Raw genomic sequence first — 72089 nt, forward strand, 5'->3', positions numbered from 1 at the left:
TAGAAAGCAGAGGCCCGCAGATCAATGTGAGTTCAAGGCCAGCCTGCTCTGCACAATGAGCTTCAGGACAGCCAGGAAAGTCTACATAGAGAGAATGCTGTCTCAACAAAACATCGTGAACATGCACATAAACGAACAATCTTAAAAGGGGCTGGAGAGATGACTCAGTTACTAAGAGCACAGTACCCACATGAAGGCCCACTACTACCACTACCAGGAAATCTGAAACCCTCTTCTGGCCACTTTGGGCATCAGGAATGCATGCGATACAGACTTATATCAGGCAAAACACTCATACACATAAAATAAAAATAAATAAATATGAAATTTTTAATAAAATTAAAATTTTGAATGTACCTAGAAATTATGAACATAAATAAATATGTATATAAGACTGTTAGATAAACATAGCCAGGTCACCATGAATTCCCAAATCTATTCGCAAATACCAACAACACATAATCATAAAATAAAATTTTAAAGATAATAATTTTAAAAAATTATCTGATACACAAATTTAGCTACATACACACATATACATATGTGCGCACACACACGTATATATATATATATATATGTACATATATATATGTATGAATGAGTGACAAAATGTTTAAAGTATATAATCATATTCACCAGCCAAGAGTACCACTTTATACTGCTGTGGGTTGAATAAGAAACAAACAACCTTCTATTTTGCCATGCCAATGAAATTTAGAATGAATTTCCTACAAACATTATTTAGACATATTTAAGTATTAGAATGGCAAGTGTTTAGGATAAAAATACAATCCAAAATAACATTGGTTTTTAGAGATTGCAGATCCCGTAAAATTGGGGTTTTCACTTTTAAAGTAGTTTATGTAAAAATCAGAGTCTTCAATTTTTTTTGAAAATCAGCCTCTCTTTAGCTTTTACCTTGCTTGTTAAAGTAAGCCAAGAGGCATTCCCATTCATTAGATTTCAGAAATGAATGCACAAGTTGGTTCTAAGACCATACTCATGTCCTAGGAAGAAAACCATGAAAAACTTCAATCATTTGTCACCTCAGCCTCTAACATGGTCTTGAAAAGGGACAGGATCTCTTGCCTACCACAGAACTATAAGAATGCCTGCTGCAATCCATAGCTTCCAGTAAGAGGGAAATTAATTGGTCATGTGCTAGGTGCCCTTTCTACTAGTTGGTTATGAAAATCCTGTAAAAGCCTTATTCATACCAATAAAAAAAAAAACCCCAAGGAATCCACTCTCCACAGTGATAGAAGACAGTAGCTCCATATCCAGAGAAAATGGAGTGCTACAAAACATTTGGAGTTAATGATTAAACTTTTTGCACTTTCTTCTAGACCTAGTTGCAGTTGCTAAAATGAGTCCTATGAGACTTCCCGTATGATTTTTCACATGACCTAATATGAACTGGCTCATGTTGCTTGTAACCAAATAGATACTGACTGAGGCAGAGTGTGTGATGACAGTGTTTAAACAGCAGTCTGAAAAGGAGATTAATCTTGTCTTCTCTTGGCTATCCTTCTGCTACAAAATAATTCTTGAAATATTAAAAACTAATTTTCATATAGATAGGTATCTAATGGCACATCAAAGTTTCATGCAACTCATTAATGAGGGAGCCAGCAGAATGACAAAGCCAGTTCACAGAGAATATGAGAAAATAGGACTCAGGTGAGCTGTGTGGGGAGAAAGGAATGATGAAGAAAGATTACAAATTCAAATATAAAAGCAGTTTATATCCAAGGAAGGGTAAAACTATAGTATTCAGAGATGTCTCCATACCTGAACAGAAACTAAAATTATCACCATCTTATTAGTTTTGTAAATATGAGCTCAAATTAACAGCACAAACTGCACTGCATTTCTCTAATAGTCTCTACGAGTTAAGGGACTCTCATGCAAACATCCCTAGACCAGTGATTCTAAAACTATTGGAAGATATTGATTCCTGAGCCTTTCCCTTTGAAATTCTACTTCATCTGGTCGTGAGCTAAGTTCCCAGGTGCCAATGTTAGCAACTTAAACATTCAGAAACACAACCTTAGATGACATTGAAAGGTCATGTTAATGTTTATCTTCTAATTCTATCTAAAATAAACATTCCTCTTTACTTTTCTGAGCAAAAAAAAAAAAGAAAGAAAGAAAGAAAGAACAGATGAGTTGCTTTTAAAGGTTGATACTTTGGGGATTCTCTTTAGCTTTTAATAATTAAATATCTTTCTATTTCTTACTTCTCTCTTCCCAAAGAAATAACGGCTGGACAGCTGGAGCAGCAGGCTCCTAATAGCCTAGTCTTAATGTCATTCGATGTGGTAGAGTTACATGAAAACACACACACACACACACACACACACTGTTTCTGCTTTGCTGCTTTCTAGAGCTGGTCACAGATTCTCTAGATATTAGATAGAAAAAAAGCTTCCCACTGCATGGTTAACTACCAAATGCAAAGCCAGAACAGGAAACCTCAAAAAAATCCAGTAGAGTAGATGACCTCACCAGCTAACCCAAAAATGTAAGATGCAACTGAGTATTCTTAAATTAAAGGGTGAGTAAATATCTTCAACAAAACCGTAGAAGAAAACTTCCCTAACCTAAAGAAAGAGATGCCAATGACCAAACAAGAAGCCTACAGAACTCCAAATAGAATGGACCAGAAAAATAAAACTCATTCCATCATATAATAATCATAACAGCACATACAGAAAACAATGAAAGAATATTAAAAACAGTAAAGGAAAAAGTTCAAGTAACATATAAAGGCAGATCTGTCTATCAGACTTACAGCAGACTGCTCAACAACAGAGAGTATGAAAGTTAAAAGATCCTGGACAGATAGCATACAGACCCTATGAGAACACAAATGCCAGTCCAGACTACTATACCCAGAAAAACTCTCAAATAAATAGAATAGATGGAGAAACCAAGATATTCCATGACAAATTTACACAATATCTTCATACAAATCCAACCCTATGAAGAATAGTAGATGGAAATCTCCAACAAAAGGAGGGAAAACACAACCTAGAAGAAGCAAGAAAGTAATCTTCTTTCAACAAGCCCAAAAGAAGATAGTCACACAAACATAAATCCACCTCTAACAACAAAAATTACAGGAAGCAACAATCACTTTTCCTTAATATCTCTTAACACCAATGAAATCAATTCCCCTATAAAAAGAAATAGACTAAGTGACTGGATACATAAACAGGATCCAGCATTTTGTTACATACAGGAAACATACCTCAGTGACAAAAACAGAAACTATATCAGAGTAAAAAGCTGGAAAACAATTTTCCAAGCAAAAAGTTCCAAGAAAGAAGCTGGAGTAGCCATTCTGATATTGAATAAAATCGAATTTTCAACCAAAAGTTATGAAAAAAGATAAAGAAGGACACTTCATATGCGTCAAAGGAAAAATCTACCAAGAAGTTTCAATTATGAACACCTATGCTCCAAATACAAGAATATCCACATTCATAAAAGAAACCTTACTAAAGCTCAAAGCACACATTGCACCTCACACAATAATAGCAGGAAACTTAAACACCCCACTCGCATCGATGGACAGATCATGGAAACAGAAACTAAGCAGAGCCACACAGAACCTAACAGAAGTTATGAACCAAATGGATTTAACAGATATCTATAGAACATCTCATCCTAAAATAAAAGAATATACCTTCTTCTCAGCACCTCATGGTACCTTCTCCAAAACTGACAATATAATTGGTGATAAAACAGGCCTCAACAGATACAAGAAGATTGAAATAATCCCATGCATTCTATCAGATCATCATGGACTAAGGCTGGTCTTCAATAACAACAAAAACGACAGAAAGGCTACATATACATGGAAGCTGAACAATGCTCTACTCAATGATAACTTGGTCAAGGCAGCAATAAGGAAAGAAATTATAGACTTTTTAGAATTTAATGGGATTCCACCTCACACCAGTCAGAATGGCTAAGATAAAAAAAACTCAAGGGACAGGAGATGCTTGCAAGGATGTGGAGAAGAGGAACACTACTCCACTGTTGAAGGGATTGCAAACTAATACAACCACTTTGGAAATCAGTCTGGAGGTTTCTCAGAAAATTGAACATTGTACTATCTAAGGACCCAACTACACCTTTCCTGGACATATATGCAAATATGCTCCAACATATAACAAAGACACATGCTCCACTATGTTCACAGCAGTCTTATTCATAATAGCCAGAAGCTGGAAAGAACCCAGATGCCCTTCAACAGAGGAATGGATTCAAAAAATGTGGTACATATACACAATGGAGTACTACTCAGCTATCAAAACAATGACTTCATGAAATTCATAGGCAAATGGGTTGAACTAGAAAATACCATCCTGAGTAAGGTAAGTCAATCAAAGAAAAACACACTTGGTATGCACTCACTGATAAGTGGATATTAGCCCAAAAGCTCGAATTACCCTAGATGCAATCCACAGACCACATGAAGCTCAAGAAAAAGCATGACCAAAATGTGGATGCTTCACTCCTTCTTAAAAAGGGAGACAAAAATATTCATAGGAGGGGATAGTGAGGCAAAGTTTAGAGCAGAGACTGAAGGAATGGCCATTCAGAGCCTGCCCACATGTGGCCCATACATATACAGCCACCAAAACTAGATAAGATGGATTAAGCAAAGAAGTGCATGCTGACAGGAACCAGATATAGATCTCTCCTGAGAGATAAATCCAGAGCATGTCAAATACAGAGGTGAATGCGAGCAGCAAACCACTGAACTGAGAATGGGACCCCCGTTGGAGGAATTAGAGAAAGGATTGAAAGAGCTGAAAGGGCTTGCAACCCCATAAGAAAAACAATGCCAACCAACCAGAGCTCCCAGGGACTAAACCACTATCCAAAGACTATACATGGACTGACCAATGGCTCCCGCTGCATATGTAGCAGAAGATGGCCTTGCTGGGCACCAATGGAAAGAGAAGCCCTGCCAAGGTTGGTCCTCCAGTGTAGGGGATTGTCTGGAGCAGGGAGGTGGTAATCAGGGGGTAGGTAGATGGGGAAGGGAACACCCTTATAGAAAAAGGGGAGGTGGAGGGGATAGGGGCTTATAGACAGGAAACCAGGAAAAGGAATAACATTTGAAATGTACATAAAGAAATATCCAATAAAAATTAAATTAAATTTAAAAAGAAAGAAAAAAAGAAAATGAAGGCACAACGTACCCAAACATATGGGACACAGTGCTAAGAGGAAAACAGTGCTAAGAGGAAAACTCATAGCTCTTCAAAAAGAAACTGGAAAGAGCACAGACTAACAGCTTGACAGCATACCTGAAAGCTCTAGAAAAAAATGAAGCAAATAAACGCAAGAAGAGTAGACAGCAGGAAATAATCAAACTCAAGACTGATATCAACTAAGTAGAAAGAAAAAAAAACTATACCAAGAATCACCAAAATCAGAAGTTCATTCAAATCAACAAGATAAATTAAACCCTTGGCCAGACTAAATAGAGGGCAGAGAGACAGTATCCAAATTAAGAAAATCAGAAACGAAAAGGGAGTCATAACAACAGAAACTTAGGAAATTCAAAAAATTATCAGATACTACTACAAAAGCCTATACACAACAAAACTGAAAAATCTGGATGAAACGGACAATTTTCTTCACAGATATCAGGTACCAAAGTTAAATCAGGATCAGATAAACCACCTAAAAATTTCCATATCCCCTAAAGAAATAGAAACAATCATCAAAGTCTCCCAGGACCAGATAGGTTTAGTGCAGAATTCTATCAGAACTTCAAAGAAAACCTATTCAAATTATTCCACAAAATAAAAACAGAAGGAACACTACCCAGTTCATCCTACATAGCCACAAATATGCTTATACTTAAACCACACATCCAACAAAGAAAGAGAACTTCAGACCAATTTCCTTTATGAATATCAATGCCAAAATACTGAATAAGATTTCCACAAACCAAATCCAAGAATATATCAGAACGATCATCCATGATTATCAAATAGGATTCAGGGATGGTTGAATATACCAAAATCCATCAACGTAATCCACTATGTAAACAAACTCAAAGAAAAAACCCACAATGATCATCTCATTAGATGCTGAGAAAGCTTTTGACGAAACTTAACATCCCTTCATAATAAAAATCTTGAAAAGATCAAGAATTCAAGGCCCATACCTGAACATAGTAAACGCAATATACAGCAAACCAGTAGTCAACATCAAACTAAATGGACAGAAACTTGAAACAATCCCACTAAAATCAAGGACTAGACAAGGCTGCCCACTCTATACCAACCACTTCAGTGTAGTACTCAAAGTCCTACCCAGAGCAATCAGACAAAAAAAGAGGTCAAAGGGATAGAAATTGGAAAGGAAGAAGTCAAATATCACTATTTGCAGATGATATGATAGTATACTTAAGTGACCCCAAAAGTTCCACTAGAGAACTACTAAACCTGAATATAAACCTGGATATAAAATTAACTCAAACAAATCAGAAGCCTTCCTCTACTGCAAGGATAAACAGGCTGAGAAAGAAATTAGGGAAATGACACCCATCACATTTAATGTCACAAATAACATTAAATGCCTTGGTGTAACTCTAACCCAAGCAAGTGAAAGATCTGTATGACAAGAACTTCAAGTCTCTGAAGAAAGAAGTTGAAGAAGATCTCAGAAGATGGAACGATCTCCCATGCTCATAGATTGGCAGGATTAATATTGTAAAAATGGCCATCTTGCCAAAAGCCATCTACAGATTCAATGCAATTCCCATCAAAATCTCAAGTCATTTCTTCACAGAGTTAGAAAGCAATTTGCAAATTCATTTGGAACAACAACAAAAAAAGGGATAGCAAAAACTATCCTCAACAATATAAGAACCTCTGGGGGAATCACCATCCCTGACCTCAAGCTGTATTATAGAGCCATAGTGATTTTAAAAAATTATGGTATTGGTACATAGACAGACAGGCAGATCAGTGGAATAGAATTGAAGACCCAGAAATGAACCCACACAGCTATGGTCACTTAATCTTTGACAAAAGAGCTAAAACCATCCAGTGAAAAAAATCAGCATTTTAAAGTGGTGTTTGTTCAGTTGGAGGTCAGCATGTAGAAGAATGCAAATTGATCCATGCTTATCACCCTGTATAAAACTCAAGTCCAAGCGGATCAAGGGCCTCCACATAAAATCAGATACACTCAAATTAATAAAAGAGGAAGTGGAAGTGCCTGGAACACATGGCACAGGGGAAATTTCCTGAACAGAACACCAATGGCTCATGCTCTAAGATCAAGAATCTACAAACAGGACCTCAAAAAATTGCAAAGCTTCTGTAACGTAAAGGACACTGTCCATAGGACAAAACAGCAACCAACAGATTTAGAAAAGATTCTTACAGTTTTACATCAGATAGAGAGCTAATATCTAATATATACAAAGAACTGAAGAAGTTAGACTCTACAGAACCAAATAACCATATTTAAAAGTGGAGTAAAGAGCTAAATAGAGACTTCTCAACTGAGGAATATAGAATGGCCGAGAAGTACCTAAAGAAATGTTCATCATCCTTAGTCATCAGGGAAATGCAAATCAAAACAACCCTGAGATTCCACCTCACACCAGTCAGAATGGCTAAGATAAAAAACTCAAGTGACGGCAGATGCTTGGGAGGATGTGGAGAAAGAGGAACACTCCTCCATTGTTGGTGGGATTGCAAGCTGTTACAACCACTCTGGAAATCAGTCTGGTGATTCCTCAAAAAATTGGGCATAGTGCTACCTGAAGACCCAGATCTACCACTCCTCGGCATCTATGCAAAAGATACTCCAACATATAACAAGGACACATGCTCCACTGTGTCCATAACAGCCTTATTTGTTATAGCCAAAAGCTGGAAAGAACCCAGATGCCCTTCAACAGAGGAATGGATACAGAAAATATGGGACCTTTACACAATGGAATCCTACTCAGCTATTAAAAGCAATGACTTCATGAAATTCTTAGGCGAATGGATGGAACTAGAAAATATCAGCCTGAGCAAGGTAACCCAATCACAAAAGAACACACATGATATGTACTCACTGATAAACGCATATTAGCTCAAAAGCTCGGATTACCCAAGATACAATCCACAAACCACATGAAACTCAAGAAGATGAAAAACAAAAATGTGGATGCTTCAGTACTTCTTAGAAGGGGGAACAAAATACTTACAGGAGGAAATATGGAAACAACGTATGTAGCAGAGTCTGAAGGAAAGGCCATCCAGAGACTGCCACGCCCAGTCACTACTGGGGATGCCAAGAGGTGCATGCTGACAGGAGCCTGATATAGCTGTCTCCTGAAAAGTTCTGCCAGAGCCTGACAAATACATAGACAGATGCTAGCAGCCAACCATTGAACTGAGAATGGGGTTCCCAATGAAGAAGTTAGAGAAAGAACTGAGGTAACTAAGAGGGTTTGCAACCCCATAGGAAGAACAATATCAACCAACCAGACACCCCAGAGGATGACCTGTCAGGCATCAATGGGAGGAGAGGCCCTTGGTCCTATGAAAGCTTGATGCCCCCATGTAGAAGAATGCCAGGGCACGGAGTTGGGAGGGAGTGGGTTGGTGAGTGGGGGAGCAACCTCATGGAGGTAGGGGTTGGGGGAATGGGATAGGGGCTTTCCAGAGGGGAAACTGGTAAAGGGTAACATTTGAAGTATAAATAAAGAAAATATCCAATAAAAGAGAAGGAAAAAAAAGTTAAAAAAAAAAAGAAGAAGAAGAGCTAATTGAGGAATTATACAACCTGAGTAGGGATGCCTGATTACACTTTGTGTGTACTAACCACCTCACTCATTTTACCTTAATGATGATCCAAACTACAGCTGCCATCTATGAATTCAGCTAGGACCCCCCCCCAGTATTCTCCAATACCCCAAGCCCCAGCCCTCCAGAATAGAAAGGAAGTCATCACACAGTTCTTTGTGACAAGAGTAATGCCTAGGCACCCAGGATAAAACTCTTTCCTGACCCCTGAGGATGTGTCCACTGCAGGCATTATAGCTTTCTTGGGCTCCAAACCTAGTGACATTGTGGTCATTCTTAGCCAGTTCCCAGGGTTATGGTGTCCTTTGTATTGCCAGCCTTGACCCAACCTGCATACACAGTATTTTTCTCTACCCACAGATTCCTGGGGGAATTAAACCAAGCAGCTCACCTTGCCAGCAGTTCCTCAACAACTTACTTTGTTCAGGAGCAAGGTGCAAGGTCCCTTCTACTTTTGACCTTTTCCAGTTGTCTAGAAGAATTCTGTAGTAGTCCCTCCTCCAGAACAACAGTTCTCAACTGTAGGCCGTGACCCTTTTGGGAGGTGAATGACCCTTTCACAGGGGTCACCTAAGACCATCAAAAAACACAGATATTTACATTAAGATTCTTAACAGTAGCAAAATTATGAAGCAGCAGCAAAAATAATTTGATGGTTGAAGGTCACCACAATGCGAGGAACTGTATTAAAGGGTCATAGGTTTAGGAAGGTTGTCCATTAGTCTAGACCCACCATTAGCTCTCCATTCTCCTCTATCTTATAGGACAGTAGCTCCCTTCAGAAATTCTTGGGCCCCACATCAATACTTCTGGCTTCTTCGATGGCCTTTTGGATTTGTGGGTCAATATAATTTTTAGTGTTGAAAGAGATAGATGATTAATGTGTGCTAATGATTTTCTGCCTTGCCTCCTAGACTCCAGTCACAAGGGCAGCATTAAAGTATTCAGTGCTTCACTTGTTTGTCTAAGGAATTCACTGTCTGGCTTATCTGAAACAGCACTTTGTCCTTAGCTCCAGTATCCCTCTCTTCTGTGTAATTTAGTGTATCTGGGTCGACTTTTTTCTTCGTCCTCCCAGCACTGCCCTCCATCCTAGAGTCAGAAACTACCATAAATATGAAAAGAAAGTTTATTCTCCGTCTTTGGCATGTCTTACAAATTCCTGTCAGTAACTATCAATTTAACAGGTGTCTCTTGTTGTAAAGACCATCGTCCCCTGGATAAGGTCCCCATACAAGTTGTAAGGCTCCTATTGTCATATATTCTAAGATTGTTTTCTTTCAACAATGAATGATACTTGGATCTTAGAACACAGACCCTGATATGTCCTGAACATTTCATGTCCTAGCTGTTTTGTGAAGCAAACCTGAGTTCCCATCCCTCCAAGAATGGGTATACACATGATGCTTTCACATATAACCAGAGCTAGCATTGAAGAATGAAAATCTTAAGCCTAGGCTTCCTCCAGCATCATATCTTTCTAACCATCAATTGCTGTGTTCTAGGAACTAGGAGTTATCTTTCTAAAATGTCACCATAAGGCTCTCAGATGCATTTAGCTGAGCACAGTAAATGAAGAGATTCTCTGAGTGTAATGGAGGAATTAACACAGATACCAGCATGTGTTGCTCTGACTCTTCGGCCATTCTGAGTTTAAATCCTTTTTTCTATGTTTGCTCTTGACGTCCAAGGAAGCTAGGAGAGTAGTAAAGCCTCCAAAGATCACCTTCTACCCTCGGCTTGAGAGTGGGGATAAGCACAATTATTTAAGGCATAGCATAAGTTGGTAAGGGACCAAGACCATCAGTGTTATTGCAAGGTGATCATCTGATTGGTAATTTAAAATTGGCAGTGTATTTGGTCTCATTAGCTACAAATCAAGATAAGCAGTTTCTAAATTGCTTTCCTCCAGTAAACAAATTCAGTGCCAATAGAAAAAAAATTTTTGATGAGGATGTTTATAGAAGAAGAGACAGCCCTAGGTATGAATACTTAAACGAACCATACTCACATGACACTGAGCAGTGGTTAGGGAAAAAATAGATATGCATATAAACATTCACTGCTGTAAGTTTCTTATTCAATTTATAATTTTAATTTATGTGTAAACATGTAATGAACTGTTTACCATATGATGATGTATTCTAAAAGAGATATACGTGCTGAGGACAAGGTGAGGAGCACGAAATTCCCTTGTCCAGCTCAAGATCATTCTGCCTTTCCCCTTTTTCTTAGAGATCTTTCATAGGAAACTTTTACAACTTAGAAATAAATTCTAAATCACTTGAAAAAATGTTTCTCAACCTTTCTAATGCTTTAACCCTTCGGTACAGTTCCTCATGTTATGGTGACCCCCACTCATAAAAGTATTTTGTTACTACTTCATAACTAAAGTTTTGCTTCTGCTATAAATTGTAATATAAATATTTTTGAAGATAGAGTTTTGTCAAAGTGGTTGAGACTCACAGGTTGAGACCTGCTGATTTAGAGTGGGGCCTAAATGGCGTCCACTAATGTCAGATCATGCCTGCAGAGCAAAAGTAGGGCAGTGAAATGCTGACTCACTCTGCCTCCTCATCTCCTCTTCTAAGTTCTCCCTGTGCGGTCCGCTGGAGATGAGTCACCATTCATCATTTACCCAGTTTATTCCAAAGGCATTTACTGAGCATGTATTCTATTCTTACCTTTGTGTTGGGTTCAGGTAAATAAGCCAGTCTATGATAGCCATAACATTAGAGAAACAATGGGGGTAAACTATATAATGATGATGAAGACGACGACGATAATGATGATGATGATGATGATGATGATGATGATGATGATCAACCAAAAACCTGAACATCAAGAAAAAAGTCTATCACTGTGGGTTTATATTTTCCAAAACCTAATTTTAATAAAGATTCTTAAATACTTTAACCTTCCTTCTAGCCCACCCACCCACCAAAAGTAGTGGAAAGGAAAGGTTAATAGAACAAAGAAGGATGTGGAGCTGTTTAGAAATAGTTCTTTGGAGCAAATCCATTGCCAGGATACCAGCCGTTCAGTTTACACAAATTAGAAGAGGCAGTTCAATCCATCTTCAAATACCTTTCACAAATCAGCAACAGGTCAATCCAGAAGAAGCCCAGAGGTTCTGAGGAAGCAGCAAGAAACCCCTGAAACACCACCAGAAGCTTTTGGTTGGCTTTCTGTCTATGAGTTGTGACAAACAATGACCAGCAGTAAGGCATACCAATACCACACAGCATTGTCCACTGTCTGCATCATATGTTCTCTCAAGTGTCTGCTCTAGCAAAATACCACATGCCATTTTTCTTGGCTGCTTCCATAAAAATACCACATCTCTCTTCTCAGGAAAACATCCTTCCATGTGTCTTCTTCAGCAAAACACCCTCTCATAAGACAGTTTCCATAAAAACATTACATGACACAACTGAGTCTCCGAAGAAACCAGAAATTTCTACTTCATATCACTATTATGAAAGAAATAAGGGGCAGGGTGAGGGGTATAGCTCTGCCGATGATTCTTATTTTAATCTAAGTCTTGCTTAAGTCAGTGACATTCTGATTTCCTGGGGACTATGTGAGCTGTGTTTTCTAAACTCATGACATGGCACATGGTAAATCCATCCCTGGTGAACTGATGAGCCACTCACTGTACTCAATTTGAAAAAGGCTAGAAAATATACAGCTATCATGTATTTTGAATGTGTTTTGAAGGAAAGGTCTGGGTACAGTAGGATAGTCTTAGCATTTGCGGTCTCCAAGAGACTGATCTTGTCCTTTCCTGCCTTCTGCTTCCTGTGAGGCCAACATGGCTGCTAGCCAGAACCTGCTAGTGTTGTTTCACGTGATGCAGACCTGATTCCTTGGGAATTAACACAGCGAATACACAGCCAAAATCCCTCTGAAGAGCCTCTGTTTCCTTTAGCCAGTAAACATGGTAACTGCCATCTCAGTAAATAAAAAACAAACTCACAGAGCCGAAACTAAGCAACAACATAGTATAAAAACAAAACCCTATTTGCTGAAAATACATCTGAAAAAGTACATGTTTTCTCTTTGTAAACATGCAAAATGCTACCAAGGTGAACAAAGACACAAGAAAAATAAAGCTTTCTGCTCTTGGGGGCAGGAGAAGAATACTGTTTTTACAGATAACTTTAAAAGTAAAATTTGTTGGAATATAGATTTTGAATGAAATTTATTGGTGAATTTTATGTCCTAAACATATTTTATGAGTTGGAATTACACCAAAAAATTCCTGGTTGAATAATCCAAAAACTTAAGAAAAAAAAACAAAACAACAACAACAACAACAAAAACAAAACGGTGTTTTGGACTAGTTTCTACCAACATTCCTAACAGCTAACAATTTGTGACATTCTCAGTTACAAAGTACTTTGTATTCAGGACATCACTGATCTTCATAGCAATCCAATAGATAGATAATCAAGACAACAACTCCTGTTTGGCTCATGAGAATGCTGAGGCCAGAGAAGTACTAGCCTTTGGCCTGCATTACAAGTGAGGAGGATCTGCTAATGAACACCTGGAACGCTCTCCTACTCTAGCTCCAGGATCCCTCATGTCTCCTGGGAAAAGTGCCAGCCATCCCAGTGAGATACGGTCTTCTGCCCAGGGCTGTGCAAGAGGAAGGGCAAACAGTTTCAGAACTCAGGCAGAACTGTCCACTGGTTAGCACAATCAGGATGGAAGTGCCTGAGAGAGGCAGCACCTAGAAGACTGAGTGTCCAAAGGAATTTTTCATGCTACTGTGGAGATTCACTCTGCTTGTTGCCCTCGTGACCATCATATTTCTCATACTCTGTGAGTTGTATAAAAACTCTAAGCGGATTTCCAGGCTCTCACTGGGCAGTGTCATTGGCACTTGCAATAATAGTGATTGATCTTTCCCAATTATTGCCTGTGGAACAGATAAATGATTTAACCCTCAGGAAGAACTTAGAGATGTCGATTGTTAGTAAAGTTAGGTTAAGATTTTGTCTGTTAGTGGCTTTAATGTAGAAAATCTTAGGGAACAATTTAAAGCTCAAAAAGGCACACTCTTGATAGCTGAACAAGGAATCCTTTGAGGTCAGGGAACAAAAACAATGACAGCCCAGCTGATGTGCCTTGCTTGCTAAAGCAGGGCTGGTGATCAATATGATGACTAATTTCTTGTATGCATTTTTGCCCTCAGCTTCCTGATATGATTTAATAAAAAAATTGTTAATGGTTAGGTATACACCCTGAGGATTTAAAGTAGAAATGACTGATCATTTTTATATAAAAGCTTACATTTGTGATTCTTTGAAGTTTTTTTATGATTACTTTTCAAAATAAATAATTAAATGATTGATCTTTTCTTTGTAACCACAAATTTCAGCCTGCCAGTAAAAAAGACTGGCTGAGAAAAATACCTTGCTTGTTTACACTTTGCTAATCTATAACGAGTTATTTAAACATGTACATGCATTGGTCCTTAGGGATAATTTGGTTTTTTTTTTACTGTGATATGTAAAAAGTTTAATCATGTAAGGGTATTGGGGAACATGTTTTTTACTTGTACTTATTATAATCATTCACTTAAAGAAAAATAGAATGTAATCACATTGTGGTTTTTATACTGCTCGAGAGATTTTGCTGGGGATGTACGCTATGGGAGAAAAGAATGAAGTTGTTGGAGCCTGGCTTTCTTCACCAGGTTTCTGTGTATGCCTGCTGTACACTAATTTCCAGCCCCATATCTCCTCCTCAGATCACTGAACACACTGCAGAGCTGGCCTCTGATGGTCTTCTCATTCATTTGATTATTCATTCACTTAAATAGCACTCATTGATTACCTTTTAAGATAAATAATAAAATGATTGATCTTCTCTTTGTGGTTACAAAGAATACAAACGTAAGTTCATTCCTACTCTCTACAGCTGTGGGAGACACTGGAGACACAGTGGTTATTGCGGCTTGAATGGAAATTGTGACTTATATGGAGTGGCACCATTTTAAAGGATCAGGATACACGGCCTCGTTAGAGGAAGTATGTCATGGGGGAAGAGGGTGAGCTTGGGAGTTTCAGAAGCCCAAGCCAGACCCAGAATCTCTTTCTCTCTCTCTCTCTCTCTCTTCCTGCTGCCTGTAGATCTGCCTGTAGAACTCTCAGCTCCTTCTCCAGCACCGTATCTGCCTGTATGGTACCCTGCTGCGAATAGACTAAGCCTCTGAAACTGTGAGCAAGCACTAATTAAATGCTTTCTTTTATAAGAGTTGCCATGGTCATGGTGTCTCTTCACAGCACTGACTAGGACAGTGGTGTGGAAATGTACTGTGTCCCTACCGCCATGATCATCCAATTCATAGTCAAGTGGAGAAGACATATGGAATGCATTACAGTAATGTAGTTCTGCTATAACTGGACACCTATGGGAGCCACGGGCCTAACCTTTGTTTATCTATTTTTGATACCATTCAATAGTCCCTTGGCTTTGCCCCTCTTATATAATAGTAACAGTTCATTGCAAATTTGGCTTAGATGCATTACATTACAGCTTTCATTACAGTCTCACTATAACCCTACACTATAAGTATATGGAGTCTATGTTGTAGACCAGTACAGAAAATTGAGTAACTTTATATATTAGGAATATATTACTGCATGACAAATTTCCATGAAACTTAGAAGTCAAAATGGCATTATCTCAGTTTATGTGGATCATGAATCTCAATGGTTTGGTAGGTTTAAGGTCTCTCTTAAGACTGCAATTAAGCCACCAGTTGGGAAAAATCATCCTTTTAAGGTAGAGCTTCAAAGGATTAACTTTCACATTCACATAGTTATTAGCAGGACTCAGTTCTTTCTAGGCTGTTGGTCTGAGAGTCCACAGTTAGAAACCATTTCTAGTTTCTTGCCAAATGGACATTATATGGGGAAGCTCACAACATGGTATATTGGTTCATCAGGCTCAAAGAGTATAAGAGCAAACAAATGAGTAAGTGAGAAAGAGGGGAGAGAGGGAAAGGGGATGAGCAAGCTTGCCTGACTATGTTTGCCATATTCTACTCTGAGTAGACCATTCTGAATGGTCTCTTAGCACTGTTCCCACATAGACACAAAGGCTTTATTCCACACTTGTACAGGAGAGACTATCGGGAAGAGAAACCATAGGCAACCATTGCAGACACATCCCACCTCACTTGCCAACAGCTCAGTTATAGAATATCAAGACATCAAGCACACATCTGTCTCATTTGCAACACTTCTGCTCCATTCACCAAGTAGCACGGCCTCTTAGGGTTCCAACATGTCCAGTTATTTGTGTGACTGTTTCTGAAGTATGCATGTGATCTGATTCGATCAAGGTATATTTTGATAGATATGTAAACCTTACTTTATAAAAGAACTGTAACTTGTAGAAATATAAATAATTCATGTATGGATCATTGTAATTTCTAGTGTTGATATCTAAAGACATTTGTTGAAGGAGCTCACATGATTCCCAAAATCACACAAGGTGGAGACTAGATGTAGATGCCCTACCTCCAAGTCCCAGAAATCCAAGTGCTAGATAGATAGATAGATAGATAGATAGATAGATAGATGATAGATAGATAGATAGATAGATAGATAGATAGATAGATAGATAGATAGATAGATAGACTGACAGAGACAGAGAGGCAGGCAGGCAGGAAGGCAGGCAGACAGACAGACAGAGAAAGAGAGAATATAGCATATTGTATGATGTTAAGACTGGGTGTGAAGCAAGAAGAAAACTTCCTTGCAAAATGAGTACAGATTTTTGCCACAAGTTAGAAGTAGAAATAAATGGTCTCTTGCCACTCAAAGGGAACACCAGTCATTCCTTTGCAGGTTACTCTGGCCTCTCTTCCTCTTCATTCCTCAACCACAGTCACTAAGAACTCCCCGATATTTTTGAGATCGACTCCCTGGTATCTACTCATGCAGCATGATTCTTGCTAAATGAACTTCTTGTCTCTGGTCTCCAGCCCTGAAGTCCATTCTATATAGCATCCCAGGTGAGCATGTTACCTTAGACCTGATCTTGAAACTCCTCTACTTTAAATCCTTTGGAGTTTCCCATTGCTGTTAGAGGACAGTGCTACTCCTTACCATGCTGGGAAGCTTCTCTCATCTGGCCCCTTCCTTTCTTGTCACTTGTCACCATTCTCATCATCATCTCTGCTCTAGCTATACTAACCTGGCATGGCCAGTGTCTCTCATGTGCCCCTCCCTCACCTTTTTTTCTTTTTTTGGCTTTCTATTTTCCCTTTTCTCTTTTGTGTCCTCCATCTTCTCTCTCTCTCTCTCTTAAACTCCCTGCCTCCCTTTCTGCAGGGTTCCTTGAACCCTGAGGGGAAGGATTTGATCATCCCACTTATGGATGAATGGTCCAAGGTTTCTCACTCTACATATTTTCTAGCTGTGGGTCTTGTATTTTTTCCCATCTGATGCAGAAAGAGGCTTCTCTGATGATGGCTGCGTAAGGTGCTGATCTATAAGTATAGCAGAATATCATTTTATTGCTATGTTTTTAGTAGAACAGTAGTATTTTACCTTGGTCACTGGTACCTAGTCTCAGGTTCTTGATCACTCAAGCTTGGGTATGGGTTCCACATTGCATACTTGGCTTTAAGTAAAACCAGATATTGGTTTGTTACTCTCACAAGCTTTGTGCTTCCATTTTTGTGCTAGAGAATCTTGCAAGCAGGACACCTTTGTGGATCAAAGAGTTTGTAGCTGGGTTTGTGTTTACATTTCTCCTTTGTTGCTTGCCAAGTAGCTTCCTCTGCCAAAGATTCTGGGACATACAGGTGAAGGCTCTATGTCGGTAGCAGCTTGACTTCTCCGTGTTCAGTTAGTTGTGTAGGTATCGTCTTCAGCAATAGGGCTTCACTATCGGTTTGTGGAAAACAACCTACAGACTTGACAACAGTCTGGATTATTCAGGGCTCCCACGGAAACCCTTTGGCCAACAACTAAATTAGAAGTATCCTATTCTCATAACTGGAAGCTTCATTTGGTGACAAAAGATTTCCAGTTGTGGCTCCGTGTTATTTTCTTATTTCATTTATATCACCTTCATATGTGTATATATTTTCAGAAACTTCTTCTCTATTAGGAGTCCACAGTATCCCTCAAATGGTATTTAATTTTAACTGTCTCCATCCATATTTCCTCCTTCATCTCCTTCTTCTTTCCACTTTCCTACTTTATCCCCCTGTTTCAGTCCCCTCCCCATCCATCCATAACTATTTATCCTATTTCTCATTCTTAGAGAGATCTATCTGCCCCATTCCCAGTCCTTTAATCTATACCTAACCTCTGTGGTTCTAAAATTTTAACTTATCATTGACTTCTCAGCTAATATCCACATATAAGCAAATATATACCCATTTGTTTTTGGGTGAATGGGATACTTCACTTAGGATTATTTTTTCCTAGTTTCATCCATTTACCTGCAAATTTTATGATCTCCCCCTTTTAACAGCTAAGTAATATTCCACCGTGTAAATGTACCATATTTTTTATATCCATTCCTCTATTAAGGGACATCTAGGTTGTTTCAAATTAATGGCCATTATGAAGAGAACAGCTATAAGCATGGGTAAGTGTCTCTGTGGTAGAGTGAAGCAACCTTTGGGTACACTCACAAGAGTGATTTAGCTAGATCTTGAAGTAGATCAATTCCCACCTTCCTTAGGAACGACCACATTGGTTTCTGTGGTGTCCACCAGCATTGGATGAGTATTTTTCCTTATTCCACACATCCTCACCAGCTTGAGCTGTCATTTGTTTTATTGAATTTGGCCATTCTGACTGGTGTAAGATAAATCTCAGAGTAGTTTTTATTTGCATTTTCCTGATGACTACAGGTGTTGAGCATTACTTAAAATGTTTCTCAGTCATTTGAGTTTCTGCTTTTGAAAACTGTTTAAGCTTGTACTGCATTTTAAATTGGGTCATTTTCTTGATATCTGGGTTTATTTTTAATTTGGTATACATTTTGGATATTAGCCTTCTATTGGATGTTTAGTTGATGAAAAATCTTTTTCCTGTTCTGTAGACTGACACTTTGTCTGAATAATGTGCCCTTTGCTATACTGAAGCTTTGCAGTTTCATGGGGTCCTAGTAACAATCTAAACTCTTATTGCCTGCCTGTCTGTTGTTCTGTTCTGGAAGTCTTGTTGAAATGAGTTCAAGGTTATTACCCATTTCTTTTTTTTTAAACAAATAATTACATTTTATTATTTCCTGAAAGAACATTGATGGAATGTTTGTATCCTTTGAACTCCAGTACATAATTCCTATCTTTTAACATGTAATCCCCTTCCAAATTAGAATAAATGATTTATCATCTATCTGTTATAATAATATATTTTCTATTTACATAGTTACTTATGACAGTAAAACTATTTACTTCTATGGTATATGTTAAGTAACTTTATATTTCTAAAATTCATTTTACATTTTTAAAATCAATACAAATTAAATTATTAGACACAAATTTGTTGTACATGTAGCTGCAATTGTTTTTAATCAAAATGTGATTAACAAAATTATATATCCTGGCAAATACACTGGTATTTACTGAAACATATGTTTTGCTAATCATTAATTTTGCCATTATACTGGTCTGTAATTTAAGTTTATTAAAAATAAGTAATTATAAAATATAGTACCACAAAATAGGTAACAAACTCAAAATCTTTAAAATAAACAGCTACTATATAGATTTATGCTATAATTTGCAATGCCCACATAAAAAGTAAAAATGAAATCTATTTTAAATTTTGTTCAAATAAATATTTAAAATTTCAAGAGATAAATGAACATACATATTGGAGATCGGAAAGGTGTACCCACTTTCCTCTGTGTCCGTTCAGCTTTTAATGTCTGTAAATCTGAAACTGCTTGTTGCCTCATCTGTAGAAAGAGGTACCTTTAAAAAGTGAACTCCATCTTATCCTCCTGAAGCACATCACGGGTGGGGCTGTCCTCATTTGCCTTGTATGCCTTCACTCTTACTAGATTACCACAGTGCGTTCCTATACTATGCATCCTGTAACAGGCTCAGCTGCTAACTACATGTGCACGAGATAATTCCATTTATGAGTATATAAAGGTCAGTTGGAAAACACAGAATAAAAATAATCTTATTTTTTACGTTAGCTTTAAAATCTCAGTGTATAACAAGTAAAACAGACGCTGACAGGACCCTGAACACAAGACTCTCAGGAAAGGACAGGTAATGAAGAAACAAATAGAATATACTTTGCGCCCAAGAAACTTCTAAGGTTCTTAAACCTTTGGTTTTCTTCATCTTGCAAACAGGAAACTTGAGGCCAACCAGCAGCTAAGTCGTTGCTCAGATGTAAAGCACAGGCTGGAGCAGCTACGTTTTGTTCCGCACACTTTGGGAAGAGTAAAGAAGTCAGGCTTCCCTGGGTTCCTGGCGTCACGTGCTCTTAACTTCTAATATGAGTTTCATTTTATCAGTATCCAATTTTCTCTTAAATTGGTCAACTGCATGCTGTACTCCAGTAATCTGGATGATAAAATAATTCTTAGAATCTGAGATGTTTTTCCAGATTCCTTGGTCGCATCTTGAGCTCCCTGGCCTCAAGCTGCATGAGCAGTTTTTTAAGGTAAAGTTCCAAATCTTCTCGAAGTTTTGTTAAAACTTCCTCCAATGATGCTGTGACTTGCTTAGTGTCAAAATATTTTTTCTTCCAGCTATCACAGGCATAATATTGTTTTGATTTATTTTGCTCAAATAGCTTTTCAACTTTTTTATTAGTTCTTCTCTAATATTTTCCAGATATTTTCGTTCTTCCTTTACTCATTTCGTTTGTTCAATAATCTTCTCTCTCTCAATTTTCAATAAAGAGGTATCCACTGATCTTGAAGAAACACGTTGAGAAGGAAATGAAGGAAAATCAATTAGATCTGGCAGGGCAATGTGCTCCTTGTCACACACCAGTTTGGCTTGCCTTCTGTTGACAGTTGTGTTATCATCCTCCTCACCCTCATCCTCATCATTATTTTTCCAAAGAAACGGACTTTTTAGGTTCTCAAAGTAATCATTTGACTCTTCTAATGATCCTGGCAACCTGGAATTCCCAAAGTGCTGCTGTGTAGGTAGACTTTCCTCAACCTTCTGATTTGATTCCTGATTTCTGAAGTCTCTCCACATATTTTCCAACCACTTGGATCTCCAGGTCCATCCGTTGACAAAGACACACTATCTGGTCTGTGGACTGTTCCGTCAATCTCCACAGTATCATTAAGGCTCTGCTGTTCATCTAAATTAACTGTCGTCGCTGAATAAACATTTCCTAAGTGATCTATCACAGGAAGCAAATATAATTCTGGTTGAAGAGCATATGGAGGAGCAAATGACTTGCGTTTCAGTTCTGAATCTTGCTTTCCCTTTACCACAGCTAAACTATTTCCAATGCATTTCAGAAATAAAAAGTTTTCTGCAACAGCATCTACAGCAAGAAACTCACCAAGATGCTCCCCCAGAGCTCGTAAAGTAAGTTGAGGAGACACCCTTATAAATCCAGCAGAAATAAAGTTGTTAATAACTTTTATTGAAATAGTATTTAATTTATAGTTCCATGATCCTTCAGGGACATAAAAAAAAACATGAAGTTCCACCAACTTCCAGCATAAGTCCTCCACTGGAGACTCATGGTTATGCACTCAAAGGGAAAACCGTCCTTACTGCACATTCTTCTTCAGATCTCTGATGAAGACGGTCGACCTGGATTGAGCGATTGACCAATGTCTCAATGGGATAGTTATCAGGTGGAGTTTTGGATGTTTAATATATCTTTCTTCATTTAAGCAACATTTAAAAAGTATTTAAATAGATTTTTGTTTGTTTGTTTAAGATAGCATTCTGGCTATTTCTGGCCCTAACCAGCCCCTCCTGATGCGGAAGGCGCCAGCCGGGCATCGGACTGCACCGCTCAGGTCGCCACCATGTCCACCTGCGCTCCGCCCCTTCTCCTCACTCGCACCTCAGAGGAGCCGGAAGCCTCTCAGGGTGCATCGCCTTCTTTTTTTTTTTTTTTTTTTCCATCTTTATTAACTTGAGTATTTCTTTTTTACATTTCAATTGTTATTCCCCTTCCCGGTTTCCGGGCCAACATCCCCCTAGCCCCTCCCCGTCCCCTTCTATATGGGTGTTCCCCTCTCCATCCTCACCCCATTGCCGCCCTCCCACCAACAATCACCTTCACTGAAGGTACAGCCTTGGCAGGACCAAGGGCTTCCCCTTCCACTGGTGCCCTTACTAGGGTACTCATTGCTACCTATGAGGTTTGGAGCCCAGGGTCAGTCCATGTATAGTCTTTGGGTAGTGGCTTAGTCCTGGAAGCTCTGGTTGTTCATATGGGGTCTCGAGCCCCTTCAAGCTCTTCCAGTCCTTTTTTATTAGAGTCAGTGTATTGGGTCTTTTGTTGAAATCTTTGCTCCATTTGGAATTGAGTGTTATATGGGGTGATAAGTATGGATCCATTTGAATCCTTCTACATATATCCATCTTGTTTGACCACCGCCATTTGATGAAGATGCCATTTTTTTTCCAGGGAATATTTCTGGCTTCTTTGTCAGAAATCAGGTAGCCATGTTTGTGTGAATTTATGTTTGGATTTTCAAATAGATTCCACTGACCAGTGTGTCTTGTCTTTGACAAGTCCGTGCTACTCTTATTGCTGCAGCTCTGTAATACAACTTGAAATTGGGGGTGATAATACAGTTCTTTTATTATTCAGGATTGTTTTAGCTATCTTGAGCTTTTTATGTTTCCACATTAAACTAAGATTGTTCTTTCAAGATGTGTGGAGAATGGTATTGGAAATTTGATGAGGATTGCACTGCATTTATTGATTGCTTTTGGTAAGATGACCATTTTTAATAAATTAGTAGTGCTTTAAGTCTCCATAATTTGCCAAAGAATGATACCCCAGGCTCAAATAGTATGTTAATGCAAAAAGTGTTTTATTCTTCAGAAGTTCAGCATGCTGGGGTATCCCATTACCAAATAGACAGAAAACCAAGAAAGCATGAAGGCCTGGTTTAAAGCACTTTAAGAGGTTCCTAGGTAGGTAACCTCTAGGTTGATCTACTGGGTCCATCTCTATGGACATTCCATTACCAGAATGGAGAAGGGAGGGCTGGAAACTTGTTGGTGGGGAGCAGTGGGGGGAGGGGCTCTAAAACTGATGCTGAGGAAACCTGGAAACCACTGTTGACCCACTATCCTTGCCTCAGGCCTAGTGACAGGGCAGCTTTTGAGGCCTGAACTTGCCTGGCATTGCTCAGTTCTTGGAAACAGATTTGGGCCTATTCTCCTTAACTGTCAAGTTGAAGCCTCTCATGAAATCAGCCCAGCTTTCTCATTCCCCCCTTTCAATAATAGGCCATCCTCCTAGATAGGTGACTTCAAGTTGACAAAACTGGGCCTTCTTAGCAGACTCTTGGTATCCAAGTTGACTCAGCTTCTGTAGCTGATCTTGTGTGGTCTCCTGGCATATCTTCAAGTCAGAGGCCTGCAATAATACTGGAACACAGTTATTTTGGGATCAACCCACCAGCACTCACCCGAGTCCTTAATCAATGCCTCCTCAAAGGTGGTGAGTGGGTTCTTGAATCCTTGAGGCAGGCATGTCCAAGTCAGTTGTCCCTTGAAGCCATTTTCAAGTCTTGCCATTAAAAGACAAATAGAAGCTGGTTTTTAGGTGCCAGAGGCAGGCTGCAAAGCTTCCAATGGATGTCAGAGACAGTTTGGTTAACAAAAGCTATGTTTACAGAAGACTGGTGCTCTCTGGCTTCTGGTCAAAAGCTGAGTAGGTCCTATAGGCTTCTAAAGGTCTAGACATTCTCTGGGGCTCTCATTTTTTCCCTGAATTACCTGGTTCACCTTAGATAAATTTGTGGGCTGTCTGGTGGCCTCTCAGAGGCCCCTCATCAGAATCCTCTCCTTATCTTTAATAGCAGTGTTAAAATCCCAGTTGGGTTGAGTCAAAGGAAAGACTGCATTGATAGTAACCTGAACTTGAGTGGGCAGCCCATTTGCTCTTAGAACCAGTTTTTGGGTGGCTTCCAGGGTCCTCTTTCTCTCCTCTGTTGCAAATGGGCCTGGAGCAATAGCTGACAGTCTTCCCAGCTTTGTAGCTGAGTTAACATGATTGACTCTAGAAGAACCGTGAGAGCTGATGGTCTTTCTAAAAGTGGGGGAGTTCTGCAACTTCCATTGTAAAGATCATTATTACAACTGACACATATGTCGTGAACTGTCTCCTCTGAGCATCTGAGGATCCTACAGCCTGGAGGGGTAAGGATGTAATAGAATCAGCCCTCTGGGAACCACCTAATATCCTTTCATGGAGCTATCAAGGATCTAACACAAGGGGAAACTGATACCAGGCATGGTAGCACAGGCCTGTAATCCTAGAACTTTGGACACAGTGAATTTAAGGCCAGCCTGGGCTCTGAGTACTATAAAAATAAATAATAATAGTAGTAGTAATAATAATTAATAATAATAATAATAGTAAAGATTTGTCCTTATCCTTAAAAAAAGAATAATGTTAAAACAGAAAAAATAGCAAAAATAGTAGGAAGAAGCTTTTAAATATCTAAGACTATCCATGAAAACACTCATACCCAAGGACATCAATAAAATTTCTCATTGGCAATCATACGTTTGAAGACAAAGACAAGTGTATTGATCATTGTCAGAGGAAATTTAAGTTGAACTATTAATCCTCTTAATGAATTATCTTATTTAAATAATTAAATCTCATTGTTCTCACAGAATAACGGAGGCCCCCAGAAATATTTGAAGGAGAAAGGACTTGTTGTGGTTCACAGTTTAAGGGTGAAGTCCATCGCGCCATGGCAGATAGAGCTGTGGGAATGGCCCACCTGCAGTAGGAGAGTGAAGCAGCCACATACACTGCAATTAGTCGGGAAGCAGAAAGAGGTGCATGCTGATATTCACCTCACTCTCCCTATTTTTTCAGACTAGAACTGTTTTAGTCAGAGTTTCTATTCCTGCACAAACATCATGACCAAGAAGCAGTTGGGGAGGAAAGGGTTTAATCAGCTCACACTTCCACATTGCTGTTCACCAAAGGAAGTCAGGACTGGAACTCAAGCAGGTCAGGAAGCAGGAGCTGATGCAGAGGCCATGGAGGGATGCTACTTACTGGCTTGCTTCCCCTGCACAGCTTGCTTATAGAATCCAAGACAACCAGCCCAGGGATGGCCCCACCCACAATGGGCTGGGCCCTCTCACCCTTGATTACCGAGAAAATGCCTTACAGCTGGACCTCATAGAGGCATTTCCTCAAGGGAGGCTCCTTTCTCTGTAATAATTCCAGATTGTGTCAAATTAAACATAAAACCAGCCAGTGCAAGTACCTTAGACAATGAGGTGATGCCACTCACACTTATGCTGGGTCTTCCAAATTTGGCTTAAACCTCTCTCAACGCCATTGTACACGTACCCACTGATGGATTTCCTAGATGGTTTTAAGTCCAGTTAAATTGATGATGAAAAATAACCATCCTGCAGGAAAACACGATGAGGGTTCCTTTCAATTACACACAAACAAGAACACCTCAGCAAATGGATTCTGCAGCGTGTATACTTAGCCAGTACTTTGTTTCACAAAGCTTCCTGTGGAAATTTCAGGCCTTCAATGAACCAACGTTTCATAAAACAGTTATGTACCATGTAACTAGGTTCTTTTTTAAGATTTATTTGTTTTATGTATATAAGTACAGTGTAGCTGTCTTCAGACACACCAAAAGAGGGCCTCAGATCCCATTATAGATGCTTATGAATCACCATGTGGTTGCTGGGAATTGAACTAGGACCTCTGGAAGAACATCCCGTGCTCTGAACCACTGAGCCATCTCTCCAGCCCCCATGTAACTCAATTTTAGTCAAGAATAGACTGCATATCCAATAGTGGCTCCATACAACTATGTTACTCTTGTATGTATGTGACTAAACTCTTGTGCCAGGAAGCCATTCGACCACCAAGGAGCCGATTCCAGTGCGACCGAAATAGAGTCTCTTTATCACAAGCTTGAGCTTGGGCTCTTCACCAACCCTGACACAGCAGGATGGGAAGGTGGAGCAGACCTGAGCCCTCATCAGGATAAGGTTTTATAGTGAATGCCAACCAAGCAAGGGGGCTTAGACCAACAGGTGGGTGCTTTGAAGCAAAACCATGAACTAAAAAATGAAAGTACGTTTGAGACAATCAGACTAATCTTTGATTGACTGTTGCTAGAAAGTAGTTAGGGAGTAACTCTAGGGTATGGACCAAGGACAAGCGATAGGGTCTTTCCTGGTACTTGAGGTACAGTTCAGGTGTAGGTCAGGCTTTTTTCTTTTAAGATGGAGGCCAGTTTCAAGATCGAGTAGGTTTAGCTTCTCAGGCTGATATGCACACCATGATGCAATCACGTGAAGAAGCATTCCTGTCATTAAGTGTGTATGTTTGTAGATAAATCAGATTATGTAAGTTTTCTGTTGTCTAGGTGGTTCCTACTCAGCCACCCTTTCAAAATCCTCCCTCTCTCTTTGTACTGTGGTTATAGCTAAATTTCTGTTTCGGTCTCTTCTTTCTTATCTTCTTTTATTTTTTCTTCCTCCTTCTTCCTTTTCTTCTGCCCTTCCTCTTTATTCTTTCTTTATGTGTACTTGTTCATGTATGTGTGTATGAACATGTATGTGCACACATATGGAGACCAAAGGACAAGATAGGACCCATCTGCCCTACTTTTTGAGACAAACTCAATGGAGCTATCTGAGTACATTAGGCTGTCTGGCTGGATCAGATCCGAGGATCCATCTGTTTCTGCTTATCCATTATAGGGATTGAAAGTGTGTGAAAATACACCCGACTTTATTTATTTATTTATTTATTTATTTATTTATTTATTTATTTAGCCTGGGTTTTTGGCAAGTTAACTCTCATCCTAATACTTGCAAGGTAAGACTTTGTGGACAGAATCATCTCCACAGCCTCTACTGTGTCTCAGCTTCTTTATCAGTTACTTTTTTTCCTGTGTCAAATAGCAAACAAGAAGGAACTCACTGGAAGAAGTTTATTTTGTTTTATGGTTTGAGGGATGGAGTCTATCGTGGCAGGGTAGAAATGGCGGCAGAAGTGGCTTATGGCTGTGGCAGTGGAAGAACATAGTGGCTAGTTATAACATGATAGCAGTCATGAAGCAGAGAGGGTGAGTGAACTGGAACTGTGACTAGCATATAAACTTCAAGGGTTGACCCCCAGTGACCCATTTCCTCCAGCTGAACTACATCTCCCAAAAGTCTTACAACTCCTAAACAGTCCTACTGTCTAGGGACAGAGCAGTCAAGCACATAGGCACATGTATACAGAGTTTCATATTCAAAATTCAACATTGTATCCCTGGCCCCATAGGCTCATGTCCATCTAATAATGGAAAACTATCTCAGTCATACTTCAAAAGTTCCCATAGTTATGTTCATGTTGGCAACTCGTTTACTAAAAATCGAATGACACAGAGAAGGTTAGTGTAGCTTCTGTGCAGAGAATTCCATTAAGCATTATATATGTCATATATGTATATATTTTATATATTACATGATATATTATACACATGTATGTTACAAAAATATTACAGTTGCAACATTACTCAAGAGTACTAAGTCTACATTTTCTTCTGAGATTTGACCCCCTGATTGTGAGCATTAAAAAATGTTACATATTTCTAACATAGATTGACACAGAATCAACATCCCCATTCCAAAATGGAGAAGAAAAAGGAAGAATTAGATCAAAGCAAAACTTAAATTCAGCAGGGCAAATATCAAACCTTATAGCTCCACATATGGCTTCTGGGACCCATGATAGTTTGGACTTTGAAGGACTTGAGTAGTCACACCTTCCAGGTCTGTTGTTGGCAGCATATGTGGTTGGTCTGTCCTTTGAGCTACTTCTGTTTGTCACCTGGAGCTTTCCTTGGTGACTGTCTTATGTGCCTAGTGTCTCCAATACCCTGGAATGCTTCACATCCACAGTTTTATTTTTTTCAACATTTTTTATTTTATTGGTTACATTATTTATTTACATTTCAAATGTTATCCCCCTTCCCAGTTAAACCCCCCTATCCCTTCCTCCTCTCCCCTGCTTCTGTGAGGATGTTCCCCCACCCACCCAACACCTCCTACCTCCAACAACTCTAACAATCCCCTATGCTGGTTCATTGAGCCTCCACAGGACCAAGGATCTCTCCTCCCATTGATGCCAGACAAGACCATCCTCTGCCACATATGCAGGTAGAGCCATCTGTCCCTTCATGTGTACTCTTTGGTTGGTGGTTTAGTCCCTGAAAGTTATGGGGGGTCTGGTTGGTTGATATTTTTGTTCTTCCTGTGGGGTTGCTAACACCTTGAGCTCCTTCAGTCCTTCCCCTAACTCCTCCACTGGGGTCCCTGTACTTTGTCTGATGGTTGGCTGCAAGCAGCAGCATCTATATTGGTCAGGATTGGCACAGCCTCTCAGGGATAGCTATACCAGGCTCCTATCAGCAAGCACTTCTTGGCATCAACAATAGTGTATGGGTTTGGTGTCTTCAGATGGGATGGATCCCTAGGTGGGGCGGTCTCTGCATGGCCTTTCCTTCAGTCTCTGTTCTACTCTTTGTCCCCATTAAAAAATGGGGTATAGAGCTAAACAAAGAATTCTCAACTGTACAATCTGGGATGGCCATGAAGCACCTAAAGAAATGTTTAACATTCTTAATCATTAGGGAAATGCAAATCAAAACAACCCTGATAACCAGTCAGAATGGCCAAAATCAAAAACTCAAGTGACAGCAGATGCTGGTGAGGATGTGGAGAAAGAGGAACAATCCTCCATTGTTGGTGGGATTGCAAGCTGGTATAACCACTCTAGAAATCAGTCTGGAGGTTCCTCAGAAAATTTAACATAGTACTACCTAAGAATCCAGCTATATTACTCCTGGGCATATACCTAAGAGATGCTCTAAGATATACCAAGGCCACATATTCCACTATGTCCATGGCAGCCTTATTTATAATAGCCAGAAGCTGGAAAGAACCCAGATGCCCTTCAACAGAGGAATGGATATAGAAAATGTGGTACATCTACACAATGGAGTACTACTCAGCTATTAAAAACAATGACTTCATGAAATTCATAGACAAATGAATGGAACTAGAAAATATCCTGAGTGAGGTAACCCAGTCACAAAAGAATCACATGGTATGCACTCACTGATAAGTGGGTATTAGACATCCACAGCTTTATATGTAGACTACTCAAGAAATCTGATCCTGTCATACATTGCTCACCTTAGCAGGTTTCTGTAACCTTGTGAAGTCTCCATGGCCCTCTCACTCTTATACCTTGCACACCTATAAAACCAGCACCATGAAGACAATTGCAATTGTGCTGCCAGCTCTTTGACCACAGCTATAGCCTTTTCCCTGTGCCTACTCTCCTGAAGCTAGGAAAAATTGCCATTTCCAGCAGAGTACCGTGAAGGCTCTGTATTTCTGTTTAGGTGTGGGTGGAAAGTCCAAGTGAATTTTTATTGGGAAGATAGTTATCACTTCAAACAGCAACAAATGAAGGATGAATAAGGAAATGTCATGTATTCATAGATATAACTCCCAAAATATGTGTCACAGGAAGCATGTTAATTGTGCCCACTCCCCCACAGCACTAAATCATCAAGTGCTTTCCCATTTAGCCTAACACTTCTGGGTTCCCACTAAAAAAGAAATACAATAAAAGTCCAGAAAAGTTAGCTTTCCAAGAGAAAATCCTAAAAGGAGAATAAGAGGGAATGTAGAAATTGGAAAGTTATGTAGAACATTTTAAGTTATAATGAACTGCGTTTTCATATCTTACAAAAACGGTAACTTCTAGACTGGGTACAATTACTTAAATATCAAACGCATTTCTAGTTTTCTATAAAAGTGTCTTGGAGGTCTGTATATTTAAATGGAATGAAGTTGTTGCTACTTTTCTACAGCAGCAACTGCATATAGAATAGGTCACGTTAAGCACAATTTAGGCCTGGCATTTCTCCCAAGCTTCACTACGAGAAAAGACTGTAAGCAGTTGGTTTCATAAACATGAGTGGGGTTTTCTACTAGAGGAAATCCACATAGAATAAAGAATGGAGATAGAAAAAGGTTTATTTTAATTTCGTTTTACATTTATTTATTGTTGTGAAGAACATCATGACACAAGCAACTTTTCAAAAACAAACAAACAAAACCCCCACTGGATTGGAGTCTTGATTATAGTTGTAGAGGGTGAGTCCTTGACCATCATGGCCAGAAGGCATGGTACTGGAGAAATAGCTGAGAACATATATATTATCCACAGGCAGCAGCAGGGGTTGGGAGAAGAGAGAGAGAGAGAGAGAGAGAGAGAGAGAGAGAGAGAGAGAGAGAGAGAGAGAGAGAGAGAGAGAGGAGGGGGGAGAGGAGAGGAAGAAGAAGAAAGAAGAAGAAGAAGAAGAAGAAGAAGAAGAAGAAGAAGAAGAAGAAGAAGAAGAAGAAGAAGAAGAAGAAGAAGAAGAAGAAGAAGAAGAAGAAGGAGAAGTAATGCCTAAGGAATGGAAGTGGACTGGAATATAGACTCACAGAGAAACACAGAGACAGAGAGAAATACAAAGACAGAGAAAGAGGGACAGAGAGATACAGAGAGGGTCAGAGAGACATGCAGAGAAAGAAAGACAGAGATGGAGACCAAGGGAAAGAGACTTAGCCTCGTGTTCACTTTTGAAACCTCAAAGTTAAGTTGCAGAGACACTATCCTTTACAAGGCCACATCTCCTAATCACTCCCCAAACAATTCCACCATCTGGGAAACAAGGGTTCAAGTACACATGCCTGTGTGGGGTCTTCTTATTTAAACCATCATGTGTGTACATGTGTGCATGTGTGTATACCATGGTATGTGTCTGGAAGTCAGAGAACAACTTGGAGGAATCAGTTTTTTACTTCCACTTTGTGGGTTCTGGGGATTGAACTCAGATAACTGGGTTTGGTGGCAATTGCCTTTAGCTGCCACTCTATCCTTTTGGCCTGTGAAAAGGTTTCCTGAAGAAATGAAGGAAGGCGTATTCTAAGCATTCAATTTTTGGCATCCTCCATTGTATCATATTCTTCTGCGCTTTGTAATGGCTAATCTTTTCTCAAGGCAACTGCATTCAGTGTATCAAGTTTTGCAATGGCCTCATCAAAAGCTATTTCAGCCAGAACGCAGTCAGGCAAGCCATGGGTTGTAAAATAGAAAAAAAGTTTAGAACCATTCTCGGGTGTTAAAAAGAGAATATTGTATCTCTTTATAGATTATATCAAATGCCTCTTGAGAAAGCTCCTTAGGAATTATCTATCATTTATTTTGATCATCGTTACAAGCAACTTGAGTAAGGTACTGAAAACAATCTCTACTTTCTTGTAGAAGACCCCACTCTCTGGGTAAGTTACACTGGTTAGTTAGTCAGAATGTCTCTTGGCATTATGATCTGCAGTACTCCCACCAGGATGGCACATTAAGCTCTCCTCATGGCATTTCAAAGATGGCTTGCAACTCCAAACTCTGCTGTACTTCTTCCACCAACCAGGTCCAGAGGCCCGAGAGCCACACGGCCAGGCTTATCCCAGTGCTGACTGCATTTCTTGGTACTGGTTTTCCACACTGGTTACTTTTCTCAGCGCTATAACTAACTGCCTGACATGAAGCAGCTCGAGAGGAGAGAGGTCTCTTGGCTTATGGTTTGAGGGGCTGCAGTGTTTCATGGTAGAGAAGACAGGTCCATAGGAACTGTTCCTGGCTGTCGGAGGAAGTGCGAGGTGACTTTCCATCATGTCTGCAGTCAGGATGCTGAGAAAGTGACTGGACCAGAACTAGGCTATAACTTTAAGTCTCTCTTCCCTCCCCCAAGCAATGACTCAATTCCTTTTAGACCCCACCTCCCAACATTTTTGTACTCTTCCCAAACAACAATGTCACGTGGGACTGTGAGGGCATTTCACATTCTGATGTAACAGCTTCCAGTGTGCAGTGCCCTTTTTTCTTAATAAACACTTTGTCATGACTTAACTGGTCTTTCCTCAAAAGAACATTTAAACTTTTTAACAAGTCAGTTTCCTTGGTTTTTAATGGATGAGATGTTACTAGTTTCCTATGTTATACTGAATCATTACAAATTTAACAATTCAAGACAACATAATTGTATTTTGTCATGCATTTTCAGAAATTAAAAGTGTGGAGCTGGTCTTTCTGGGTTGAAGACTGCTCCTTCTACAGGCTCTTAGGGGGAAACTGTCTTTCTTGCCCCTTTCCATCATTTTGTGTATCCCTTGGCATGTCTATTTTTCATATGTTAAAACTGATGTGGATATGATATATGGGGGGGGAGGTATGGGAGAGGAGGGAAAGGGGATAACATTTAAAATGTAAACTGAGAAAATAAAATTTAAAAAAGAAAGATAAAAGATGCAGAGAGCCACAGCCAAATGTCAGGTAGAGCTCGGGGAGTCTTGTGGAAGAGTGGGAAGAAGGACCGAGGAAGCCGGAGGGGTCAAGGACTCCACAAGAAGACCTTCAGCGTCAACTAGCCTGGACCCATGGGAGCTCACAGGGACTGAACCACCAACCAAAGAGCATGCAGGGGCTGGCTATGCCCCTTCACACATATAGTAGATGTGCAGCTTGGTCTTTATGTGGGCCCCCCAACAATTGGAGTAGGGGATGTCTCTGACTTTGTTGCCTCCCTTTGGATTCCTTTTCCCTAGCCAGGCTGCCTTGTCTGGCCTCAGTGGGGAGAGGATGTGCCCAGTCCTGCTGCAATTTGATATGCTAGGAAGAGGGCCTACGGGGGCCTTCCCTTCTCAGAAGATGAGAGAATGAGGGGAGAGCATGAGAGGGTGGGACTGGAAGGAGAAGAGGGCAGGTGGCTGAGATCAGTATGTAAAGTGAATAAGTAAATAAATTAAGGAAAAAATAAACATGTACTTTACATATTGAGTTTTATCCTGTATAGGATAGCAAAAATAAAGCATGCATTAACAAAAAAAAAGTAAAGGAAGATAATAAAGTCCCACAACTCAGAAAAATGAAGTAGTTAATATTTATATAAAACTAGAAAGAGTCTCGGGACATTGGAACTCAGGGGTCCCACCTCTTGGGGGCCCCTCCAATCTCTGCTTTGCACCACAATTCTTGTTACTGCTGTAGTTTCCCACCCACTTTTCCCTATGGGGACACTTGCAAATACACTCGTTTGCCCCATTTAGATACAGTGCAGATGACACCTTCACCACAACCAGAGTCCCCCCGCCACCAGCCATAGAAAGCTTCTGAAGATGTAGACACTATTCGGCCTACCTCAAGGAGCTTTTACTCCAACTATACATTTTCACTTTGTTTCATCTTTTGCATTGCTGAATTTCCTCTTTTTCTTTTTTGTGGGGAAAAACGACGGTTTTAGAATTGTTGAAGAATATTGTATTTTAAACACTGATGACGATAGATAGCAAGAGTGTATTTAGATTGCAGGAGAAAAGCTGGTATTTTAGAGAAAGAACGAATTAGCAAATGCTTATATAAAGCCAGATAGGAAGAACATTAATACCATTACAAGTGAATTGAAGCAGCATGACTTCACAATGATAAAAGGGCTTCCGTGGTGTCCCTGAGGCAGCCTGAGGAGTACTTGGTGTAACTGTGCAGCCTAATAACTAAGTACAGCCCTGGAGTAGACAGTGGATGCTCGATTTTAATATATCAGCAAAATAAAAGAAAAAATATTAAGCCACACATGAAACTTTTTGTCTTGATTGCTTGCTTTTTTGTTATTTATCTTTGTGCCAGAAGAGAGTTGTAATTTCTTTTTTTCTTTTTCTTTTTTGCCATGGTCAGGGTTCATAATGGATTTCCCCATGGGTGGTGTTTTGAGTAGATTTCACTATTAATCTATAATTGGCCTGCTAGAATTATAACTTGGATATTTCCTGGAGGACTTGGCTTCCTTCTGCCGACTGGCATTTCTTGTATGTGCTCCATGTAAGTAGTATCCGTTCTGAGTGCTCTAATTGTTTACATAGTTGGCGTTTCTCCTGTTTGAGCAGAGAACTGAAATCAATGTGCACAGTATCTGAATATCATTTAAGCATGACATAAAGTGGATAAAGAACTATAAAACCCTTTGGCCAGCTTGTCTCGTTTTGAAATTTATATTACTTTGTGATTCAAACAATCAAAGTATAACCCATTCCAGGGACACCAAATGTTTTTTAATATGCCCAGCTTTAAAATAAGTGGTACACACGAAACACATACTGACTTATTTTGGCTTAATGAGAAGTCTGCCTGGCTTTTTGCTTACCGTTTTTGGTACTATAATCCTTTTATTTAGGAACACATCTGTCAAAAACAACATTACCACTTATAGAATAAATTATAGACCGTCTAGCCTTTCAAGAAACAAGGTACTGGCTCAGTATATATGCTACAGAATCTGTTTGCTGAGGTGTTCATGTTTGTGTGTAATTGAAAGGAATCCTCATTGTGTTTTCCTGCAGGATGGTTATTTTTCATCATCAATTTAACTGGATTTAAAACCATCTAGGAAATCCATCAGTGGGTACATGTACAATGGTGTTGAGAGAGGTTTAAGCCAAATTTTGAAGACCCAGCATAAGTGTGAGTGGCATCACCTCATTGTCTAAGGTACTTGCACTGGCTGGTTTTATGTTTAATTTGACACAATCTGGAATTATTACAGAGAAAGGAGCCTCCCTTGAGGAAATGCTTCCATGAGGTCCAGCTGTAAGGCATCTTCTCAGTAATCAAGGGTGAGAGGGCCCAGCCCATTGTGGGTGGGGCCATCCCTGGGCTGGTTGTCTTGGATTCTATAAGCAAGCTGAGCAGGGGAAGCAAGCCAGTAAGTAACATCCCTCCATAGCCTCTGCATCAGCTCCTGCTTCCTGACCTGCTTGAGTTCCAGTCCTGACTTTGTTTGGTGATGAACAGCAACATGGATGTAAGCTGAATAAACCCTTTCCTCCCCAACTTGCTTCTTGGTCATGATGTTTGTGCAGGAATAGGAACCCTGACTAAGACAGCAGGTTTTCAGTTACCTGGCTGGGAGTTGTAGGAAGAGATGGGGAAGAAGAAATGAGACCAAGGGAGAAAGAGGCTACAATTAGAGATGGACTCTGAGCACATGGCCAGGAGAAACAGCAAGGAACAAGGACACATGGTTGGGATGTAAGTTAGAATTGTTCCAAAATCTGCCCAGTCCTATCTTGCAACTTTCAAGTAAAACACTTGGATTGTGTGTCTTTTTATACAGGCTAACTACAATTTATACTTTGATTTACAATGACCAACCAATATCTGATTTGACTTAAGGCCCACTCCCTAAAATGGAAACTATTCTAGACACTGCTTGGGTGAACAAATACCTGAGACTAGATAGCCCAGGAAAAGTAAAACCAAATATTACTGGTCTAAAAGAACATAGCAATGAAATAACTCCTAATGACATTCTGCTCTACTCGTAGATCATCGCCTTCTCAGCCATCATTAGAGAAGCTTCCTTCTACAACAGATGGGAACAAATATAAAAACCCACAGCCAGACATTGTACAGAGAAGAGAATGAGACTTTGGAACAATCAGCCCTAAATGGAATGCTTCTATCAAGACTCTCCCCTTAGGGCTCAGAGAACCTCTCAGAAGAGGCTGAAAGGAAAGGGTGTAAGAGTTAGAGAGGATGGAGTACACCAGGAAGACAAAGTCCTTTAAAATCAACACAATCAAAGCTCAAGTGAACTCAGCCTGAGGCAGTGTGCACAGGGCTGGCATGGGTCTGACCCTGGTCCTTTGTGTATATATTGTAGCACCCATTTAGTGTTTTTATGGGATTCCTGGGTGTATTAATGGGCGGATCTCTGTTTCTTGTGCCTACTCTAGGGTTGTTTTCTTTCTGTTTATTTTGTCCAATTCTGATGTCTTAGTTTTTGTTTTATGTTATTATATTATATTTTACTATATTTTATTATGTTTTATCCTGTAGAAGTCTGTTTTCTAATGAGTGACAGAAAGAGAGTGAGTATAGATGAAAAAGGAGATGCAGAGAAACTAGGAGGATTAGAGGGAGGGGAAACTATAATTAGGACACACCGTATGAAAAAATCTATTTTCAATAAAGGACAAAAATCATTTAATGAAAAGAAAATATGTTGAAACACAAAGAAGAAGAGCTTTTTAAAAAGTGATAGTGGATAAGAAACAGACTAAAGGAAAACCTGAGAAGATACTGTGTTTATAATTCAGACTAAATCTTAACACAGAGATAAACAATAGGAGACAAGAAAATAAAACAAAAAAATCAGATAGAGAATGGATCATGTGTGGTGGCTTGAGTAAGAACGACCCCTGGGGTCATGTATTTGAATGTTTAATCATCAGGGAGTGGTACTACTTGAGAAGAATTGGTAAGTATGGCCTTGGAGGAAGTGTGTCACTGGGCATGGGCTTTTAGGTTTCAAAACTCATGCTCCTCCAGGACCCCCTACCTCAGCCTATGGATCAGGGCGTAGCTCTTAGCTATTGATCCAGCACTACGCTTGCCTGCCTCCATGTTCCCTGCCATGAGGGTTGAGGCCTAAGCTGCTGAAACTGTAAGCAACCCTCAGTGAAATGCTTTCCCGCATGGGAGTTGCCTTAGCCGTGTGGTTCTTCACACAGTAGAACGGTGAGTAAGACATCTGGGAAGGAGAATTAGATTTCCATTATTTAGATTGAAATAACCTATCTCCAACAACCACAAAATCACAAGCCATACAAAGAAGTAGGAAAGAATGACCCATTGAAAAGGGAAAGGAGACCTATAGAAGACCTGAGCTCTCTTAGACAACCATTAGCTGTTTTCAAGATGCTTTCAAAACTAAACAAAGATATGGATAAAGAAAATATCAATAAATCAGCAAAAATCTCATGCACCACTTAACAATAGGGATATATTCTGAGGATGCATTAAAAAATCTGAAAATAAAAAATATTCACAAAATAGAAAGTTTTAAGAGAATTTCTCAGTCTGAAAATTATAATAGCTGAAATGAAAACTTCACTAGACAGAGTTAAAAGCAGACTTGAGTGACAGAAGAATCACAATAACCAAAAGGAAGAAGTATTTCCATCTCCACTAGTGAATAGATGGATTGTTTAGGATACAATGTGATACATCCATACAAGAACATCAGTCGCCTTTACAGGGATGAGGATTCTGTAACATGGGGTCTTCTGGTGAATCTCAGAGAAACTGTCCTAAGTGAAATAAGCCAGTAACAAAAAATACAAATGCTATATGACTCCATTTATGCTGTGTTCTTTGATTAGTTAATAGTCCTAAATACAGAAAACAAAAGAGTAGATTTCGGGAGAGATAGTAGGTAAGAGAAAAATGAGAAATTGTTTAATGATGACTAACTTTCAATTTTACAGGTTTAAGAGTATGGAGATGGATGACTGTGAAGGTTGACCTCTGAACTGTGTGCTTAAATAATGTTACAATAATAAATTAATGTTGCATAAATAATTTTACCACAAGTGGGGGAAAGCTAAAAAGGAAATGTAAACATGGATCTACCCTGTGGAAGAGAAAAAAATAATATATATATATATACTTATGGATCTACTAGAAAAATAATAATTAATAGCCAGTTGTAGGGCCAGGGATGCAGCACAGCTGTTAGAAAGAGGACTGGTCTAACCTGTGTGAGAACCCAGATTCAATCCCCACTACTACACACACTGAGTGTGCTGACTTACAGCTAAAATCCCAACACAGGGAAGGCGGGAGCAAGATCAGTTCACTTAGAGAGAGAGAGAGAGAGAGAGAGAGAGAGAGAGAGAGAGAGAGAGAGAGAGTGAGTGAGTCAGTCTAGGGGTCTCTGTATCTGTGTCTGTATGTCTGTGTTTGTGTCTGTGTGTGTGTGCATGTCTGTCTGTGCATGCCTGTACATTTGTGTGTTTCTTTGTGTGTTTGTGCACTCATGACACAAGAAGTGAGAAATTTTTAGTGGCCTCATAATCATTTAGCAATATTTTTATATTATCAGAGATTTGCCTTAATAGTGAAAGTGGGCTCCGATAATTTTAATAGAAGTGCTACCAAACACACAAATCCTGTGTTATTTAAAGTAATACACTAGTAAGTAGATTGGCATTGCATAACTCATTATGAGAGCTGACATCACCCTGGCAGTAGGGAAAATACAAAAGAAATAAAGAAAACTACCAGCCAATAAATACATGTGAAAATCACAATGTGATAGACAGAATATAACTGCAAACATTTTACTGAAATTTTTTTTGTATAATATATTTTGATCAATTTCACAATTCCTTTCACAATTCCTCCCAGATCCTCCGCACCTCCCTACTCACCCAACTTTATGTTCTTAACTCTTTCTCTCAAAAAAGAGAGAAAGAAAGAAAATCAAAACAAACAAGCTGAAGATCAATACCAAAAAAAGCCAAGACAAAACAGCAAGTACACACACATGCACACATATACACACACACACACTCACACAGACACACACACACACACTCCCACACACACACACACACACACACTCACACACACACACACACACACACACACACACACACACACACACACACACACACACACACACACACACACAGACACACACACATACACATACACACATACACACATACGCCCACACACACACACACACACACACACACACACACCATGAAGTTTTTTTCTCCTGGGCATGGGAACTGCCTTGAAGTGTGGTTGATATACCCAGAGATACTCGATTGAAGAAAATTGATTTTTCCTTTCCCAGTAGGTAACAATTGCAAGTATCTTCTTTTTAAAAATATTGTTTATTTTTATGTGAATTGGTATGTTGTCTACATGAATGTCTGTGTGAAAACAATATATTCCTCTAGGATTGGAGTTATAAACAGTTGTGAGCTGCCATGTGGGGCGCTGAAAATTGAATCTGAGTCCTCTGCAGCCAGTGCCCTTAATCGCTGAGCCATCTCTCTAGCAATATCTTCTTGGCTAGGGGTGGGACTCCCCAAGTCTACCTCTCCCTTTCAGTGTTGGGAAGCAGCCTAGCTTGAATTCGTGTAGGCCCTGCACATGCTGCTACAGTCTATATGAAATCATATATGCATCAATACTATCACTGAGAGTCCATTTCCTTAAAGTCAACCCTTCATCTCCTCCAGCTCTTTACAAACTTTCCACTTCATCTTCCACATCCCTAAGCCTTGAAGGGAGAAGTTTGATGGAGGAATCCTATTTGGGACTGAGTGTTCCAACATTTCCCACTCTCTACACATCATCCAGCTGTGGGTCTCTCTGTTAATTCCCTTCTATGGCAGCACAATTTTAATTATGCATCATAATCAATTTGAGTTTATCCTAATTAGGTAAGAATGTCTCCACATTATAATGTCTGTTAGCTCACGATATTGTCAAGCTAAAGGAAAAACATAAAACCATTGATTATGGGAATATTCAATAAAGCAACTTCTTTGTGATTCATAAAAAGAATATATTAGTAAGGTAGAAGCAGACAATTGGCATGGTAAAGAGTCAGAAACTTCTAAGGAATGGTTTAGTGCAAACATATCCATTAGAGAGATAAAGAAAAGGATTTCCACTGTCATCTTTGTGTTGAAGATTGTAGTCAATACAAGAAGACAAGAGAAGACATAGTTTGTAAAATACTGAAGGCTCTCTACTCAGCATTTTATCTCTGGAAAGCATGAGAGAACAGGGAGAAGGTATGAAAAAGAGTCAGAACTACATCAAGGTGTACAGAGTCAGACAATATCACATTGGAAATGAAGGATAAATCGAGCTGTCAGTTCCTAGTCAAAGACTGGTGCTGGAGACATTCCTGAATTGCTATCTCTTTGTATGATTCAAATGTGGCATTGGGAGGAATCTTATTATGCACACCTACACATCAAATACACCAAAAGGCTATACAATATCATCTAAGAAATCTGAAGATAAATTTTAGTGAAAACCAATGAGAGATTTATCAAAAAAGTAGATACTTGACAAAATCAGTATTTTCCAGAATAAATCATTTAGAAAATTGTCATTAAAATCGGGATTCAACTTCTTATAGATGCATACAAAATATCTAAGTAAAAAATAACAGTGTGTAGAAAACAGTATGTGAGAAGCTTTTTTCTTTTCTTCGTATTTTTAATACATATAATACATGTTCATATAATACATCCCCACTGAAGTTTCCCCTCCCAATCCTTCTCTCTCTCTCCTTTCCCAGAGATCTACTTCACCTCCATTTCCCTTCAGAAAATGACTAGCCTACCATGGATATCAACCATATATGGCATGCCAAGCTGTAATAAGACTAGGCACATACGTTTACATTAAGGCTGGTTGAGGTAACTTGGTAAGAGGAAAAGAGTCCCAAAAGCAGCAAAAAATAAATAAATAAATAAATAAATAAATAAATAAATAAATAAATAAATCAGAAAAGGCCAATTCCTACTATTAGGATTTCCAAAGAAGACTAAGCTACATAACTGTAACATGCAGAAAACTTGGTCAGACCCATATGTTGCGTGTAGTTTTAAAAATCTCTCTATTGTTTTTGCCCAACTCAGCCACACTACAAGCCCCTCCTGACTCCCTATTGTTCAACCTGGCTAACCCAGACAGACACTCTCTCTCTACCTACCTCCTCTCCAGGGGTCTTACCACCAGCTCCCATTCAAGGCCCTTGAATCTGCAGACAAAAGACACACAGACAGCTCTGTTACTTTACAACTTGCCCACTAGACACAACTGCTGGGCACAGATATCTCCTGCCTAGAAAAGCATGCCCTTACCAATTTATTATCTTCAACTCTCCTCCACATCCTTGGCCACTCCCCCATAGCAAAGGCTGCAGACACTAGCTCTCCCCATGGCCTTATATGACTGCTGCATCCCTTTTCCTCCAAAGCATGGCAGAAAAGTACCCTCTCCTTCCTTGCATCTGCCCTTTACTTCTAAGACCGAAGACACACCTGTACCTTCTGCCTTGATTTCACTACACTCCCCACACCCCAGCCTCCTTTATTAACAAATCAAGAACCAATTGGGGAATAGGATTTTAACCTCAGGACCTCCCCTCACACATCTTTTCTGTCTAATAAAAAAATAAAAATAAAAAACTTCTTCTCCCAGATATAAATTGAATAAAACCATAGCAATCGTGTAAATTACACAGTATAAGATACAAAGGACAATGACAAGAGCTGTGCCACAGCTCTCAGTACCCAGATCCCACTGGGAGAAAGCTGGTTTCCCAGGAGTGCTCACAGCAGACAGCACAGGTAAAACCACCACCTCTGCTCTGAGGAACCCACCTGGAGCCCTCAGGACACAGGAATCAAGGAGCAGTCTGGGACAGGTACTTCCAATTTATGTCTGTGCCCTAAGTTGACCCTGTGCCACAGATCTCTGTATCCAGATCCTGCTGGGAGAGAGCTGATCTCCCAGTAGTGCTTATTCACAGGCCTACAAAAGGATCAAGGCATTGTCAGAGACAGCAAGACCAGTTAACACCAAAGATAAGCAGATGGGGAGAGGCAAGGGCAAGAACCTAAGCAACAGGGGTTGGGGATTTAGCTCAGTGGTAAAGCGCTTGCCTAGCAAGCGCAAGGCCATGGGTTCAGTCACCAGCTCCAGAAAAAAAAAAAAAAAAAAAAGAACCTAAGCAACAGAAACCAAGGCCACCTGACTTCATCAGAACCCAGTACCCAACCACAGCAAACCTTGGATACCCCAACAGACCAGAAAAGCAAGATATTGATTTAAAATCACAACTCATGAAGATGTTAAAAAGACTTTAGGAAAGACATAAATGACTCCCTTAAAGAAATACAGGACAACACAGGTAAACAGGCAGATGCCCTAAAAGAGGAAACACAAAAATCCCTTAAAGAACTACAGGAAAACACAACCAAATAGGTGAAAGAATTGAACAAAACCATCCTGGATCTAAAAATGGAAATAGAAACAATAAAGAAATCTCAAAGAGAGACAACCCTGGAGATGGAAAACCTAGGAAATAGATCAGGAGTCATAGATGCATTCAACAGAATACAAGAAATAGAAGAGAGAATTTCAGCGGCAGAAGGTGCCATAGAAAAAATTGACACAACCATGAAAGAAAATGCAAAACACAAAAAGCTCCTAACCTAAAATATCCAAGAAATCCAGAAAACAATGAGAAGATCAAACCTAAGGAAAATAGGTATATGAGAGAGCAGAGATTCCTAGTAAATATCAAAGGAAAAATCTACCAAGATGAACTCTCAATTCTGAATATCTATGCTCCAAATACAAGGACATCTACATTTATAAAAGAAACCTTTCTAAAACTCAAAGCAACATTGCGTATCACACAATAATAGTGGAAGATTTCAACACCCCCACTCTCATCAATGAAAAGATAAAAGTCATGGAAAATTCAAGGCCCATACTTAAACATAGTAAAAGCCATGTACAACAAACCAGTAGCCAACACCAAACTAAATGGAGAGAAACTTGAAGCAATCCCACGAAAATCAGGGACTAGACAAGGCTGCCCACTTTCTCCCTACCTATTCAATCTAGTACTCAAAATCCTAGACAGAGCAATTAGACAGCAAAAGGAGGTCAACAGGATACAAATTGGAAAAGAAAGCAAAATATCACTATTTGCAGAAGATTTGATAGTGTACTTAAGTGACCCCAAAAGTTCCACCACAGAACTCCTAAGTCTTATAAACAACATCAGCAAAGTGACTGGGTATAAAATTAACTCAAACAAATCAGGAGCCTTCCTCTACTCAAAGGATAACGAGGCAGAGACAGAAACTAGGGAAATGACACCCTTCATAAGGTTTTAAAATTTATCTTCTATGGCTTTGTTAAAAATATTTTCTGGGCCTTTAAGCTAGGATTCTCCTCCTTTTTCTACTCCTAATATTCTTAGGTTTAGACTTTTTATGGTACCCCGGATTTCCTGGATATTTTGTGTCAGAAATTCTTTAGATTTAACACTTTCTCTGACTATTGTATCAATTTCTTCTATTGTATCGCTAACACCTAAGATTCTTTCTTCTCTCTCTTGCATTCTGTTGGTGATGCTTGTGTCTACAGCTTCTGCACATTTCCCTATATTTTCTATCTCCAGGATTCCCTCGGTTTGTGTTTTCTTTGTTTCTTCTATTTCCATTTCCAGGTCTTGAGCAGTTGTATTCATTTCTTTCACCTGTTTGTTTCTTTTCCTAGATTTCCTTAAGAGATGTATTCGTTTCCTCTTTAAGGGCCTCTATCATCTTCATGAAGTTGGTTTTAAAGATCATTTTCTTGTGTTTAAACTGTGCTAGAATAGTCAGGATTTACTGTATTAGGAAATCTGGCGGTGCCATATTGCCCTAGGTATTGTTTATTCTTTACTTACTGTCATCTAATCATCTGGGTTTTGGTTGAATATAGGTTTAGCTGTCAAATTCTGTCTTTGTCTTTGAATACAGTTGTTTTGCTCCTTAGTTTCTGTTTCCTCTTTGGTCCTTTGGTCTTTGTGGACTGTAGTTCTGGCAGCTGGAGTTACCTGTGGTCTACAGAGTCCCCATTAGAGTTGAGCAGTGGAGTTCTGGAGGCTACTGTGACCTTTTATCTAGCGGGTGATTGATGTCCTTCTGAGTGGCATGGCCTGCACATGTTCTGGCTGGTGTGGCCTGATTACAAGCAGTGCCTGAGGTGGGGTCATGAGCACAGCATTGGGAACAGGCTGTGGGTTGGGAAGGGCTGTCTTTGGGAATGGGATTTTGGGATTCAAACTAAGAGTATAGGAGGGTTCCAAGAGCAGATGAGGTTCTTACCTTGTTCTGAATGGCATGGCCTGTACCTGAGCAGCAGATACTCCCCTGATGTAGGGCTTACGGGAGGCCAGAAGAAATTTTTTGAAAAGTTATCAAAGGATACTTCTACCTTCCAAAGTTATTAATATCCACATTTTAATTAAAATACCTATTATTAAAAAGACCTTGTTTCCTTCCATACTATAAGTCAGTAAAACTATAGTAAAAAAAGGATTTGTATTTTATTTAACAGACTGGTTATAATATTTTGTATGGGTATCCAAGTCCCAGGAAGAGAGGTTCAACAGATTGCAAAGGGTGGTGTAGATGGCTTCTAGATCAACTGTCACGCTAAAAACAATTAAAGTGCTCGGGGAAATATTTAAAATACCTTAAAGGCAAAAAGAGCTGCAAAATAATAAAGAAATGTCAAGGCGAAATCCTGAATGGCAAGCACAGTGACTCTCTGGCCCTGAGGGTGTACACCGGAGCTAGAGGGAGTCTTTGTTAGTTCACTTTTACAGTCTGAGAAATGTCAAGACCCATCAAAACTGGGGAGACTAATAGAAAATTCTCATTCCATAAAGCTAAGGCCCCAAAGGGTTATAATCGTAGAAAAAAAAGAAAAACAAAATGTCCTATTACTTATACCCAGGAGCTATTCCTCATCTCAATTTATTGCTCAAATTCAGTCTCTAAGGTGACCTAAAAACAATTCTTAACTGTAACTGTTTAATAATGTATACCTGTTTCAAAACAAAGCATTGTAGATGATGAACACAACTGTTATCAATGAAAATGAATACATAAAGTATTTTTATTTTTTTCAAAATATTTATTTGGTTTCAAATTGTTCTGAACTCATATCTTTAGACACATTAGTTAAAGAATTCACCTTCACAAGTGCTTCAAGAATTTACATACACATGTGCACATGTGCATCCTGGTATCTTCAAAGTTTTTCTCAGTGAAAAAAATCCATTAAGCACTGAAATAAAAAATGAAACGAAACATCACCAAAAGTGAGAAGAAGCATAAACATTAGAAATGCACCCTGTGTTTATGACTTTTGTGTTGCTGTAATCAAAACACTTAACAGAAACTATTTAAAAGAGGGCTCACAGTTTTACAACTTGTTTGTCATGTGCAGAAGACTTGAAGTAGCTCAGAGCAGAAAATACACCAACATGCCAGCAGATTTGGATGGAACCATAGCTGGACTTTTATAGGTCTGCCCCTAGTGCCAACTGGGTTCCACTGCCTGGAGGTTCCACAACCTTCAAAATAGTCCCACAAGATGGGGAACAAGCATTCAAAATATAAGCACATAGAGTATGTTCCAGATCCAAAATATAATAGACCCCCAAGAGACAGGCATGGTAATGCATGCTTGTAAGTAAAGCACTACAGAGCCAAGAGCAAGAGGGTCACAGGTTTAAGGACAACCTGGGATTCACAGGATGAACCTGAAAGTTCAAGGACAGCCTAGGCTACATAAACAAGAGCATCACAAGTTCCAGGCCATCCTGGTGTACATAGAATGACCCCGAAAACCCAGTCCCCAAAATAATTTTAATATAAGAATTAATAGTCAAAGAACAAAATACCCATACTTCCCATGACCAAAGAAAATATGTTTGAGAGTTTTGTATAATAAATAAGAAACAAAAAGGATCAAGATTTGAATGTGACTCTTCTGCTTTGATCTCTGTGCTGTGATAAACATGACCAAAGGCAGCTTGGGAGGAAAGGGTTTACTTCAGCTCACACTCCTAGATAATAGTCCATCACTGAGATAACTTGGGGCAGAAGACTGGAGGCAGGAACTGAAGCAATAGAGAAACCTTGGCTGATGGCTTTCTGAATAGTGTTCAGCTTTCTTCCAGTATAGACACATCAGCTTAGAGATAGTACCGCCCACAGTAGACTGGGTCCTACTACATCAATCATCAATGACGACAATCTCTCACAGACAGGGCAGCAAGTGAACACTCCTCAACTGAGAATCCCTCAGACTGCTCTAGGTTATGTCAATTCGTAGCTGAAGTTAACTAGGACAGTGGTCAAACAAAATTTCTAGACATAAGTATCGTAATTAACATATGAAACTCAGTACTTAGGTTTAACAGAAGAACAAACCCAACAAAAGACATAGGGAATAAAATAAAAAAATAGGCTGCCCCCCCCAAAAAAAATCCAGGATAAAGAATTAGAGAGAGAAAAAGTGCAGAAAAATGTGGACAGCTTAAGAGATATGGAGGCTAGACTCTAACATCTAACAAATCTGTGTTTCATAAGGAGAAAAGAGAAAATGGCAGAAAAATACCTAAAGGGTAATAGTCAAGTGTTTCTCAATATTGCTGAAAATGGAAGTCTGGAAATACAAGGTACAGAACATGTCAAAAGGTTAAATAAAATAAATTCACGTACACACAGATACTACACACACACACACACACACACACACACACACACACACACTGACTCTTGAGGTCAAATAGTGACTATGAAAAGGAACTGTAATAAAAGCAGAGGCGGAGTAGATAGGTGGCCTCCTGTCTATTAGGTTGACACCTGACACACCACCATCCATAATGGAACCCAAAAGTTAGCTAAATGATGGCATTAATTAAATGAGGGAAAAGCAAGTGTAATTCCAGAATTTTATACTCAGAAAAAGAATAATATTTTATAGTAAATCCTTCCCATGTGTTGCATCTGGCCTATAAATATGATAAATATGTATTAAAAGAATTTTTCTCGGGAGTTGGGGATTTAGCTCAGTGGTAGAGCACTTGCCTAGCAAGCACAAAGCCCTGGGTTCAGTCCCCAGCTCCGGAAAAAAAAAAAAAGAATTTTTCTCAAACATGTCATCAGGAAAAAGGAATTACAGTATAACTCAATGTGTACAAATATAGACATTGTTTGCATATGTACTGACATGGTGCAAATATTTTAAAGAAAATGACCTATAAGGACATGTTAAATAGTAAGTGATGGTTATTTCTGAGGGAATTTCATTTATTTTATTGTTGAAACTGGAAGGAAAAGAAAAAAGAGAAAAGCATACATGGTCCAGCCCTAGGTTCCTTTATGCTCTTAATTGTAGATCAACCTATTTGCCTGACATACACCCCGACCCGTTTCTCTCCTTTCCCTTCTTCCCTCTCCCATGCACTCTGTGTGTGTGTGTGTGTGTGTGTGTGTGTGTGTGTGTGTGTGTGTGTGGGGAGAATCAAGAGGTCAACATAGGGTACCATTCCTCAGGAGCCAGCAACCTTTTTTTTTTCCATCTTTATTAACTTGGGTATTTTTTATTTACATTTCGATTGTTATTCCCCTTCCCGGTTTCCAGGCCAACATCCCCCTAGCCCCTCCCCCTACCCTTCTATATGGGTGTTCCCCTCCTCATCCTCCCCCCATTACTGCCCTCCCCCAACAATCACGTTCATTGGGGGTTCAGTCTTGACCAAGGGTTTCCCCTTCCACTGGTAGGAGCCAACAACCTTGATTTAAGACAAGGCCTCTCACTGAGCTGAAGTTCACAAAGCAGACTAGACTAGCTGTCCTGTTAGCCCCATAGACCCCTCCTATTTCGAACTTCACCATCACTAGGACTAGAAAGCAGTTATCAAACTCAGGCCCTCGTCAGTCTTGTTACCTACTGAGCACCCCAATGTATCTGTTTCTCCCTTCTCCAGTCAACAAGCACCATGCCAGGCTGCCTTGCACTGTGCACGGGACACAGGTAAGCCTGTGGCACCCAATTGCTCCATCCTTCTGGATGGACAGTTACCTCAAGATTGCCAAGCAGCATGTTTCCTGCTTAGGTCCTGAGCTCCGATAGCATTTTCCAATCATTTGTCAGAAATGCACTTCATATTCTGATCCCAATCTGGTTGCTGTGGATTTTTTAATAGGTTCATAACTGAACAGGGGGTGCATATGAATCACTGCCACTTCAAATTTCCAGCAATAAGGGTTTATTTGTGAATCAACTTGGAGAGTTCCACCTATAGTATCATTTGAAAATACGATCAAAGCTGTTCCTATTTAAAATTAAGCAGCTCACCTCTGTTTAGCTATATTGAAGTCTACTGTATCCAGCAAAGCACTACTTTTAGTATAATTACAGCAAATAAACTACACATCAGCCTTGAAAGCCATTAAAGTTGGGGAAGGGCATGCAGCAGACAACAGACTAATGCAGAGAGATGAGTGCTCAAACAGAATCTGTGGTTGTTAATGTTTGTTAGCAACCTGGTGAGACTTGAGAGCACCATGAATATGCACCTCTGAATGGGGTCTCTGAGGGCATTTCCAGGAAAAATGACTGTTCTGGGAAGATTCATCCTAGAATGTGTATGGTAACTCCATAGATGGGGTCCTGGCCTAAATAAAAGGAGCGAGCACACTGGGCACTAGAATTTATCTCTGCCTCCAAACCATGAATGCAATATGACACCTGCTGATTCATGTTCCTGTCCCCACTCCCTCCTACCATGAAGGACCATACTCTTAAGCTGTAACCAGAAGAACATTTTTTTATTGGATATTTCTTTATTTACATTTCAAATGTTATTCCCTTTCCCGGTTTCCTGTCTATAAGCCCCCTATCCCCTCTCCTTCTTTTATAAGGATGTTCCCTTCCCCTTACCACCCTCCACACACAGACATTCCCTTGCACTGGGGATCCAAACATGGCAGTACCAATAGCTTCTCCTTCCATTGGTGCCCAACAAAGCCATCCTCTGCTACATATGAAGTTGGAGCCAGTGGTCTGTCCATGTATAATCTTGTGGTAATGATTTAGTCCCTGGGAGCTCTGGTTGGTTGGAATTGTTGATTTGCATTTCCCTGATGACTAAAGATGTTGAACATTTTTTTAGGTGCTTCTCAGCCATTTGATATTTCTCAGTTGAGAATTCTTTGTTTAGCTTGTACTCCATTTTTACTAGGGTTATTTGGCTCTCTGGAGTCTAACTTCTTGAGTTCTTTGTATATTTTGGATATTAGCCCTCTATCAGATGTAGGATTGGTAAAGATTTTTTTCCCAATCTATTGGTTGCATTTTGTCCTAATGACAGTGTCCTTTGCCTTACAGAAGCTTTGCAGTTTTATGAGGTTCCATTTGTCAATTCTTGATCTTACAGCATAAGCTATTGGTGTTTTGTTCAGGAAATTTTCCCCAGTGCCCAAGTGTTTGAGACTCTTCCCCACTTTTTCTTCTATTAGTTTGAGTGTATCTGGTTTGATGTGGAGGTCCTTATTCCACTTGGACGTAAGCTTTGTACAGGGTGATAAGAATGGATCAATATGCATTCTTCTACATGCTTACCTCCAATTGAACCAGCACCATTTGTTGAAAATGCTTTTTTTTGGCTCCTTTGTCAAAGATCAAGGGACCATAGGTGTGTGGGTTCATTTCTGGGTCTTCAATTCTATTACTCTGATCTATCTGCCTGTCTCTGTACCAATACCATAGTTTTTATCACTATTGCTCTGTAATACAGCTTGATGTCAGGGATGGTGATTCCCTCAGAAGTTCTTTTATTGTTGAGGATAGTTTTCACTATCTGTGTTTTCCAAATGAATTTGCAAATTGTTCTTTTTATCTCTATGAAGAATTGAGTTGAAATTTTGATGGGGATTGCATTGAATCTGTATATTAATTTTGGCAAAATGACCATTTTTACTATATTAATTCTGCCAATCCATGAGCATGGGAGGTCTTTCCATCTTCTGAGATCTTCTTCAAATTTTTTCTTCAAAGACTTGAAGTTCTTATCATGCAGATCTTTCATTTGCTTGTTCAAAGTCACACTGAGGTATTTTATATTATTTGGGACTATTGTGAAGGGTGTCATTTCCCTAATTTCTTTCTCAGCCTGTTTATTCTTTGAGTAGAGGAAGGCTACTGATTTGTTGAAGTTCATTTTAAATGCAGCCACTTAGCTGAAGTTGTTAATCAGGCTTAGTAGTTCTCTGGTGGAACTTTTGGGATCCCTTAAGTATACTATCATATCATCTGCAAATAGTGATATTTTGACTTTCCAATTTGTATTCCTTTGAACTCCTTTTGTTGTCTGATTGCTCTGGCTAGGACTTCGAGTACTATATTGAATAAGTAGGGAGAGAGTGGGCAGCCTTGTCTAGTCTCTGATTTTAGAGGGATTGCTTCAAGTTTCTCTCCATTTAGTTGGATGTTGGTTACTGGTTTGCTGTATATTTCTTTTACTATGTTTAGATATGGGCCTTGAATTCCTGATATTTCCAGGACTTTTATCATGAAGGGGTGTTGAATTTTGCCAAATGCTTTCTCAGCATCTATTGAAATGATCATGTGGTTTTTAACTTTGAGTTTGTTTATATAGTGGATTACGTTGATGGATTTCCATATATTGAACCATCCTTGCATTCCCTGGGATGAAGCCTACTTGATAATGCTGGATGATCATTTTGGTGTGTTCTTGGATTCAGTTTGCAAGAACTTGATTGAGTATTTTTGTATCCATATTCGTAAGGGAAACTGGTCTGAAGTTCTCTTTCTTTGTTGGGTCTTTGTGTGGTTTTAGGTATAAGAGTAATTGTGGCTTCATAGAAGGAATTTGGTAGTGGTCCACCTGTTTCCATTTTGTGGAATAATTTGGACAGTATTGGTATGCAGTCAGAAGACACTTTTTATTAAGTGGCTTTTGTCAGTGATTTTGTCACAGCAACAGTTCAAATAACTACTACAGATGTAGGATCAGAGTTCTAAAATCAATTCTGGTTGTAGAGGATCTGAATAGGTTTCACAGACGAGAAGGCCCTGAGAATCACTGAGATATGAGTACAATTATGAAGGAGAATGAAAGGAAGAGAATGATTAAAGCAAAAGTGTGAAACAGGAAAATGTATCTGGTGTTGTGAAACTGCACAGTGCATAACCTAGAGGAGAAAAAGACAATAGAAAGGGTCAGTAACATCACATTAAGGTAGTTACCCAACCTGGCCTCCATAATTCAGCACATTTCAGGTTGTAGGAAGCCATTGTGAATTTTTGAGTCTGGACTGACATGTTCAAATCCATGTTCTAGAAGGATAACTGGAGTGTGAATTGAAGAGGGAAGAAAGAACCCAGTTGGGGATGCATTTCATTCACTAGTGACCTAGGTAAGCAACCACAGTTAACCTTAATGAAAGGAAGAGCCGGCCCTCCACGTCATATCTGAAAAAACACTTTCAGGCTCAAGCAAGAGTGTTGAGGGGAAAGAAGGAGACAGACCTCTCCGGGTGTAGGCTTGCCCACCCAGAAGCAGAAGGTAGGTCCGAAACCTCAACCGTCTGGAAACTTGGCTTCTGGAATGGACCAAAAGGGCCCCACTGCAGAACAAAGGGAATGCTTAGAGTACTTGCAAAGCAACCTAGTGTGGGATGACGTCATTATGCAGGTGAAAGCAGGTACAAGGTAGAACGAGGCCTGTCATTGGAGGAGAAGGGAGGATGGGTGGGAGAAAAGTTTGAGGGAAGAGAAGGAGACTGGAATTGGGAGGCAGAAGAAGCAATGAGAGAACATGGAGGCGGGTGTTAAGATTCCACTCTGTACCCTTACAGGTCGTTATGAATGTTCTTAAGGGATGGATGTGTATAGGGCCTTGTATGTTTAGGTGGGCAATTATATCTTATCATTTGGATCAGAGGTTATTGTGCTGTGTGTTCTTTCATGTGGCAAATTAAGTTTAAGAGAGTATCTGGTGGTAAATTACGTTTAAGAGAGTATGTGGCAGCTGGGACACTAAGCTACCACGGAATTGAGATGTATATTTCTAGCATGGCAGCAACCTGCCTTGGGATTGTTGCAAGGCTCAGAGGGAAGCTTTTGGCAGTGTGATATGGGGTAGAGCAGAGCAGGTGAGAGGCTTTGCTGACTGAGTTAAAGATATCTACAAGATATCTTGGGGCACTGCAGTGCTGGACCTAGAGTGGATACAAAGATAGCCTTTTATTTTTTATAATTTTACAACAACAACCTAGGGTCACCAAAGGCAAAACTGAGCAGCCTATATATTCAGTGAGCTAGTCAGTTAAATAACAGTTAGTTGGTTGGTTAGTTTGTTGGTTGGTTGGTTGGTAGTTAGTTAGCTAGTTAGTTAGTTAGTTAGTTGAGGGTCTCTGGTATCAAAATCCTACAATACTATTTCCTATATGTTCCTAAAGCCTCCATCAATCTGGATGTTTTCTGATCACTGTACAGAGGACATTAAAAGGTCCTGCAACACAGGACTGTTCCAAGAATACAGCTAGGTTTGGGAGTATAGCAACCCTGCCTACCTAACCAGAGCAAATTTGGAGAGCTTGGCAGCATCCATACATACAGTCACATACCATCCAGTGTTGGATTTGCCTGGATCCATGTGTGAAGAGTCCAATTTGTTTCTCCTGGATTTTCTTTAATTTCTTTAAAAATCTCAACAAAGGCAGCCTCAGTTAGATATCTCCAAGATCTCCAGAATGCTAATGCCCAAAGCGTTCATTTCTTAAAAACCCCCTAGCCTAGGCTTCTCTGATCCCTATAAAGGACTTTAATTACACAGAGATCTCAATCACTTGGTTAATTTTCCACATGTATAGAAACCTACATCAAACCATTCCATTCCATCAACCAAAAGTACTTTTCATAAGGTTGAATAGCTGCTGTCTTTTCAAGTCACAACCATCTCATCTTCAAAGCTCTCTCTCTCTCTCTCTCTCTCTCTCTCTCTCTCTCTCTCTCTCTCTCTCTCTCTCCCCCAACTTTAAGGTAAGAACTTGAAAATGATTGGCTCTGGGGCTGTGAAGATGGCTCAGGCAGTCATGCAAGCATAAAAACTTGAGTTTAGATCTCAGACCCTATATGAAAAGTCATGGGTGGAGCCGTATCCCAGACTGAAGGACAGGTAAACAGGCAGATCCCTGAAGCTCACTGGAAGCCAATCTAGTTCTATGACAAGGTCTGTCTCAAAAATAAATAAATCAGATGAGAAATGACTAAACAAGCCACCTGATGGCACACATACATGCAGACACACACACACACACACACACACACACACACACACACACACACACACACACACACACTTTTCCTATCTCTGTGTAAAATCCATCTTACATTCCAGTGCTAAGGCCCAACCAGCCCACAGCGGAGGAGGCTGGCTCTGCAGGCCTGGCCTTGGCAGCTGGAGCTGGTAAGCACTTCTTGGGGGTCTGTGTTATAATGGCCCCAGTGCCTGAGAAGAATAGTCTAGTAAAGGGTTAAACAAAGTTACTCGTATGAACTGGACCCTGTTTGCTGCTGTTACTACTACCTGGCTGTTCCTGGCATCAGGCCACTGGCTCTCCTTCCATTCCCTTCTCTTCTTTCCCAGGACCGCTTCAGCATTTCCTTAGACACTTGTACCCCTTCCAGATTTGTGCTATTCTTGGTGTCTGGCTGCTCAATCACATTCAAGACTCCCAAGAACAATGGCAGTCATTAAAAAGTGCAGCTGCTCAGATGCAGTATATGTTGGTTTGTGAATGTGCCAGACGTATGATTTTGTCATGCAGTGCTCACCACAACCCAAGTTCCATTCACAGCCAGACAGGCTTTTCTAGAAGAGGAACCCAAGGCATGCAGAGGTCCTCTGACCAGTACAGCTTTGCTCAGTTAGTTAATCATGGCTCCAGCTCTAAGTTACAAGTGTTGACCTGCCACTCCACTTCAGAATTCACAGAGCTGTGGGTTTCTCCACCCATCATCAGACAGGAAAGGCAGAACAGAGCATTAACCTCCCTACCATTGTTACTAAAATTCCCTAAAATTTGGTCAGGATGAAGATTTGACAGACATGGCCTAGGAAAGTTCAAAGGATAGGTTATGATAATGGGAAGAATTAAAGATAAAATGAATTCACCAAAGAAAAGGTCTTCCTCTGCACTTCACCCATGGCCCTCTAACTGCTCCTTGCTTCATGTCTCAGAGATTGTCCACGTTTCCCAGCATGAGCTGAACTACTCATTTTCACTCTTAAGCTATGCCTCTGAGCTTCCCAGTAAGTATATCCTCCAGGATATACCCCAATTTCGCACCTCTTCTGTGGCTTCCTATTGACACATTGATCCAAAGAATCCCTATAACTCCTGTCTGGAGGAAAGGCCACCACTGTTTTGCCAGCCCCTCCTTCATTCCGTGCTAGAAACAGAAAGGGCTCAAATTCTCTTTCAGGTTTTCAGTTAAATATGCACAAGATAGTGAGTTCAGATATCAGACTGGCGCACAGTGAAGAATACATGTGTCTTCCCTGAACACAGCTCCTGCAATCCTCATAATCTATAATGCTGTCTGTGTTGTAAAAGCCAATGAGGTGACTGAGGTCTTTGATGGCCTTTGGATGAGGGTTGGTTACCAGGGAAACCAGGTAATCAGAGGGCCAGTTCTTACAACCCTGAATATCCCTCACTGCTCCCCCTTTAAGGAGAGAAGAAATGCTGGCATTCCCACTAATTCTTAATGTCCAGTAAAGCCTCCATAAGAGCTCAGAAGAGCAGTGGACAGAGTCTCTAAAGCTTCTGGGGATAGTGGCACATCCCAGCTCCACAGGAACAGAGACTTCTTCCTATTTACACCTTCATCTACATCCTTTAGTAAATCCTTTATAGTATACTGGTAAATGCACATGATTTCCTGCACTCCACAAAGTCTCATAGCAAGTGGACAAGCCTAGGGTTGGGTGAACCTGTACCAGCCACTAGGGAGGGGTCAACCTGTACTAGCTGCTGGCAACGGAGTTGGGAGGCCTCTGATATCTATCTATCTATCTATCTATCTATCTATCTATCTATCTATCTATCTATCTCTGCCCTCCCTCCCTCCACCCATCCCTCCCTCCCTCCCCCTTTTTTTGAGCTCTTGACCTGTCAATCTGATACTACCCCAGGGTAAATATTGACACAATTTAGTTAAGCCACAAGATACTCAATTGGTGTCAGAGAGCTGATGGATGTAGGAATGCCACCCACATCCAGTGCCACAAATGAAGTGCTGAGAATATTGCTTAACATGGTGAAAAAACCTTTTTCTACTACTCAGATAAAACCACCACCACCCCTGCTGAGCTCTAATATGCTACTCATGGAAACAGCAATGGACATTCTCTAGCTTGACTCAAGCTCCTTGGTGAATTTATACTACTCTAGTTTCTGGACACTGTTGTCCAGTAACTGAACACAGACAGCTGCAATGGTGGCTGAACCCCTGAGATAAATCTTCCAGGCAATTGCAATGTTTCCAAGAAATGTCACCCACTCAAAGAGGCCATCATTGGATAGACCTTTCCAGCAACCCCAAGCTCCTCCAAGACCTCCAGTCCACCAAGGCATATCTTCCTTCCCTTGGCAATTGTTTTTTAAAGACATTTTTCAAAAAATATATATCACATTTCAAATTCCATTAAAAATGTTTTAACATGAACAATATGTGGTAACTTAATGACTCCTCAATAATATTCCCAGCTCAAAACCTCCATCCCAGATTATATCACCAAGTGAGAAAACTGAGCTGCAACAGGTATCTTCTAAACAGATGTGGAGAAGGCAGAACGAGAAGTCAAATCCAGCCATCACCATCCAAAGCTCATTGTCTATATCACTTCACTCTGTCCCACCAAGCAGCCAGGCAAGTAACACCCAAGACAGTTGTCTCCCTTAAGATTCCTCAAATGTCCATACATGTCCTAGAAACTCCTCAAGGGATCATCATGTCTTAAGACTTCTTACAGGTTGATGGCCACCTCCAGGACAAAATTTTGGGCCCCCACTAAACATTCTCTAATTTCTATCTTTAATTATATAATTCATGAATATTAATTTTTTTCACCTTTTTCCACAGACCCCGTGGGGACTTCTAGTCCCTTTTCATATTTCTCAAACTGCAGCCTCCATCCACTGGTAGATCATATCATCAGTGTAGGAAAGGCTATTCAGTCACTCTAGCCAATCCCACTGCACATGAGACAGTTTACTTACTCTTCTGCTCAGTGAAATCTCATTCTTATGATGCTCAATTTGTTCATCTTAGTAGTAAATTTAATTTTGTGAAGTTGATATTTTTCCAAGGTTTTCATGTCCCCTGTCAGCAAAACTATAAAGACTTCTAGCTAAAAATTCATGAGGTCAGTTTTTTTTTAATAGAGGATGTTATTGAACAGAACTTTCAAAAATTTTCACAACAATTGACACCTGTTCTACTGAAGCAGTGAAAATGCCCGTCAAATAGATTGCTTTACTAGGAGAAGACAAATAGGATAAGGTTTTAAAAAGAAAAAAACATTGGAATATGTACAAGTTCAGAAGAAAGTTAAAAACTAATAATAGTGTATAAAATGCTGAAACTAATCAATAAATTTGAACTTGATTTAAGTTTCATTCTAAAGAGTACCTGATGAGGTCCACACAAAATCTGAGCTTTAAGGCTGGAGGAATGGCTCTTCAGGGAGGAGCAATGGATGCACTTCCAGAGGACCTGTTTGGTTTTCTGGCTTGTTCGGTTTTTTTTTTTCTTTTTCTTGGATTTTTTTATTTACACTTTAAATGTTATCACCTTTCCCAGCTTCCCCTCCAGAAATCCTCTATCCCATCTCCCCTCCCCTTGCTTCTATGAGGGTGCTCCCTCACCCACCTACAACCACCCAACTCCCGTCTCTGACATTCCCCTACACTGGCACATTAAGCCTTGACAGGACGAAGGGTCTCACATCCCATTGATGCCAGACAAAGCTGTCCTCTGCTATATATGTGGATTGAGCCATAGGTCCATTGCTGTATACTCTTGGGATGGTAGTTTAGTCCCTGGGAGCCCAGGGGTTTTGGTTAGTTGATATTGTTCTTCTTAGGGATTAAAAACCCCTCCAGCTCCTTCAGTCCTTTCTCTAACTCCTCCACTGGGGACCCTGGTCTCGGTTCATTGATTGGCTGCAAACATCTGCCTCTGTGTTTGTCAGCCACTGGCAAAGCCTCTCAGATGACAGCTATATCAAGCTCCTGTCAGCATGCACTTCTTGGCATCCAAACTATTGTCTGGGTTTGGTGTCTGTATATGAGATGAATCTCCCAGGTAGAGCAGTCTCTGGATGACCTTTCCTTCAGACTTTGCTCCACCTTCTGTCTCCATATTTCCTCCTATGATTATGTTTGTTCCCCCTTCTAAGAAGGTCTAAAGAATCCACACTTTGGTCTTCCTTCTTCTTGAGCTTCATGTACTGTATGAATTGTATCTTGGGTATCTGAGGTTTTGCACTAATATGCACTTATCAGTGAGTGCATAGCATGTGTGTTCTTTTGTGACTAGGTTACCTCACTCAGGGTAATATTTTCTAATTCCATCCATTTGCCTAAGAATTTCATGAAGTCATTGTTTTTAATACTTGAGTAGTACTCCATTGTGTAAATGTACCACATTTTCTGTACTCATTCTCTGTTGAAGGATATCTGGGTTCTTCCCAGCTTCTGTCTACTATAAATAAGGCTGCTAAAAAATAAAATAAATAAGCCATACTGGAACATACTGGAACATGTGTTGTTTTATGTTGGAGCATTTTTGGGGTATATGCCCAGGAGTGGTATACCTGGGACATAAAGTATTACTATGTCCAATTTTCTGAGGAAATGCCAGACTGAGTTCCACAGTGGTTGTACGAGTTTGCAATCCAACCAATAATGGAGGAGTGTTCCTATTCCTCTACATGCTTGCCAGCAAATGCTGTCACCTGAATTTTTGATCTTGGCCATTCTGACTGGTGTGAGGCAGAATCTCAGGGCTATTTTGATGTGCATTTCCCTAATGACTAAGGATGTTGAACATATCTTTAGGTGCTTCTCAGGCATTCACTACTCCTCAGTTGAGAATTCTTGGTTTAGCTCTGTACTCTATTTTTTTAATAGGGTTATTTGGCTCTAACTTCTTGAGTTCTTTGTATATTTTGGATATTATCACTCTATCAAGTGTAAAATTGGTAAATAACTTTTCCCAATCCGCTGATTCCCATTTTGCCCTATTGACAGTGTCCTCTGCCTTACAGAAGCTTTGCAGTTTTATGAGGTCCTACTTGTCAATTCTTGATCTTAGAGCATAAGCCATTTTCAGGAAATGTTTTGTTCAGGAAAATTTCCCCAGTGCCCATGTGTTAAGGATCTTCCCCACTTTCTCTTCTTTTAGTTTGAGTGTATCCCTGGGATGAAGCCTATTTGATCATGATTGATGACGATTTTGATGTGTTTGTGGATTCAGTTTGCAACAATTTTATTGAATATTTTGGCATGGATATTCACAAGTGAAATTGGTCTATTTCTTTGTTGAGTCCTTATGTGGTTTAAGTATAAGAGTAATTGTGGCTTCACAGAAGGAATTTGGTAGTGTTCCTTCTGTTTCTACTCTGTAGAATAATTTGGAGAGTATTGGTATTAGGTCTTCTATGAAGGTCTGATACAATTCAGCACTAAACCCATCTGGTCCTGTGCTTATTGAGTTGAGAGATTTTAATGACTATTTTTATTTCTGTAGGATTTTTGGGACTGTTTAGATGGTTTGTCTGATCCTGATTTAATTTTGGTACCTGATAGCTGTCTAGACAGTTGTCCATTTCATCTAGATTTTCCAGTTTTGTTGAGTATAGGCATTTGTAGTGAATCTGATGATTGTTTTGGATTACCTCTATGTCTGTTATGCCTCCCTTTTAATTTCTGATTTTGTTAATTTAAATACTGTCTCTGTGCCCTCTGGTTGGGCTAGCTAAGGGTTTATCTATCTTGTTGATTTTCTCAAAGAACCAGCTCCTGGTTTTATTGATTCTTTGTATAGTACTTTTTGTTTCTACTTGGTTGACTTCAGCCCTGAGTTTGATTATTTCGTGCCTTCTTCTCCTCCTGGGTGTATTTGCTTCTTTTTGTTCTAGAGTTTTCAGGTGAGCTGTCAAGCTGCTAGTGTATGCTCTCTCCAGTTTCTTTTTACTCAGAGCAATGAGTTTCCTTTTAACACTACTTTCATTGTGACCCATAAGTTTTGGTATGTAGTGCCTTCATTTTCATTACATTCTAAAAAATCTTTAATTTCTTGATTTTTTTCCTTGACCAAGTTATCATTGAGTAGAGCCTTGTTTAGGTTTCATGTATATGCGGACTTTCTGTTGTTGTTTTTGTTGTTGTTGTTGTTGTTGTTGTTGTTGTTAAAGACTGGCCTTAGTCCCTGATGATCTGATATGATGCAAGGGATTATTTCAATCTTCTTGTATCTGTTGAGGCCAAATTTATGTGGTCAAATTTAGAGAAGGTACCATGAGGTGCTGAGAAGAAGGTATATTCTTCTGTTTTAGGATGAAATGTTCTATAAATATCTGTTAAATCCATTTGATTCATAACTCCCTTCAAGAAATACAGGACAACACAGGTAAATAAGTAGAAGCCCTTAAAGAGGAAACACATAATCTATTGTGCATCCATGGAGCAAAAGGGTGACCTAGGTGATGCCAAGGGTTAGCTCAATCATCTACCTGGCTATTCAAAATACAGAAAATGAGGAGAAAAGTGGGGGTAGAAACACTAAGATAAGGTATGAAAATCACCAGTAAAGGAGAACATATGGAGAAGGAAGTAGATGGAGCAAAAGGATATGGAAGAGTCCTATGGGTACCAAAGCACTAGAGAAGTGGGAAGAACAAAGGCCAGGAAGGCACCAGGGAGCAGCAAGGGGATGACATCACCATGTCCATGACAGGAAAGAGATAGGAGAGGTAAAAGTCCCACACCATTTGAGTGGAATGCAAGAGGATGAAGAAAATGTTCAGAAAATAAGTCAATATCTAAGGAATTTTCTTAAAGTCTGTCAAGCAAACCAGAATGCACAGTATAAAGAGAGGTTTGAAGAGAGTCAGAGATCACATGGGTGAGTGACATGGGACAGGCAGGGATGTTGAGTTGTTCAGGGCAACAGAAATAAACAAGCTTTGCACTAGATACAGCATGATGGGAAGGTAGTCTTAATGGATGTTTATCTATAATCATTACAACTCTAACAAGAGTCCTAGGAGTGTAAGGGAGAATAAACAAGGACCTTTCACAAGCACACATTGAAACGAAAATGCTTGGTTTCTGATCTGACTCATTTAGAAGTTGCCCTTCTAGAATTCTCTCTGTAATCCATGTCCCAGCTTTTATTCTGGGTTGATTTAGTGTAATTCTCTAAGCGTACTGCTGCTTAGACCAATATCTAAGTATGAGCTCATCTCTCCACTAGTGTTCTATGCCTCTTTAAATACCCATAAAATAAACAGCCTACAACAATAAATATTACAGAGAGCTTTCTTGATATATTCTGTCAAATTTGACCAATCACTGAAGGTTTTCATAGCATCAGAAGTAAATAAAGTTACCTGGTCTTTACTTTCAGTGAAAAAAAAAAGAAGAAGAAAACAAAATATAAAATGAGGAAGTTTAACAAAAGCTGGAAAGTGGGTTACTTTCATTATTCTAAAGAATGTTACCAACCTAGATTATGTCCATTCCCAAGTTCATGTCCCTTAAGTGGTCCTTGTATGAGTTCTGGGATGGCATCATTCTCGTGTTAGCTTAAAGAAACCCTATTTGGGCTTGAAGTCCTGATTCAGATGCTGTCTGCTCTGACAAGATCAGCCTCTCTCCTCTCCTTCTGGGTCAGTTGTTCCAATAGTTCACATGTTACTTTGCAGGAATTTTTTGTTTTGTTTTGTTGGGGTTTTTTTGTTATGTTTTGTTTTGTTTTTTATCTCTCTGCCCCTTTGAGTTGACTTAGTCTTGTCTCTCTCAATATCCTCTTGGGGGCTCACTTTACTTCCTCACTACACTAAATTTTCTGGCTCCTTTTTCTACCTACAAACCACAACCCAGTGAGCCTTCCCTGTCCCCTTATTTGGGGTGGGCCCTCCCATTGCTTTCCAACAAGTCTTTATCAAAACTGACCGCTATTTCTGCTTCCTCTTCCAGGCGACACAGAGACACTGCTGCTTCCCCTGCCCCTTTCTCTCCAGCCCCTTCAGCACTTTTCCCATCTCACCAAATAACTCAGAGAAAGAACTGTGACCAGTCGATCTTCTGACAAAGAAACTCTATTTCTCTTTCTGTGTTTTACCTTTTCTTTCTTTTTTTTCTCAGCATCACTAACTGAAAACAACAGGTTTTAGTGATTCACTGTTGAAAGTAAGCCCCGTGTCCCTGAGTACAATGTCAGCATACCAAAGAGCTGGACCAGGCTGCCAGGGTAAGAAACCAGTCCTCTGCTGTGGGCTGAGAATGGAGGCAAAGAGATGCTTCTGATACTTCCCCTGATGAGATCAGATCCTCTGGCAGGTCTGCCAGGTTTTGGACCTCTAGAAGTCAAGACCTAAGATTTGTTTGGAGTCCAAAGACAGAAAGAACCTCCCAAAATTAAATATCTCCCTTCCCATTCTGTGCAGAGCAAGAATAAGCTTCTCAAAATGTTCATTAGATCAGGGCTCTCTGCTGCTTGTGAACCTTTCAATTGTGCTCAAGGTGGGTTGAAGAAATATGGCTTCTTCCAACCGCATTTTCTCTCCTAACTTGACGATTTCTTTTCACTGTGAATATCTGAGCCCAGAACTTGACAAACTGCTTTTCCCCAGGAAAAGAAATGCTGACCTAGACAGAGATAGCCTCTCTGTGGTCAGAGCCTCCTACAGAAGACCAAAGGATTGGCGTTTACTGCAGGCAGGCCTATCCCCACAAGAAACAGAAGTCTCTGGGTTTTATTTACTGACTGTAGATGTCACTTGTGGTCCCTTCCAAAGTAAAGGAATAACTGGTAAAAGCCCAGCCACAGTGAATCTCTAAGTTCTTTCTACACAGGACAGCAAAAGAGAAGGCCTTCCTCACACAGCCCTCACCTATGTTTTATTTGTGGCTATCTCTCACCCTTTAGGTTCTCATTAACCAAAACCAGTAAAAACCGTATCTACTGGCTGGAATGGTCTTCCCTCAGTCTTTGGCTAGTTCATTCTACTCATCCCTCAGTTCTCAGATAGAATGTTTTTCTGCCCCTTCCATTAAGACTCAATTTCTTATGAATCTCTCCTTAACAGACTTGTTATGGTTGTGTCTTGAAAGGAATATATATTTGTTTGAATAATGTCTGTCTTCTCAGTGAGACCATGGGTTCAGAGGGCATAGCCTGGCACAGAGTTTGATGCATGTGGGAAGTTTATAAATCTTTTGCTGGAATGAATAAGCTGGTTCATCTTAGTTGGAAATGATGTCACACAGTCATACATGCAAGCACATGTACACACAAGCCAAGGATTTGCCCAGAGAAATAAGTACTGTCTAGGCTGTCCTTCAAGGATACAGGTAGAACCAAACAATTTCAGAGTTTCCTTGTGAGATGAGGAGATGTGCCCACAAAAAAAAAAAAAACCTGGGAAGTATTTTCAGAATCAACATGTCTGGGGAAAGAGAGAACAAGATTTGATTGAATACAGTCATAACAAAGGCCTCAATGGAAACTTCCAGATCTCTGGTAGATTTCTCAAGATATAGTAGGTGCCTGTCATTTATAACTTTGTGCTGGCTACCACTGGATGTAGACTGCCCTCAGAAAGGGGCATTTGACCTCAAGTGAGATGTTTTTCTTTGACTGAGAACAATTTGAAAAACAATGACGATGTGAGAGTTTTCAGCATCTGGGGAATAAGAACCTCAGCCCTGAATAAGAAATGAGGGTAGAATCCACTACAAAGAGGTACTCATGACCTGTGTTCTGAACCAAACATAGCCTTGGCCTCTGCTTTGAAATTCTTCTTGGCTAAATGCTAGCACATTTCATCAAAACAATTTCCCTGGGCCTCTGAAATGTAATAGAAACATGCATGTTTTAAATATATGTGTGAGATATCCATCTACATACACTTATACATATACATACTGCTATATAACAAGGAAATTGTTAAATAAGTGTGTGTGTGTGTGTGTGTGTGTGTGTGTGTGTGTGTGTGTGTGTTCTCTATAAGTTTGCTAAGATCTCAAAATGGGTGTCTATTATAGAGCCCATCAAGAATTTTTCACATTATAAACATTATGAGTAATACCTTTTAGACTCATTTAATCTTTGCATCACTGAAATTAATGCATCCCCCCTCTGCATTAACCTTTCTCAAATTCAGAAAGTGCAGCTACAGAAGTTATGATTTGTCCAAGGTCTGACCGTTCATAAGCATCAGAACTCTGACTCTCAAGTCTATACCCTTAAATAGGACTTAATCCTTCCTGTGCCTCGAGATAGAGCTTCCTCCCAGAATACTTCATATATGCTTTATGTCTTCTGAAAGTGCACATAACTACTTCGTAATGGCAATATCAATTTATAAGGCTCCATCAAAGTTTAATTTTCAAATATTATAGTGATAATTCACCATTGGTATTGACTCAGAAGGTGGATAATATGAAGTCAAGCATCTCTGTAAATGTCTTAGACCTTCATTACATGCTTGCAAAACAATGGCTGATTCCCTGACATAAGAACTTTCTATTGATGACAAAAAAAATAATGGAAATAACTAGCATTAGTGATAACCTTCCTTCCGTTTTCTTAGAATGTGAGGGATCAAATGCAATTGATGCATGCTAAGATCCACCACCAAGCTATATCCTCAGCTCTTTCCTTTCCTCACTAAAGGAAAAGTAAAACTCTCCCATATTGCCTCTTCTTCCTATATTCTATCAGCAAGACTACTCATATGGACACCTTCCTAAAAGGGAAACCATAAAGTCATGTATTTAGCTTTTTGGGTCTCCATGGAGTGGGAGGCAAGGAATCTAGAAATAAACACTCACCTGACAACTGGTCATGCCTGCTGCAATCTCCTGGATGTTTATGTTGCTTTGTCATCATCGTCTGGACAATTGACTGCCTCCTTCAAAAATGAGATAAAAGCCAAAACACTCCTTCTCCATCTTTGCTTTTCCAAAGTTCTGGCATGTACATACATACTCAGGAAATATATGTTCTACATGATTGAAGTACCCTTTCCCTAGCTCCTTCCATTTCTGATCCTAGGTGTAGTGCTTTGAATATGCCTGACACTGGAAGTGGCACTATTAGGAGGAGTGGCTTGTTGGAATAGGTGTGCCCTTGGTATAGGAAGTGTGTCACTGTGGGGGTAGGCTGTGATAATGCCCTCCTGGCTGCCTTCTGGTCAAGATGTAGAACTCTCAGCTCCTTCTCCAGCATCATGTTTGCCTGGATGCTTCCCACCATGATGATAATGGATAGAACATTTGAAAGTGCAAGCCAGCCCCAATTAAATGTCCTTTATAAACATTGTGTTGGTCATGGTATCTTCTCATAGAAATGGAAACCCAAAGTAAGACACTAGGGAAGAGAGAAATATTTTCTAGGTGGTCCCCAGCCCATAAGCCATGTGATGAATGTGGATGTTCTAAGGATGTTCTGCCTTCCGATCACCCTGCAGAAGTTCTAAAGCAGAGCTCTAAGGAAGGGTGGAAGGTATTTTAGGGGAGCCAGGCACTTGTGTATATGGCTCCATAGTATTTAACTCAACTGATAATTAGACAGTTTTCCTAGTGAAAAGAACGAACTCTAGTCTGTCACTAAGGATGGTTTCAGGAAAGTTGCTTTATACATCTCTTGGCACCTTTAAAATAATAGCTAATTAAAATAATGTATAACTGTACAGATAGTTACTTAGAATTCAAAGAAATGTAAATCTCTCCTTTTCAGAGATTAAGAAATGGATGGCTGTTGCTGTAATATTATTTTAAAAAATGCTTTCTTTTATCCAGCACTAGATCTGGCACCATAGTGCCCCAAGACATTTCTTAGATATTTTCATCTCAGTCAGCAAAATGTCTCACCCACTTAGCTCCAACCCATATCATACTGCCAATCCATGAGCATGGAAGATCTTTCCATCTTCTGAGATCTTCCTCAATTTCTTTCTTCAGAGATTTGAAGTTCTTGTCATACAGATCTTTCACAAGCTTGATTAAAATCACACCAAGATATTTTATGTTATTTGGGACTATTGTGAAGGGTGTCATTTCCATAATTTCTTTCTCAGCCTGTTTATCCTTTGAGTAGAGGAAGGCTACTGATTTGTATGAGTTAATTTTATACCCCGACACTTTGCTGAAGTTCTTTATCAGGTTAAATAGTTCTCTGGTGGAACTTTTGGGGTCGCATAAGTACACAATCATATCATCTGCAAATAGTGATATTTTTATTTCTTCCCTTCCAATTTGTATCCCTTTGACATCCTTTCACTGTCTGATTGCTCTGGCTAGCACATCGAGTACTATATTGAGTAATTAGGGAGAGAGTGGGCAGCCTTGTCTAGTCCCTGATTTTAGAGGGATTGCTTCAAGTTTCTCTCCATTTACTTTGATGTTAGCTACTGGTTTGCCATATATGGCTTTTACTATGTTTAGATATGGGCCTTGAATTTGTGATCTTTCCAGGACTTTTATGATGAAAGGGTGTTGAATTTTGTCAAATGCTTTCTCAGCATCTAAATAAATGACCATGTTGTTCTTATCTTTGAGTTTGTTTATATAGTGGACTACACTGATAGGTTTTCGTATAAATTAAACCATCCCTGCATCCCTGGGTGATGTTCATGGATGTGTTCTTGGATTCGGTTTGCAAGAATTTTATTGAGTATTTTTGCGTCAATATTCATAAGGGAAATTGGTCTGAAGTTCTCTTTCTTTGTTGGGTCTTTGTGTGGTTTTGGTATAAGAGTAATTTTGGCTTCATAGAAGGAATTTGATAGTGCTCTGTTTCAATTTTGTGGAATAGTTTGGATAGTATTGGTATGAGGTCTTTTATGAAGGTCTGATAGAATTCTGCACTGAACCCATCTGGATCTGGGCTCTTTTTGGATGGGAGACTTTTAATAACTGCTTCTATTTCTTTAGAAGTTATGGGGTTGTTTAGATTATTTATTTGTTCCTGATTAACTTTGGTACCTGGTATCTGTCTAGAAAATTGTCAATTTCCTCCAGATTTTCCACTTTTGTTGAATATAGGCTTTTGAAGTAGGATCTGATGATTTTTTTTAATTTCTTTTATTCATTTATTATATATAAGTACACTGTAGCTGTCTTCAGATACACCAGAAGAGGGCATAGGATCTCTTTACAGATGGTTGTGAGCCACCATGTGGTTGCTGGGAATTGAACTCAGGACCTCTGGAAGAGTAGTCGGGTGCTCTTAACTGCTGAGCCATCTCTCCAGCCCCTTTTTTTAATTTCTTCAGATTCTGTTGTTATATCTCCCTTTTCATTTCTGATTTTCTTAATTTTGATACACTCTCTTGTCACCTCTGGTTAGTCTGGCTAAGGGTTTATCTACTTTGTTGATTTTCTCAAAGAACCAGCTCCTGCTTTTGTTGATTCTTTGCATAGTACTTTTGGTTTTTACTTGGTTGATTTAAGCTCTGAGTTTGATTATTTCCTGCCTTCTAATCCTGTTGGGTTTTGTTATTTCTTTTTGTTCTAGAGCTTTAAGGTGTGCTGTCAAACTGCTGACATATGCTCTCTCCTGTTTCTTTTTGCAGGCACTCAGAGCTATGAGTTTTCCTCTTAGTACCGCTTTATTGTGTCCCATAAGTTTGGGAACGCTGTATCTTCATTCATTACATCCTAAGAAGTCTTTAATTTCTTTCTTTATTTCTTCCTTGACCAAGTTGTCATTGAGTAGAGCATTGTTCAACTACCATGTATATGTGGGCTTTCTGTCATTATTGTTGTTATTGAAGACCAGTCTTAGTACGCGGTGATCTGATAGGATGCATGGGATTATTTCTATCTTTCTGTATCTGTTGAGGCCTGTTTTGTGACCGAGTATATGGTCAATTTTGGAGAAGGCTCCATGAGGTGCTGAGAAGAAGGTGTATATCCTTTTGTTTTAGGATGGAATGTTCTATAAATATCTGTTAAATCCAATTGGTTCACAACTTCTGTTAGTTTCTCTCCGTCTCTGTTTAATTTCTGTTTCCATGATTGCTCCAGTGATGAGAGTGGGGTGTTGAAATCTCCTACTATTGTTGTGTGAGGTGCAATGTATGCTTTGAGCTTTAGTAAGGTTTCTTTTATGAATGTAGGTGCCCTTGTATTTGGAGCATAGATATTTAGGATTTAGACTCTTCTTGGATTTTTCCTTTGATCAATATGAAGTGTCCTTCCTTATCTTTTTTAATGACTCTTGGTTGAAAGTCAATTTATTTGATATTAGAATGGCAACTCCAGCTTGTTTCTTTGGGCCATTTGCTTGGAAAATTGTTTTCCAGCCATTTACTCTGAGGTAGTGTCTGTTTTTGTCTCTGAGGTGTGTTTCCCATGCAGCAAAATGATGGGTACTCTTTACGTATCCAGTCTGTTAGTCTATGTCTTTTTATTGGGGAATTGAGTCCATTGATGTTGAGAGATATTAAGGAATAGTGATTGTTGCTTTCTGTTATTTTCATTGTTAGAGGTGGAATTATGTTTGTTTGTCTCCCTTTTGGTTTCATTGCAAGGAAATTATATTCTTGCTTCCTGTGCAGTGCAGTTTCTCTCGTTGTATTGGAGTTTTCCATCTATTATCCTTTGTAGGGCTGGATTTGTAGAAAGATATTGCGTAAATTTGGTTTTGTCATAGAATATCTTGGTTTCTCCATCTATGTTAGTTGAAAGTTTTGCTGGATACAGTAACTTGGGCTGGCATTTGTCTTCTCTTAGAGTCTGTATGATATCTGTTCAGGATCTTCTGGCTTTCATAGTTTCTGGTGAGAAGTCTGGTGTAATTCTTATACGTCTGCCTTTTTTTTTTTTTTTTTTGGTTTTTGGTTTTTTTTTTTTTTCGGAGCTGGGGACCCGAACCCAGGGCCTTAAGCTTCATAGGCAAGCGCTCTACCACTGAGCTAAATCCCCAACCTTTACGTCTGCCTTTATATGTCACTTGACCTGGTTCCCTTACTGTTTTTAATATTCTTTCTTTGTTTTGTGCATCTGCTGTTTTATCTATTATGTGACGGGAGGAATTTCTCTTCTGGTTCAATCTATTTGGAGTTCTGTAGGCTTCTTGTATGCTTATGGGCATCTCTTTTTTTAGGTTTGGGAAGTTTTCTTCTGTAATTTTGTTGAATATATTTACAGGCCTCTTAAGTTGGGAGTCTTCACTTTCTTCTATACCTATTATCCTTAGGTTTGATCTTCTCATTGTGTCCTGAATTTCCTGTATGCTTTGGACTAGGAGCTTTTTGTGTTTTACATTATCTTTGACAGTTGTGTCAATGTTTTCTATGGTATCTTCTGCCCCTGAGATTCTCTCTTCTATTTCTTGTATTCTGTTGGTGATGCTTGTGTCTACAGTTTCTTGTCTCTTCCTTTGGTTTTCTATATCCAGGGTTGTCTCCCCTTGTGCTTTCTTTATTGTTTCTATTTCCATTTTCAATTCCTTCACCTCTTTGGTTGTGTTTTCCTGTAATTCTTTCAGGGATTTTTGTGTTTCCTCTCTAAGGGCTTCTACCTGTTTACTTGTGTTTTCCTGCATTTCTAAGGGAGTTCTTTATGTCTTTCTTCATCATCCATCATCATCATAAAATGTGATTTCAAATCTAAATCTTGCTTTTCTGGTGTGTTTGATAGCCAGTATTTTCTTTGGTGGGAGTACTGGGCTCTGATGATGCCAAGTAGTCTTGGTTTCTGTTGCTTAGGTTCCTGTGCTTGCCTCTAGCCATTGGGTTGTCTCTGGTGTTTGCTTATCTTGTTGTTTCTGGGAGTGACTTGACCCTGCCGTTGTCCTCTGTGTCAGCACTCCTGTAGAATTGTTTTCCCGTTTTCTTTCAGCCTTTCCTGAGAACAGGTGCTCTGCTCTCAGCTGTGGTGGTGCTCCTGGGGACTGTCTTCCAGCTCTAGGTGCTGGGAGGAATCAAAACGTCCTGCCCCTGATTGCTTGTGTAGGTCCTTGCACCCAACGGGCACAGTTGGCACTTTGCGATTCCCTCTTGTGTCTGGACTGTGGGCAGAGGGCAGTCTCCTCTGACTTCTCAGGAGTATCCACACTTCTGAGGTTCAAGCTCTCTCCCCCATGGGATTTGGGTACAGGGAGCTGTTTGGCCGGATCATTTCGGTCCTGAGCGAAGACCAGACCTGCAGGTACCGGTGGCTGTCTGTTCCTATATCCCTCTCTCCAGAGGCACTGTGCAGTTTCCCTTTAGACTAGGGATGTAGGCCAAGGTGTGCAGAGGTGGCAATCTGTCCTGCTGCCTCAGGATGTCTGTACTCCTGGGTGGTCTGCTCTCTTCCCCACGGGATTTGGGTGCAGGACTGCAGAGAGGAATCTTAACATCTGCCTCCATGTTCTCTCCTCTGCTGCTGCTCTTTTTCCTCACTCCAGTTTCATCCTTTCTAAAACTTTTCTCCCACTCATCCTTCCTTCTTATCCAATGACAGGCCTCATTCTATCTTGTACCTGCCTTCACCTGCATAATGACATCATTCTACAGATTGGGGTAGGAGGCTCAGGTAATTAGTGTTTGCTGCACTTGACTACAGCACTTGAGTTCGGATCCTCAGCACTCAGCTGGTATGGTTTTCTAACCTCGCTGCTGGGAGGCAGAGCAGGTGCATCTCTTGAGATCACTGTTCACCCAGTCTGGCCAAATTTGTGAGCCCTGGGTTCAATGAGAGAGACCTTGTCTTTAAAAACAAAAGTGACAAAATAAAAAAAGAAAGGAAGGAAGGAAGGAAAGAAGGAAGGAAGGAAGGAAGGAAGGAAGGAAGGAAGGAAGTAGGGAAGGAAAAGAAAAACTGAGAGAAATCGAGCCAGAGGGAAAAGAGAATTGATAAAAGTTTTCCAGCTAAAATTAAATGTATTTACACAAACACAGGAAATATGACAAACCACATCAGCACAAACCCTGTCACTCTCAACAGCTGGGTAGGTCTCTACTGACCGGGAAGCAGTTTAGAATACCTCCAGGCAGTCTTATACTAAATCAGAGTCAAGGTCAGTACCCATAGTGCGAGATTATATTGAGCCTCATGTTTCCTGAAAGAATTCTTTTCATTCCAATGGACATCAGCAACAGACAGTAGCAAGACTGCTGCCAAAGCTTGTCTGCAGGCAGTCTTACTGAGACTTTTAATTAATCTTGAGGAAGGTCTGAACTTTTCATAATTGTGCTGCTTCTTGTACCTCTTAGGTCTGAATTGGGGGTGTCCAACTCCAACATGACAGTAATGAAGATGGTAACATCCACTGGGAAAAAATAATAGATCAAAACACTCCTCTAAACCCTGCAGTGTTTTCAAATAAATTTATATTTTAATCATCATAAGAAATACTGTATCAGATATAATGGTATAAGACTATACTATCAGATACTTGGGAGGCTAAGTAGAATTGCTAGAGTCCATAAGAACAGCCTAGAATATCAGTAATATCTGATTGATATATATATATATAAATATTAAACTATGAAAAATTATAAATTAATTCATCTAAAAAAAACAAAGTTATGCTTACAGGTTAGGGACCACTGCTGTAAAATCAAGAAGGTGCAGTCAGTCCTTCAAATCATGGGCTCTGTATCCACATGCTTAACCAACCTCATATAGAAAATGTGGGGGTGGGGGGCAGAGTTGTGTCCATACTGACCATGGGCAGATCCTTGTTCCTTCTCATCACTCCTAAAAGATAGCAGCAATTTATATGGCTTTTATGTCACATTAAATATTATTAATAATCTAGGATAATTTAAAATTCAGGGGAGGATGTGTGTGGTGGTTTGAATTAGAATGTCCCCCATAGACACATATATTTAAACACTTAGTTATCTCAGGGTCGAATCTTCTGAATAGATTAAAAGGATTAGGTGGTTTGGCATTGTTGGAGGAAATTTCACTGGGCATGGTCCAAACCAACCCTGACACCTCTCTCCCTCTCTCTCTCTCTCTCTCTCTCTCTCTCTCTCTCTCTCTCTCTCTCTCTCTCTGTGTGTGTGTGTGTGTGTCTGTCTGTCTGTCTGTCTGTCTGTCTCTGCCTATGATGTAGTTCTCAGCTACTACTGTAGCCTCTGCCTGTACACGGCCATGTTCCTCACCATGATGGTTTTGAAACTGTAAGTCCCAATTAAACGCATCCTTTTATAAGCCTGACCTTGATTGCAGTGTCTCTTCACAGCAATAGAATAGTGACTAAGACAGAAGTTGGCACCACGTTATTGCTGTGACAGGCATGACCACTATGTGAATTGGAGGAATATGGAAGATTTGTGGATTTTTGAGTAGAAAGGTGGTTAGATGATTTAAGTTGGGCTTAATAGGTCATTCTTGTAGGAGAATGAAAAATAGTGCTAAGGGCAATGTGAAGTGTGATGGCCCAACTCAAAAAGTTTTAGAGAAGAATGGCCTAGTAATAGGTCTTATGATATTTTGGCAAATAATGTGACTGCTTTTTGCCTTTGTCCTAAAAAATCTGCCTGAAGCTAAATTGTAGACTTTTTGAATTGATGATGTTAGCAGAGGAGATTTCAAGACAGCCGGATATTAATTGTGTTGCTTATTAGTGGTCATGCATATGCATGTACATATCTACATTGAAAAGGTGCTGGCTGAGGAAGAAAATATGAAATGCACAGTTTGAAGAAAAAAGGAGCACCAGGAAATGTAATGTTGACAGTCCAGTACTCAAGGAGATAAAATGTTTAAAGAAAAACCTGCTGCTAAATGGAATAAAGGGGATGGTGACATCAGGGAAAGACCCAACCCAGCTAAGCTTCCAACTTCTATGAAAGAAATTAAAGGAAGGATGAGGCTCTGAAAGAAACCATCAACAACAGACAGGTGATACAAATGCATTGGATGCAAATGCAAGGATCAAATTTCAACCCCAGCAAGTAAAAGAACTCCAAAGCTTCTGCTATGTGGTTCTGGCTTTGGAGTCAAAGATATGAGAATGAGATTGTGGAACCTCCCTCCTTGGCCAAGAAAAGCCATTGAGGACAGGCATGTGTCAGCAGTGCCCCTGCTTGGAGATCCAGAAAGGCCACTGCATGAAGCTGTAAAGATGAAGCCTGAACTATGTTGGAGAACTCAAGATGTTGGAAATGCCAAAGTCATGGGATACCAACCAAAGAAAGCTGCAGACTGGGTGTGACACCAACCCAACAGAGACAAGTGTGAGAGAAGCGTGT

General features: G+C 39.7%; 1 protein-coding gene across 1 annotated transcript; it reads right to left on the reverse strand.

The window, feature by feature from the left end:
• Positions 1–11594: 11594 nt before the first annotated feature.
• LOC116883872 (spermatogenesis-associated protein 1-like) lies at positions 11595–31785 on the reverse strand. Its single transcript, XM_032885167.1, is given in 10 exon segments — positions 11595–11674; positions 19697–19779; positions 20321–20445; positions 20447–20604; positions 20730–21065; positions 21068–21526; positions 21610–21651; positions 23472–23572; positions 29251–29313; positions 31589–31785. Coding segments are annotated over 10 exon segments (1644 nt in total).
• Between the last annotated feature and the right edge of the window lie 40304 nt (positions 31786–72089).

The sequence above is a fragment of the Rattus rattus genome, chromosome 1 (assembly GCF_011064425.1).
Source record: "Rattus rattus isolate New Zealand chromosome 1, Rrattus_CSIRO_v1, whole genome shotgun sequence".
NCBI classification, from domain to species: Eukaryota; Metazoa; Chordata; class Mammalia; order Rodentia; family Muridae; genus Rattus; species Rattus rattus.